Source organism: Mercenaria mercenaria, chromosome 6 (genome assembly GCF_021730395.1).
Source record: "Mercenaria mercenaria strain notata chromosome 6, MADL_Memer_1, whole genome shotgun sequence".
Lineage (NCBI taxonomy): Eukaryota > Metazoa > Mollusca > Bivalvia > Venerida > Veneridae > Mercenaria > Mercenaria mercenaria.
In genome coordinates, this window is record NC_069366.1 from 46,669,426 (window position 1) to 46,733,650 (window position 64,225).

Here is a 64,225-nt window from a genome sequence, read left to right on the forward strand (position 1 = left end):
CTCAGTAAAGAAAAAATGCCAAAGGGGGCACCCAAGGGGTTTCCCCACCAAACAAAAGTTGGAAAAATCGCCCTATAAAATTTTATTGGGGCCCCGGGTGAAGTTAAACCCAAAAAATAAACAAAAACAAAATGACAAAAGTTAAACTAAAAGGGGCCCCAAAAACTGTTTTAGCAACCCCTTTTTCCCCCGGTACAATTTTCCCTTTTTCAAGCGAAATAAAACACTAACTGAAGTAAAAAACGCTAATGCAAAATTTTGCCCCATTTTTTAAAACATCAAAAGGGGAAAGGGTGACAGTTTTACAAGAAGAGGGAAAAAAACGGGGGTTTTAAAAAAGGACAATATTTCTTTGCAAAAAAAGAACAAATGCTTTTGTTTGACCCAAACCGCTTCTTTTAAAAAAACTTTGTAACGGTGGGGAAAAAAAAAAAAACCGAATAAATGCATGTATTTAAACAAGAATTTCAATGCCTTTTTGTGACGTATCGAAATTTTGGGAAAAACCCAATGTCATCTTAATGGTTTTTACTCTAGGGTTTACGAATAATAACCATTTTTTGAAAAAAATTTCAAGTAGTTCTAAAAAACCCAACAAAAAATGGGCAAGCTCAAATTACAAATTGATGATTTTGGGAAAATTTTATTACCTTGGGGGTAGGTTCCCTTTAAAAGGAAGAACATAACTTGGAGGGGGCGTCTTTTTTATGTTGCTGCTCTGCGCTGCTGGCATTAACTGAAGTTGTTGTTTTTGTTTTTCGCAATCTGCTCCCTTAATAAACTTTTTGGGGTTTTTGTAAATGATTTTACAGATTCCTTGAAGTATTGCCTTGAATTCAAGACTTTTAAAGGGATGTTTTTAGGGTTGCGCTCGAAATCCCGAGGGGTAACCCCAATGGTGGGTGAAAAAAACATAGTAATTTTTTGATGGGAGAAAAACGGGTCCAGCAAAAAAACCCCTCCTATTTTTATCTTAACGTTTTCCCCAATTTTTGATCTGTTTGGTTTCACTTAAACTATCATAAATCCATGGTTTGCACCAAAAAAAACAGGAAAAGGCTTGGTTCCCGGGGCTGTCGTCATGATAAAATTTCCAGCCATACCGGCGACATAAAAAATTATGATGAGGAGCAAATCCCTTTGTGTTAAATCTCGGATATTTTTACATGTACAGCTTGTATCAGGGTACTTCCAAAGCTATAGTTTTTACTCACAAAAAGAGATATAAAGATGCCCAGGCAAGGGTTTTTATTTGTTGTAAAGGGCAAATGTGAAAAAAGGTGAAAGGGAAAAAATGGGGCACACTCCCGGGAAAACCCAAAAAGAGGGAGCTCAAAAAAAGATGCCAAAAACTCCCCTAACAATTTTAAAATAAAAGTCAATGCCCCCCTTCAGTGCAAATCTGAAAATATACAAATAAAAAATTACAAAGTTTGTATTTACCAAAAGAAATTTAACTTTTGATAAAGTTTATTACCAAAAAATTTTTTCCCCAAAAGAAAAAGAAGTTTCAGAAATATCGAAATTTTTTTAGTAAAAATGGGGAAAAAATTTAAAAAAAAGAAGCTATTGTACCCCATTCTAGAGGGATAGTATATGTAAATGGGAAAATACGGCCCGCATAAACTGTAAACAAATAAAAGTGTATGAAACTATAAAAAGGGAACGAACAGATTTCAAATATACATGAAGATACAACGTAGCAGGGTACCATCTGGAAAACAATAAAATTATTATATGCGATGAAAAACCTGCGTAAGTCCCTTTAAAATTTGATTTCAGTATAATTTTTATACAGGGGAAGCACGTTGGGAAAATGCCCCAGTGAGGTCTCGGGGTAACATTTCATTTTTTTTCAATTTTTTTAAAACCACTTGTTTCAACTCTTGACTCTGGGCATTTTGTTTTTTTTTTTTACCAAAGTCCCAAACCCATTGGGTGTCCCGGGCCGGGTTTTAAATTGAACCCCTTACTTTTTCAATACATTATGAAACTAGGGATATACAGAGTGAAAATTTGGTTTTAAAAAAACCCGAAAAAAGAAAATTGTTTTTCATTTTTTTTTGGGAGGTCCGGTTTTTTAAAAAAAAGGTTTTTTTAAAAATTTTCAAAAAAGGCCAATTTAAATTTTTATACCCTTTCCAAAGCCTTAAATTTTTAAAAATTTTTTTAAACGTGAAAAATTGGTTATAGGGGTTAATGTAATGCAAAAAATTTTTTATAATACTTTTTTCCCTTTAAATTTTGAAAAAAATGTTTTTTTTTAAATTAATTTTTTCAATTTCAAAACCCATTTTCCTGACTTTACAACGAATGTTTTTATGAAAACTTTTTTTTTCACCATGTTTTTTAATTCCCCTTTAAGGAATTTCCCCCTTTTCCTTTTTTAAAAATTTTTGGAAAAATTTTTCACTTTTGTCGATCAAATTTTTTGCCCCCTTTTTTCCAGTTGGGACATCAGAAACGGTTAAGGGCGGGGATAGAAGTCTTTAAAAAAAACAATTTTTTCTTTTAAAATTTAACCCTTTCTTTTGCTTTAAACAAAATGAGCTGAACTTTGTATAAAAATTGGGTAAACTTCCCGTAATGTCGATTAAAATAAGGGAAAGGACGCCCCCCCCGCATTTTTAGAAGACAGATAAAATGAACTCAAAAATTTTCCCCCTTTAGAAGAGGGCTCGGTTTGCAAGTTTTCATTAAAAGGGCTCGACAGATTTTGACATGTCCCTTTTATCCGAAAGGCTATTTTTAAACCCTTTTTGATAAGTACCCCGATTTTTTATTTTTTTCTATTTTAAAAACCCCCCCCGCCCAAGTTTCCCCTAAAAGAACTTAAAAATTTCATTTGGACATTCCATTAAAGTTTTAAAAGGGGAGCCTACCCAAAAAATAATGCTGAAGGGGGAAAAAGTGGGAGGTCAAGATTAGGCTGCATGGATTTCAGGTGACATGATCGGCACTGCGAAAGCCAGAATAATTGTGCCCCCGCAAGATAAGGGGTTTAAAAAAATTGCTATAATGCATTTTTTCAAAGTTTTGTCTGGGAAAGGAACCCCCGTCTTAAAATAAAATTGAAGGGGCCCTTTTATGAGGAAATTTTTTTTCCCAATATTTAAAAAGATTGATCTATTCAAGTCAATTTTTTTTGAAGGTTGAATAGACGACAAAATTTTCCCGAACGTGAAACTGGGTCTTGTAAAAGGAAATCCCTCTCATTTTTGATTCTTGCCGATACCCGGGCGCAAGGTAATTTTATTTAAAACAAAGTTTTTAAAAATTTAGTGTTCAAATTTTAAAACCCCCAAAAGGGCCTTTATTAAACCCGTAAAAAAAAACTTTCTTTTGGGTTTAAAAACGGCAATTTGTTTTAAAAACAAGGGCCATCAAATTTGGGATTAAAAACCCTAATCGAAATTAACTGTTATTTTTGTGTTTTGTTTTGGGAAAAATTAAATTTTGGTAAGGAAACAAACCCATTGCGGGGCGATGAACGGGCGAAAACCAACGACACAAAACAGCTCTTCGTTTTAGGCGAACTTTTAACATTAAAGAAAAAGAATTCTAATTTCTTACATATTTTGATAATTTTTTTCCCGGGGGTGGGGTGGGTTACTGGGTTTGGGATTTCGGAAAATTTTAAAATGTCCCTTCAGGGTTGCTAGGATTCTGACAGTTTGGAAAAAGGGAAAAAGTATTATTGAAACTTTTGGAGCATATTTCGACCCTTGTAAAATAATCATAAGGGAGAACATTACCCTTCCCCGGTCCCTTTTTTCCCTTTAAAAATATAGAAATGATAAAAAAAAAGATGAATATTTAAAAAAAAATTAACATTAAAAAATAAAAACTGTCATTAAATAAAAGTTTTTACAAAAAAATTTTAGCACCCATAGCGAATTTTCAAGTAAAGCCAGGGAAAAGTTAAAAACGGCGGGGAATTTTTTATTTAAAAAACCAAAAATTTTTTTATAATGTTTTTAAAAAAGTGTTGGTTTTCCTTGCCAAATTTTAAAAACAAGAGCACCCCAAAGGGGGGGAGCAAAAATTTTTTCCCCCCCGGTTTTGACTTTTGGAAACCCCCAAGTTTGACCGTGACCTTGAAGCAAGCCATTTGAAACGTGCACTCTGGACGTGGTCTCGACGTGGTGAACATTTGTGCCAAGTTTCTTTAAAATCCTTTAAGCAGTTCAAGAGTAACAGAGCGGACAAGAAACAAAGTAACATGGCCTTTGACCCCTAAATATGAACTTGACCTTAAAGAGAACCATCCAAAATATGAGCTGTGCACGCCGTCCCGATGTGGTGAACATTTGTGTCAAGTTTCTTAGAAATCCTTCAAGGGGTTCAAGAGTTACAGAGCGGACACAAAATTGCTAACGGACGGACACTGGCGTCATAACATAATACGTCCCTTGGGGCGTATAAAAACATGCGGAAGAAAAGGAATTTAACTGTACGTTTAGCTAAACTCGAACAGTATCAAAATAGAAATACGGCTAATGTTTCTTGTTGAAGCAGAATTATAAAAATAGTTTAAAAACGTACTGCGCATCCAACAATAAAGGCCCCCAGGTAATACGGAGGACCAAACTTGTTATAGTATACTGCTACACCGCCAAGTATAAGTAGCAGAATACCCAGCAGGCATTTGACAACGAACAGTGTCCTGTATCGTCCCCTCACTCTTGCTATTTCTGAAACAGAAAAAAATACCATTTTAATTTGAAATACATGTACAGCAGATAACTTAAGTGTAACAATGTACTAATGCTGGGTAAAATAAACTAGAGGTGGCCTAGGCAGGTTAATTTTCATTTTTATAATAGTCAATGTCAAACCTATTATAATTTGGGATCCACCCATGACATTATCATTTTTAACACTTTTCTGTTTTGCGTGGCATTTTGAATTAACGAACTTAAAATATAATAAACGAATATATTTTGGGGTGGTATTTGCCGTGATCTGAATTTTTAATAAAATTAAACAGGAATTATTCTTGTTACAGGGGATGTTTTGTGTCCAGAAACATATAAACAAAATTGGACACCTGTCAAAAAATATACATTAAGTTGATTTATGCCTATTTCAGTTTTTATTATTTGTCGCGCGACAAAAGCGATAAGCAGTGATGTGGGGGTTTTAATATAAGATTTAAAAACTACAGTTTTTTAATTATTTTGAGGGACCTTTTCGTAACAGTTACAAGAAACATTTAAGATGTTTAGTTCCACAGAATAAAGACGAAAAATTGGCACTTTATTTAATGTCAAAAAAATGTCACATGTAGGGTAAATTTTTCATAAATTTCTAAAACTTATTTTCAAATGTGAATCATATCTTTAATATATTTGCACTACATTATTGCCCGATTAATTTCATGTAAGCAAGAGGCTGGATCTAATTATAGAACCACATTCATTTGTTTGTCCATTATTACTTTAGCGCAAGGGGACGGCCGCGAAAAGAACGATAAAACGGATATTTATCATCACAGGTTCTTTCAAGATTTGTCTTGTTAAGAATCGAAATAAATATCTAATTTAGTATTCTTTATTAAATCACTTTTTCGTTCGATGCATAAAATCCCACTGGGTTGACGTGTGGGTAAAATTTTCGCATCGAAAATTCAAAAAGTGATATTAGGACAAATCATTCATAGTGTATATATTTTAATTATAACTCACTAGACGTCTGCGACTTCCTAAGTTATGCCGTGGGACGTGTAACTTGCCGTATTTTAACACTGTTGAAAACGGATACGCGTTTACATCACGTCGAACTACTATATTTGGCGCCATACGACATGCGCCATGAAAATTTTGCAACCTGATCAGTTTTAGAAATTTATTTTAAAAGATTTCAAGTTTATTTCATTCAGTAAATTTTTAAAATTCCGATAATCCTGAATAAATTCAGAGCTTTGTGTCTTTGTGTTTTCGCTTTTCAGCAAAGGCCGACTGTGATTTTACCAATTTGATAACAAAAAAAAAAAAAAAAAAAAAAAAAAAAAAAAGCTAGAATGATACTCAAAAATACATTTACTCACAAATAACAAATCGTTAGGTCAAAAGGCACTATAAATAAAACAGTAACATATGGGCCTGCGGCGGCATATAAAGAATGGCCCGTGTCCGTAATGTAGACGTTAAGCAAAACCTCCGCAGGAAATAACAGCTAATTAGTCAGACGTAAAAAATATGAAAAAAAAACAAAAACAAACAAACGCAGACGTGAATTGTTACATCATTATTCATAACGAAACACCGCGAAACGAATGTGTAATAAATACATGCGTCTCGTTTTACATTCTGTTTTGATGCTGTTATTATCATATCTAAAAACTGCTAAAGAAACAAAATAATTTCATATTGATCGCTCGGCAGGTATATGTAGAAATAGTCCAATGAAATTAGCATTATCTGAACTGATTTACATAGCGTGACTAAAAATAATACCTCAAATTAGTAAACCGCCCGAACACTATAAGCATAGCAATTATCAACTTTGACACGAAAATGACAGCGTTTTGAACTTAAATACTAAAATGCAGAAGTAATGTGTAACCGTTGGAAAAATAATCTCGGAACGTCCTCCATTTGGACATGCCTAGGCGGAACACGATTAAACGATGTTATTGTCATACTGTAGTACTGAAGACCTCGACACTTTGACAATGCGATGCTTTTGTGCGATATTAATGTCTTACTGTCGACCTTCGTTCTCGGTCACCAAGAATCCCGTTAGCTTCTGCTAACGCCATGCTTTTGCATAGTCTTGTCGTGCTGTCGCATGGTGTTTGTCTTTCTATTGCATCGTGCTATCTTGCTGATGCATCGTCTTGTATCGCTCTTGCATCGTGTTGTCGCGCTGCGACTGCGCATCGTGTTGTCGTGCTGCCTGATCATTATAACCATAGTATCGCTCTTACCTCTGCAGGGGTCTACAGTGCGACAGTACGATGGTGTATCGGAACACCGTAATTTGTAGACTGAAGTGCATTTTGTGATTTGAAATAATCCATGCTAAAAATTCAAGTTTCAGTGGAAAGCATACAATTTCAGATATTGAGTAAAACTACTTGAAGTAGCCTTGGCCTTGAAGTGATGATACAGTGACTTGCAGATGCGAGTATATAAGCTGCAAGTTTAACAGGGACCTTAGCAGAATTGAAATAGTAAAAAAAAAACAATACAAATGGCATAAACATGTGTGTAATTATAGTACGAAGCCATGTAGCAGTTGGTGCTTAGACTGGCAGGGAATTTTCCAAAGAGGTTAGAAAACTGGAAAATTAAACATTTTTCGTCATCAGATTTCGCGACCGGAAGAATACAAAATTAAAGGCTTGTAACGAGACATATATATTACATATTTTTTATTTCAGGCTTGTGATATGAGGTTTTGAAAGTTAACATGGCGACTGTCGTCCGAGAAGATCTGAAAACTGTCTATAGCCTCCTTGAGTTTGTTTATATTACCGACCTTTCTGAACGGACTGTGAACAAAACCTTATTCCCACGTATACGATTGCCTTATTCCAAGTAAGTTCACTGTACTTTCTTTAATTGGTGGTCAATGACCTTAAGGTAGTTCTTCACGTCTGGATCAGTTTTTTTCTACAATGTACAATTACTTTTTACCCTGATTTCTCAAAACTTCAGAATATACATAGAAAATTCGGCAAATAAAAACATAGGGTCGTTTGCTTGAATTTTTGTTAGACTTTGCCAAAAAAAATAATGAACCTCACATATGTTTTTATAATGGAAGTCTATAGGAAAATCACAATTTTGATATCATTTTCGAGAACAGAAAATTTTCTACAATGTACATTTTAATCAAACTGAAGAATGTAATGTTGCCGTTTTAATAAATTTACTCATGGGTTTTCATAATTCATAAAATGGTTTTCATTTCCGTTTAACAAATCCACACTTTATTCTTCGGATAAATGACGTTATGCCATTATTTTCGGTTTATCAAACGTGTAAAACTACCTTAAGGTTAGGACTGACAGCAATATTTGTAAAGTACTAATGATACATAAATGAAACGAATATTGCAATATCAGCAAAGTATCAGCATTTGTTAAAGCGACGTTCTACAGTGTTATGGGAACAAACCCAACATCGTAAAATGAATTTAACAGGCTCGCCAGGGTCGACATTATTTTTAACAGTAGCATTTTGCATGGCTAAAAGTTTATATGTTGTCCCTTTATATTTGAAATATTGTGTATTAAATAAATAAAATTTATAAATAAATAAATAAATAATTTTCAAGTGTCTTCGGATTTTAATTTTGATCAGTTTGTTCAAACGTTGTTTTAAGTAGATTTATTGCATCTGTTTATAACATCAAATATATATACCTTGTGTATATTCCACATCATTATGTTGTGTAGATCCGTGCATTGTTTGACTACATACGCTTCGTAAAACGATATGAAGATGGTGACATTTTGAAATGATTATTATGATTTATTTGTTGTAATATTGTAAGACAGTTAAATAGGAGGGGTTTTCTCAAAACGTAATTTTGTTAAATGTAAATCCATTTGAATTACAATCACTCCGGTCGGCCGTTTTCGCATCCGGGCCATATCTCCCAAACACTAATTTCAAAACCCTTGTTCCATTTAATACTTGTCCGTTCCATATCTTTTAAACCCACTGAACCTGTCTGTAATATTTTACTCATCAGGGCAAGGGTAGAGTCCGTGTTCAAATGCACCAGTGCAAAGTTAGACTGCAGGTTAGAGTTTGAGTCTCAGATATCGTGCTCGATTAATCTCTTTTCTTTTAAACTCTTTGATGTGTTTCTTCTGCGTTAAATAAAGATCAAACATATGAGCTTGAGATCACTGTCCATTCTTTATTTCCTTAGCCCTAATGGAGACTTATGGAATTTTATTTAATAAAATGCTCATCTCATTAAGGGAACGGTAAAATTTATGTTCCGGTTATGTCAACCAAAGGTCATTGTCACAGGTCCAAGATAATTTTCTAATTTCGCGTGAGTCCATATTTTATAAAAGCCTAGAAGGATATCTAAGTGAGGTTAAGTGCTCATCTCATCAAGACAATGTGTTTAGCCTGCATGTTTTTATTTACACCTGTCAAAATCACCATTGATGGTCAAACGTTAAAGCATGCTTCACATTTGCTGAGTTATCTTTTGTACTTCACATTGCTTTTAGTTACATTAAATTATATATCTGCAAATAAAACCATTTAATTTATACTTCTATCATTCTAGTTTCTGAAGGAGTTTTAAGAGGATGAAGGTATTCGGAAGAGGTTCACACTAGCCATGATCAATGAAGACTATCCTCCGAAAACATGGACTCATGTCTATACAGATGGGTCAGCCACATGCGCCATCAAAGATAGAGAGCAGGAGTTTTAATTCTATATCCATCTGGCAAGAGAGAAACACTACATGCAGCCACAAGAAAACACTGCAGCAATTACAAGGCGGAGACTGAAGCACTCATGAAGGCCGTCTCAATGATTGAAGACTCGGCAGAAGAAAGCTCCTCAGTCGTCTTTCTCACAGATGCACTGTCTGACATGGAAGCTCTGATCAACAATAAAGCTCCAAAGCTGGCCAGGAGAATGCAGAGCCTGAGTATCACCTGCAAAGTAACACTCCAGTTGATTCCATCATATTGTGGACTTGCAGGCAATGAAGAGGCAGACCAACTGGCTAAGCTAGGAGCTCAGAACAACCAACAATACTTGTGAACTTCAGAACAACCAACAATACTTGTGAACTACAAGGAGAGTCACCGTCATCAAGACACTAACGAAACCAAGGATAGAGGAAGATGCTTTTCATCTCCTTGATCGGTCTGAACAAGTGATGCTGGTCAGGTTTCGCTCAGGGCACAACAAGCTCAATGCTCACATGTACAAGAAATACTTATATCTGTGGCAAACCACACGTTTCATCGAGGCTACTGGTCTGACAGTGTATGGCGAACAAAGAAGAAGAAGAAGAAGAAGAAGAAGAAGAAGTTTCTGAAACAAGTGCAAACCACTGTAAAAGTTTTTTCTTCTCTTAAGCATTGACAAACTCAACAGACATATACCGGTTAAACGAATATGCGTATTCTTAAAAAATGACACGAGCTGTATTTTAACAAGTGTTGTCTTCATTTTAAGTTCTAATCACATTCAGAATTGTCTTAAAGTGTTAACATTTTGTTTCAAATATCTTATCTTGGATTAAGAAGTAAGTGGTGTAACATGATTAAGAAGTTAGTAGTGCATCATGTATATGTCAATATTATATCGACAGATCTTATTTTACGTAATATATTTATGTACAGATATATGTAATTCACAATCAATGATTTCTTCTTAAATGTCATGCCTTTTTGAAACAGTTTTCTTTAATGCCTGAACGTATTCAAGAGCTCAACTTTGCGTTTTCTTTGTTAATGACGAATAACTATGCTACCAAAAGTATGCAAGCATCATGAAAGACCATCATTTAATGCCCAGATTATCTTACATTTAAGTGTCACAAATGAGAGTATGCAGTTTTGTCACAGTCACCATCTCGCTTCTACAGCGGCAGTGGAAGTGAGATCTCAGTCTTTTTATGTAGAGTCTTGCTTTCTGTGGAGTTTGAACCCATTACCTTCCGCTTTTGGGGTCTACGCCCTAAGCACTAAGTTATAGAGAGCAGCAAAATTCATTACACCGTTTGGAATTGAAGATTATGATCGTAAAACTTGAGTCAAAATCAGTATCAAATTATCTTATGTCACTGTTTTAGGCGGCGATCTAGTGGTATCAAACCTAACTGCCACGTGTAGAGCAGAAACAGGTCAGGAATAGTGTCTACAAGTTACCCTAGAAACTTTCGCGAACGTTTCGCGTTTGTATGACGACGACAGGCGATTTAGCGGTTATAATACATCGGACGCGAAATACTGTGTCTCTTTGTACTTTCTATGTCTTCTTAACTGAATCAGAAACAAAAATATCAAGCAGTCATATAAGATTTGTTTGTAGTTATAAATATAATACTCAGTGTAATAAAATGTGTTTTGAAACATCCCCTAGATGACAATGTACATCAACGGGTCGGTGTATGTAAAGTCTACAATACAGGGGCGTACACTAGTGGGTGTCCTGTAGAATAACACAAGAACAAAATAATTTTATCAAAGTTTCAACATTAATTTATTTACACAAAACAATTGATTCAATAGTATTTTAATTAAATATAACTGACAGAGTCTTTTATTTCATTTTTACAGTAATCTATATCTAGCTATTTCAGTTCTGTTCCTAACTCTCTGTGTTCTACATCTAAAATATGTGTTTATAAGTAGAAGAAATGCTAGACGGCCCATGCAATATTACTTTATTTACATTGGCAAATTTACTGTTTATTACGAGTTATATCTGGGTATTACTTAAAAATATCGGTTTCTTTCCATAAATAAGATTTAATTGTTAATACGATAAAACCCTGTGCAGAGACTTATTGACATGTTTGACAGGTAAAGTCGTTTGTTGGGAGAAATTGAATTAAAATAATAAACCAACCTAATATTGAAAGAAGTTCAGTCATTTATAGTCCCCAGAAAACCTTATCTTCTTTAATAAGTATAAACTAAAAATACCCTGTTACGCTGTAACTCCTTCGTTTCTCCATAAAAAAGAATAAATAAAATAAAATAAAATAAAATATAAAAAAAGAGATCGGAAGATGGTAAATTTATGTCTGTTATCTTTAAAGCAGAATCTAAAACAACCTTATATTTGAAGAAGTAATAACAAATTAATTCTATTAATAGAGCAAAACATGAAAAATAAATATCCTTAGGACGGCCAGCACATATTTATGCAACCTCGCCAGGTATATGTATGTTTTTGACAACACAGAAAATGACGTCACCTGACCTTCAGCTATTTCCGGAAGTAAATAAAATGAAAGTAGAAATGCTAAACTTGAAAACGAAAGCCGCATTTTGATTCGTAGATAGTCAGGGGTCACGCGCAGGGGTCACCCCGTCTAAATGTATGCGCGTGGACTTCTTTTTTTTTTTGCTATTGGGGAGCCAATTTTCAGCACTTTATCACGAATTGAAATTACCTGGGCTTTAGTACAGCATGTCAGCTTTTAATCTATTAAAAAGTATTTGAGCTCTGGATAAACACAAATCCCACAGGGGTCCGTAACGGATCAAGGGTACATTGATAATTTCGGAACTCCAAGATGCAAATTTAGAGTAATTATGTCTGTTATCTTTAAAGCAGATCTCACGTATATGCCTAAGTAAAAAATTAATCTATTAATAGAGCAAAACCTAGAATTAAAATGTTTCAAATATCAAGTCTTATCAGATTAAATATCTTCTATCTTAAGAGAACGCGTGAATATGGCCATGAGCCGATTGAAGTATTTTTGACGTAAATCGGAAACAGCATTAAAGTAAAGAAGCATATCAATGCTTATAGAGTTCCTTAATAAAGGCAACCATTAAGTGATTGCACAAATCTTCACTGAATTAGAATAAACAAATCTAAAAGAATTTCAGACAGGGGCAAGTTAAAACGTAATATTATTGCTTTTTATTCATTTAGCGACAGTAACATGTTTACCTTCATTTAAGTATTTCAGTATGCAATTAAGAAACCGGAAGCATCTCTAATTGCCTGTCACCTAGAAGGTGCACTTTGTAATAAAAGGCAATCCCATTCAGTGGATGGCATCAAATCTTCACTAGAATTCAAGAGATAAACAACAAATCTAATACAGAAGTTTCAGACAGATGCAAGGTAAAAAGTAAATAATTATTGCTTTTTATTCATTTAGCAGTAGTGACATGTTTACCTTCATTTAAGTATTTCAGTATGCATGAGTTGTATATTAAACGTGTTTATATATAAGTAAGTTTGAAATTACACAAGAACCTTAGTACGTATAAATATGCATAATTATAGCATAAGTTCGATCCATTTTTTTCGAGTCAATGTTCGATTTGTTTCTCATTGTCACATGATACGCAGTTTTTTCACTATGTGAAAATGTTCTCTCGTGCACCGTCTGTCCGAGCCAAGTTTTACTGTTAAAGTATACATAGAAAATTCACGAGATATTATATGGTACAGAAATCTGAAGGACAAATAACAAGCAATTCTTTTCTTATGTTAATGAGCCTTTCCATGGGAATCCAATAGTGGTTGCGACAGCATGGATCCAGACCAGCTCGCTTCGCGCAGTCTGGTCAATCAGCTGTTCGCTTTCAATTATTGCAATTAAGAACTACAACAATGGGTCGACCAACGCGCGATGCCAGGTGTCTGGATCTGTGTCGAACCACTTTGGTTTTCTATCACGGTCATATGATGGCACGTAAAATGACAAATTAACGAAATGATATGATGACATAATATTTTTAATAGAATTTCATTTAAACAGCGAGATAATGCTCGCCGTATATGAAATACATAAATTAATGGCAAACAATCGGGAAGCATAATACAGTCGCTGAATGTAGATTGTCACTTATTGCTTGAAATACATTCAATGCATTTCTTTGACTATCAGACATGAAAAGAAACATGGATACAGTGATTTAATACTTGTAGACGTCAAGGTTTCTTTTTTTCTAAAAGACGACGGCAGTACATATGAAGGAAAATAATTTACTATGAATCAATTATCTACACTATAAAGAGGACAATAACATGTCAACACAGGTTCTATCAGATTGGGGGAAAGATCAATAAAAAATGTCTGCAAGAACAATCAACACGCCTAAAGCAATATACATGATAATATCCTATCTGGAAAAATAATTTGACAATTTTGTTGCCTTTCAGTTTCCGTAGAAAAATTAATTTCTGACGAGGGAGAAACACATTTTAAGACTTCCAGTATGAAGTTTCCGCCTATGTGTACAAATTCAAATTTACTAAAAAAACAGGACAACATACACATCTGCATTCATCTCACACATGCAAAGCAATCTTGCATAAAAGAACTAACAAGCGGGCAGGCACCTGTTATACTGACAAAGAGACTCTGCTCCAAGTGCAGCATTCGCAGCACTGGTTTGGGGAAGCCACGATACCTCCACTGTCATCTTGTGAAACAACCTGGTGGCGACACTGCTCTTAAAGAGGTCGACGAGGAGTTTTCTAAAATGTACCATGCGTCGCTAAGAATGTTTAATGTTTAATAAGAGACGTCTGGATCCTCGATGCAGTTTTTGGCCACGAAATTTCCAACTATGTATACAAATTCAAATTTGCCATAAAAAGCATAGCCTACACATCTGCATTCATCCCACTCAATTCTACAACTATTTGCAAAAGAAATCGACAACTCGCTGCATTTTGGAAAAGCTTTCGATAACTCCACTGTCATCTTGCGAGACAACCTGGTGGCGACACTTGTCATACAGAGGTCGACGAGGATTTTTCTAAAATGTGCCATGCGTCGCTAAGAATGTTTTCCGGCCGAAGACCCACACCCGGTGATGCCTCCACATCGTCCGGAAGAACGCCTAATGGGAGACATCGGAATTCTGGCGCTCTGTACAAAAATACCCGACCAGCACTTCTAGTTACAAAGGAAGAAAGTGAGGACCCCAGCCACTGGGGCTGATCCAATGGCTCTCAAGTCGCCTGCCGTCAGGAGGATTATACGCGACTTGATGCAACAAGCGGGCATGCGCCTGTTATGCTGCCGAATAATTTATGCTGCAACGGCAGCATTTGCTACATTGGTTTGGAGAGGCTATCCATACCTCCACTGTCATTTTGCGAGACAACCTGGTGGCAAAACTGTTCTTTCAGAGCTTGACGGGGAAATTTCTAACGTGTGCCATACGTCACCAAGACCTTTTTCGGCCGAAGAAATACACTCGATGATGTCACCATATCGTCTGGAGACGTCGGGATCCTGTCCGAGGCAGTTGTTTACGCTCTGTACAAAAACACCCGATCAGCACTTCTAGTCACAAAGGAAGAACGTGAGGACCCCATCCTTTGGGACTGGTCCGATAGCTCTCCAGTTGCCAGCCGCCCAGACTCAGAATGTCAGGGTTTGTTTTGAAATGTGCGGCTTGCTGCAACAACGGGCATGCACCTGTTATGCTGCCAAAGAAACTCTGCTGCAAGGGCAGCATTTGCTGCACTGGCTTGGAGAAGCTTTCGATACCTTCACTGTCATCTTTCAAGACAACCTTGTGGCGACACTGTTCTTACAGAGATCGATGAGGAGTTTTCACAATGTGACATGCGTCGCAAAGAACGTTTTTCGGCCGAAAACCTACACTTAGTAATGTCACCACATTGTCTGGGGCGTCTAATTTGAGACGTTGGTAACCTGGAAATAAATTTTGGCGCTCTATACAAAAATACCCGACCAGCACTTCCAGTTCTAAAGGAAGAACATGAGGACCCAAGCCTATGGCTTTCCAGATGCCTGTCGCCAGGAGGATTGTAAGCCCTGTGAGTGTCAGTTTTATTTTCAAAACCTATTACTTTTATGATTTTGCTAGTGGGCTCCAGTGGCTGAGTGGTTAGGATCGTTGACTTCGAATCACTTGCCCTCACTGATATGAGTTCGAGACTCACTCGGGGCGTTAAATTCTTCATGTGAAGAATCCATCCAGCTTGGCTTATGGAAGTTCTACCCAGGTGCCCACTCGTGATAAAATAATGTAGGGAGGAGCATCTTGGGTCTTCCTCCACCACCAAAGCCGGAAAGTAGTTATATGACCTATAATGGTGCCGGTGCGAAGTTAAACTCAACAAAAACATAAACAATGACTTCGCTCACCCTTTGTGCATTTTATACAATTAGTTGCAAACTATTTTCACTTTTCGCTAATTTTACAATTGGAATTTCAATCATTCTTACATTGAAAGAAAATACGAAAGAAATGAATATATTTCAAGAGTTTTAGGCTTTTCATGAAGAATGTAAGTTATTTAAAGCTATTAACTTGCACATAGTTTGCTTAACTAAAACTGATTTAATCTAGAATATGGCACGCCAGTGTCCGTGTTGCTACAGAAATCAGATTTAGATTTTACAGCATTTTCTTATTTCTTTGTTCTGATAAATGTTTTGATTTTATAAATAATTATTGTAAATTTTCAGCAATTTACTGCATCGCAATTTCTTTATTTACATAATTGAAATATACACATTCCGGCTCTGAAATTGTAAAGATGCTTTAAAATTGTTATAATGGAAGATGATGACAGGACACTGTCTTATTTCTGAGGTAAAGGTTCTGTAGTTGGAGCATCTCTTGCCGACTGGATGAGAGAGTGTGAGAGTGGAACTGTCTACATCAAAGTTTCAGGCAGCTCCACTCTTACACTCTCTCATCCAGTTGGCAAGTTATGCTCCTAACTATAGAGCCGAGATGCAAGCCCTAACATCGGCCACACTCCAACTGTTTGAGCGAGGAGAAAAGGGACAACATATTGTGTTTAAAACAGACTCCAAGTCAGCTCTTCAGGCTCTCTCAGCAGGTCCATAAGAACTTAACCAGACAGCTTCTGGAAAAACATCAATCTCCTGTCTGAGAACAACAATGTAGCATTCCAATGGATTCCTGTACATGTGGTAATAGCTGGAAATGAAGCTGCGGACACACTTGCAAAGGAAGCATCCAAGCAAATACATAGCCCAAACCTTCAACTTCAAACAGAGAACCTAAGACTCTGCTGAAAAACAACTATGCGTCAGAACGGAAGAACAGAAATGGAGGCTACCTGCTCAATCATGACAACCTACACAAGATAATCAGACACAGCCAAATCTTCCGTCTGCGCACTGGACACTATGGCCTGAGAGAATATATGAAGAATCTGGGCCTTGGAGAGATAGCCAAGTGTTAGCACGGATCAGAGGAACAAACGCCATATTCCACATCCGGAGAGCTGTTCCAATCGGAAAGAATCACGCCAGAAAGTTTGGCCTACAGACATCCCATCTGAGACCAAGCCTCGGGGAGATGCCAGCGACCTACAGAAGACGGTGCAGTTAATCACCGCATCTATTTATTAAGATATAAAACGGCCCTAAGAGGTTGAAATGCAGTAAGTAAGTAAGTAAGTAAGTAATTTCAATGTTAGGAAAAGAAATTCACCATTGTCGGTGCACGGAATATTTCTTCTACATATAAACGTACAGTTTAGAGGTAGAATACAAAGAGGTTAGGGATAGAAGTGAGATACCTAGAAATAAGGTTACTGAAAAAATGAAATAAAATACTCTGTCAGTTATATTCAATTAACAAGAGCTGTCACAAGCGACAGCGCGCTCGAATATTTCGACGTGTGATAGTGAAACTCGGCATATCTGAGGAAACTTGAGCTTATACTGGAGTGTTTAATGATTCCAATGGTGGATAAAGATATTGTACAATAGTTTGAGTCTGTGTCAAAAATATTAAGTAATAAGAGAGGTAAAGATAAAGTGTATCTAAACTCTATACATGTGTATAACTATAATTCTTATCAAAAGGGGCATAATTCATAAAGTATTGGTGCAAGTGTTATGCACCTTGTGTCATATGATGTGGATGATGATTTGGAACAACTACTTAAAGTTTGAATAAAATCTATTTCGTAATAACTGAGATATAGTGAAAATGCATCAAAATAAACCTTAAATACTAAGTAAAATTGGGCATAATTCATAAAAAATTGGTTATGCACCTTGTGTCATATAATGTGAGTGATAAGGTGGTAAAACTATTTTAAATTTGAATCAAATCCATTGAGTAATAACCGAGACAGAGTGAAAGTGTATCAAAACTTTAACCTGAAATTCTAAGTGAACAGAGGGGAACAGAGGGAATAATTCTTGAAATATTGCTGCAAGAGTTATGGCCCTTGTGTCATATGATGTGTGAGATGATGTGGAACAACTATTTTAAGTTTGAATCAAATCCATTTAGTAATAACTGAGATATAGAGAAAATGCATCAAAACGTTAACCTGAAATTTCATTTAAGGGGGGAATTTATCAGTTATTGGTACCAGAGTTATGGGCCTTGTGTCATATGATTTGTAAGATGATGTCGAACAACTACTTTCAGTTTGAATCAAATCCATTTAGGAATAACTGAGATAGAGTGAAAGTGCATCAAAACTTTAACCTGACATTCTAAGTAAAAGGGGGATAATTCATGAAATATTGGTGTGAAAGTTATTGCCCTTGTGCCATATAATGAGGAATAAATATTTTAAGTTTAAAGCAAATCCATCAAGTAATTACAGAGATAACGAGAAAAGAAGAAAGTGTAAAAATACTGTGAAATCATTATTATTCGTGGGGGATTAATTTTCGTGGATTTCGTGGTTGAGCTCAACCACGAAATTAAGTCCCAACGAACAAATTGTGTCCACGATAATTTTAATTGTACGCAAAGTCGCCAAAAAAGACACCATAGCCGTTCTATCTGATCCGTAGTTGTATGCATACGGCAGTACTAACCTGCAGCTTTCGTGTATTTTATGGAGGCTCATCAACATGCTTGTCAAAGTAAAAGTAGATACTAAAAATAGCAGTTTGACGTAGCGTCACGTGCTAACCGCACTATAATACGGCTGTTATTTGGGCCTATACGCTAGCCTTTATTTTTCTAGTAAAATACTACGACTTTGGAGTTATTAAATTAGAGAATCTAATTGTTAGATTTGAGTCCGATGCATTCATAATTAATTCACGTTACGCGTTTCTCGACAGGAGATAACACATGCACAAGTTCAACAGTTTGTAATTTTATCGAGTAGATGCAGACGCGCCATTCATTTTGCAAAAAAAACAAAAAACAACAGTAAATAAAAAAATAATAAAAACCGGACCAGTTTATATTAGTTTATGTAACTATTACTAGGGTTATACTAGTACTACGGAATATAAACAACATTATTTAAATCTATAACAGTTTGTTATAATTTGCAGTACAATAACTAGTTCTTGTTTAAAACACGATCAAATGATCAATGATCAACTTGTATATTTGTTTCGATTATGAATGCTAATTGTGCAAGGTGCTACGGTTTTGACACTTTTTAATTGGCGCCGACTTTTCTTATTGAATATTTCACAGTTTTAAAACGTTTTGCAAATTAGGGGTCGTATAATTATAGATAACGCGGTCGTTAATTGGCACATGATCACTCGCTAATCTCCCGCGGCGTAGATTGCAATTTCGGTAACCATGGAAGCGCTGTTTGACACGTGTAGGTTGCACATGTCAGGACAGAAGTACTTGTAGATCTATTCCTGTGGAAATTATACATTTTTTTTTACAAAAATTGAAAATCCACGAATTTATGTCCCCACGAAACAGCCGTTTTGGGCAAAACCACGAAATTTCGTGCCGACGAAATTAAATGATTTCACAGTACTTTAACCAAGGTGGGGACGTGGAAAGACGCCGATACCGGCCCGGCGTTAGTAGGATACTCCCCTTATACCTCGCATAGTCGAGCTAAAAATTGTTAAATGAACTTTTATTTGTTTGTTCTTGCGTTACGCCACAATTACGTACTGGGGCTTTTAGACCGGGATCGGATTCTACACATGGGTTGTCATGGCTATTACGAAGTACTTCCACCAGAAGAAAAGACACTGCTAACTGTGAGATCTTAAATTTTTGTCATCAATCTGATATAATACAAGATATGTCACATTTAGAAAGAAGACGGCAGTAAATATATCAAGGATAATAATGTTCTATGCAACAATTATCTACTCTATAAAGATGGCAATAATAATACTATACTTCACTAAGACTGTTTTTACAAAAGACAATGCAATACATACTTATATGCCTTTCCAATTTCCTAATTTTTGTTTGGTTTTGCATCTTTTTTCTGTTTAACGACAACGAAAATATATTTTCCAGATGTAAAAATCAGAACCCGCGACCCGAATAATGTTATCCAAATCCAGCTATGTGATCAGATAGAAGTCTTTGATTTACAATTAAATGTGCAGAAATGTCCTAAATCATATGGTAAAAACTCCGAAAGTCAATATAAAAATATTTTTAGCAGAATAAGAAAATCCAGAATCAGATGTTTCAAAGACAAAGTAGGCGCGCCACGACACGAGAGGCAGAAACATCGTGGACGAAACCGGAGTGGGTATCGTAGGTGATGTCCCCTTCCGATATTGTGAAATTTGAAAAAGTGACAAAATGTATGGAAAGGACATAATAGTTGCCCCGTCTCTGTTTAAAATGTTTATCCGTAAACCTTCTAAATTTTTATTTATAATGAACTTGTCGTTCTTTCAATATGATCTGCATTGGTCGCAAAGGTAGAATCAAGCGTGACCAGCATAATCAAGGCTAAAAGAAGTTTTTAACACAGTCATTTAATACTTCTTTAACATTAAGCTGAGCATCAAAAGATGTCATATTATCATTTTGCTAGTTCTTTTCACTTGCTTCAATTTTAAAAATAGGTATGAAACCTAGAAAATCCTCGAAGGCAGCCATTAGTGTTTTTTTAATACTTCAATGTTTTGAATGAACATAGCTCAAATGGCGCAAAGCCGTGGTGGAACAGATAAAATAGAATTTGTGTTCTTTATGATATCTAGAATAGCGGCTATTATTATTGTATACAGTTTAAAAAGCAGCAACATTTTAAAACAATTTTTACACTCCACTTATAATTATATAGCCAGCAACATGTTTTGTTGGTCATAACTCAAGTACGGCAGAGATTAACATATGTGTCTAATAATTATCTTATATTATTTTATATGGGTTACACGAGAGTGTCACAGCCCGGGAAAGAGCTTGCCTTTAATGAAAATTTTCGCAGCATCAGTTTACATCCAACGTTTCGGGCCTAAAACAGCAAATAATGTACGTTTTTATGATCAGTTATCACTTGATATATGTCGGTATGATAACAAAACAGCAAACGAACAAATAAATTGCCAACAAAAAATATTGCAGGACACAACTTCACGGTCAGACATATTGAGGAATTTAAATGTGAAAATTAGTATAGTAAAAGAATGCATTTCTATATACCGCAGTTTTATATGACAATGAACACAAAATCATTATATGTATTGATTGTATTATTAAGGAACTACCTGCCTGTTTCTACTCTGAGATCATGTTTAAATCTTTCTGATAAAGTCCTGACTCTCTTTAACGTTAACAGTAAGCTTTACACAGGTCGCGTAATATGTCACTTTCATACATGTCTCATAATGTGTCACTTTCATACAGGTCGTTTAATGTGCAACATTCATACAGGTCGTGTTATGTGTCACATTCATACAGGCAGGTCGTGCTGAATGCTTGAAGTGTCACATAGGCAGAGCTGAAGGTGTGGTGTTTCTGTCACTAGAAAAAGGTATCCTTTTCGTTATTTGTTCTTGTTGACTCTGATATATATTTTGTAATTCTTCATTTTGCTCTTGTAGGAACTGCATCTGAAAAGAATGTCGAATCTTATCAATACATGTTTGCACATAGTATTAATACATATTATGATATCATATCGTATCGTATCGTATCGTATCGTACCGTACCGTATCGTATCCTGTTGTATTGCAATTCGTGGCAAACCTTATACAAGAGTGTGATGATGACTCTGGATCGCTCACCTGAGTAATATGAGCTACATGTTTCAAATGTCAAACTGATGCTAAAATATTAAGAAAGAAGGTCAGTAGGTCACATTCATGGTAGCTGAAAGTCTGTTTTAAGACCAGTGTGCAAAACTATTTGTGATCCAAATTTCAAGACTCTGTCTAGGCCTCGAACACAAGACGTTTTTTAAAAACAAAATCTTATATAAGTCTATCTAAAACTTGGGAACCCCGGGATGGGACCACTTCTCACCCCATGGGCATAATTAGAATAATCTTTATAGAGAACCATAAGGCAATGCTACATACCAAGTATCAAAGGCCTAGGTCTTGTGGTTTCAGACAAGAAGATTTTTAAAGTTTTTTCCTATATGTGTCTATGTAAAATTGGGACCCTGGGGCAGGGCCTCTTTCCATCCCTGGGTAATAATTTAAAAATCTTGGTAGAAGACCACCAGACAATTTTACATACCAAATATAAAAAGCCTAGGTCTTCAGGTTTAAGAGAAGCAGATTTTTTATTTTTTCCAACACAAGCCTATGTAAAACCACGGCGGGGGTCTCTTTTCACCCAAGGGGCATAATTTGAACAATCTTGGTAGAGGGCAACTCGATGATGTCACATACCAAATATGAAAGCCCTAGGCCCTGCGGTTTTTTACAAGAATATTTTCAAAGTTTTTCCATATATAACTCTAATAATATAATCTGAAAAGCAGATCCCTCGGAAGCACTGAGAACAAGGCAAACAGGGAAAATTGCAGACTTGGTTTGATTGAGTCTGTTCATGAGCAGTAATGGAAAATGCAACATTGTCCACACCCCACTAGCAACGGCTTAAGCAGTATTCAATCTTCAAATCTAAATTAGTTAAACCATGTGACCCCAAGGGCAGGGCCACATTTGACCCTAGGGGGATAATTTGTACAATTTGTGAGAGGACCACTAGATGATGCTACACACCAAATAACAAAGCCCTAGAATATGTGGTATTGGACAAGAAGATTTTCAAAGCTTTCCCTATATAAGTCTATGTAAACCATAAGACCCCCAGGTCTGGGCCATATTTGACCCAGATTATTATACCAGATTTATATAGCGCCCTTTTCATGATAAACACGTTCAAAGGCGCTTTACATATAGCAAACGCAGCCACACAGGGCGTGAAATTCATCCTCTGCAAGTACAGACACAGAGCGATCTGACCAGAGGGACAGAGTGAGATAAAGACCCCAGAACAGACAGAGAGAACAGAGAGAGATACAGGCCTGTCCGGCTAACTTAGCCTAGCTCTTTGTGAATAGACAGTCTTGTTCTTTAACGTGCCCGGTGTACAGTACCGATACACGCGAAGCTGTCTTTCCTGGGAAGAACCTATCAGGTAATTATAATAAAGCAGTCTAGGAAATATGATCAGAAATTTTTTAAAGTATTTTTCCTTTATAATTCACACAACAAGATACCCCCGGGGTAGGGCCTCTTTTCAACCAAGGGGCATAATTTGAATATTCTTGTTGAAGAAGCGCCTTTGACCCTAGATAGGATAATTTGGACATTCTTGTTAGAGGACCATTAGATGATGCTACATACCAAAAATTATAAAAGCCCTATGAAAGGTGGAGTCCATTCAACATATTTGTAATAGAGTTCCGCTTAAGCCGGTGCTAGGGGGCGTGAGAGGTGTTGCACATTTCATTACCTCTCATGAACAGACTCAATCAAACCGGGACTGCTATTATTCTTCTTGGTTGCGTTCTTTGCTTCCAAAGGATATATTTACAGATTTTATTGGACAAGAAGATTTTAAAATTTTTCCTTTCGGTTGCCATGGCATCCAGAGTTCTGCATGGGATTCAATTCTTTGAACAACTGATAAGGAAAACCAGCCAAGGAACATACCTGTGAAGTTTCATCAAAATTGGCCCAGTGGTTAAAGAAGGATTGTTGTTTAAAGGAAATTGTGGACGGTAAGACGGACGACGTATGTACGAACGGACGGACGCCTGACGGTGAGCGATCACAATAGCTCACCCTGAGCACTCTGTACTCAGGTGAGCTAAAAAATGAAATAACTACAGCCAGTACACATTTTCGGAAATAATTTCCATTACAATGAGTTTAAAACTGAAATAAATAACTTCAATGTAAAGCTTCGCTAAGGTGCGTAAAACAGAATAAATACATGTCACTGTCCAAGGCTCCAGATAAAACTACTCACTTTGGTGTGCAAAACAAAATTGTCACTGACTAAGGTTACTGATGAAAATACTCGCTTATATGTGCAGAACAAAACTATGTAACTGACCAAGGCTCCTGATGAAGCTACACATTAAGGTGCGCTAAACAGAACAAATGTATGTCACAAAATGCTCGTTTAGGTGCTGCATGTAGCTGGTCAAGGCTCGTGACGAAAATACTCGTTTAGATGCGCAAATGAACAAATGCATGTAACTGAACTAGACTCATGACGAAAATACCCCTTTAGATGAGCAAAAGGAACAAATGCATGTAACTAATCAAGACTCGTGACGAAAAACTCGTTTAGATGCGCAAATAAACAAATGCATGTAACTGATCAAGACTCATGATGAAAAACTCGTTTAGATGCGCAAATGAACAAATGCATGTAACTGATCGAGACTCGTGACGAAAATACTCCTTTAGATGAGCAAAAAGAACAAATGCATGTACAACATGTAGCTGGTCAAGACTCGTGACGAAAATACTCGTTTAGATTCGCAAATGAACAAAATGCATGTAGCTGGTCAAGACTCGTGACGAAAATACTCCTTATATGTAAAAACGAACAAACGCAAGTAACTAATCAAGACTTGATTAAAAAAATTGATAAGGTGAGCAGAACAGAACAAATGCATGTATTTTAACAAGACCCATGACAATTGATGATCAAGACTCGATAAAAAACTTGATAAGGAGAGCAAAACAGAACAAAAGCATGTACTTTACCAAGACCCTTGACAACTGATCGAGACTCGATAAAAAACTTGAAAAGGACAGCAGAACAGAACAAATGCATGTACTTTACCAAGACCCTTGACAAAACATAATCAACTCATGTAACTGAGCAAGGCTCTTAATTTAAATCATCGAATAGGAGAGCAAAACAGAACAAACGCATGAACTTGATGAACATACATGAACTTGTTTAGACATTCAAAATTTCTAAGGAACAAAGTATTCACATGCAACTGACAATACTGACCAATGCACAAAACAGAACAAATGCACATAACTAACCAAGATTCTTAGTCGTATAAATGCGCAAAATAGAACAAATACAGACAAGTGAGGAAAACGTTCGATAAAATACTCATTCAGGTGCGATGAACAGCTGATGAACAACAGATGAACAGAACAGCATGTATTTGATCAAGAATGCTATGTATTTTCAACATGGTAAAAGCTCAAAATACGTTTCAAGGGCTATACTCTACGTTCATCATTAATATGACATGCAAGGGAAAGAATCTATCACTAGCTGAAGGTGCGGATATCAATATCTAACGCTAACGCCTAAACAGTTACTCGGCTTCATTAAGTGAAAGACTCTACAATCTGCTGGTTATTCTAACGATTTAAGATTACCTGTTCTGGGTCTTGCATGCAGGATTCATAACTTGGAGGCTGCAGAGGGAGCGACGGTGACAATGCGCTTTGTTGTTGCCGCTCCTGTCGCTGCATTAATTGAAGTTGTTGTTGTAGCACAATCTGCTCCCTTAGTAATCTGTTTTGTTCTTGTAATTGATGTACAGATGCTCCCAAGGAACTGCCTTGACATTCATGACTATACTGCGTATTTTGGTTGTTTACACTCTGGAACTGGGGATACCCGACCGGTGGATGTACAACAGTAATATTATTTGGTGGGTGTATAATGGCTCCAGCAAAACCGCCTCCATCTATAACGTTACCATCAATTATAATCTGTTTGCCTGCTCTGTTACGTTTAGCTCTAAAACCAATAGCATAAGGTCTTGGTCCAGGAACTGTTGTCATGGCAACATTTCCAGCCCCTCCAGCAATATAAACATTATGATGAAGAGCAAATCTTCGCTTCCTAGCTTTCAGCATACTGTACGGACTAAGACCTTTACAACTACGATAGTGCATCACGATGCTTCCAATTGCTATTATTTCACTAACTAGAAGAGATGTTAGGATGCCTATTGCAAGGCAACGATTTGTATACTGGTTGACTGTATAATTACAGTGGCTTAAGAAATATGAAGGGTCACACTGCGGAACACCCAATACAGACACGAAGAAGATGCCAACAGATCCGCCAATAATTGTAATAACAGTAAGGAAAACGTCAATGCAATCCTGTAAATACAGAAAATACAAATTACAAAGTATGCATATACATTTTTTCGCTTTCTATGAAGGTCGGGTTATATTTTTTTTCTGAGTAAACAAAAGATAATTTCTTTTTCTTCTCAAAATATTTTTGTTATTCACAAACTATTAAACACAATAAAGAAATAGGTTCTGAGACCGGAACTGTATGTATACCAGAGTGTAAGATTGGGAAAATTTCGGCAGGGGTAACCTGGTATTTTAGATGCTAATAAATCCTGCATTATGTGTAGTTTTAAGAGAAAGAAATTTCTGTCATCAAGACAAAGTGTTCTGCGTTTTCTCTTTACGGGAAGAAAAGTTTGTATTTTAACTGTTTTTTCATAAGAGTAAAAAATATCTTATTATTATTTAACTTTTTCAGGTCAACCTGAGATTGGTTTTGAGATATGTTTTCAGTAGAATGATCATTTTATTTTTATTTTAAAAAAGTTTGCAAGCTTTCTGTATGAGAAAGATGTGGGGGCGGGGGAGGGTACGGGGGTCCTGTCCGGAAAATTTTAATACTTGTACATGCCAATCCTGAGTTCTAAGATTTCGACAAGGAAAATATGACGAGCGGTACTCTAGGTTTAAGTGATGTCATGTCAAATTAGCCTTGAAAACGAGAAATGTTGGATGACAGCAACACTTGACAAGAATGAATAAAAAATTGGAAAAGGGAAATGATTTTGTAGATATGTAAAACAGAGTTATGGAACCTGTACAGTGCATGTCAACTTATCGCAGTGGGCAATTGTCACTGTATGCTGTCATGTGACCTGGTGTACGGCAAGAAAAATGCAAAATGGCGGACGTGGATATTTAGGAAAGGTAGGCTCCTTGTTTGTTCATTGATATCTCTGTTAATATTTCCTTTAGGGGAGACTTTTTGTTGTATAAAACGACACTGACATTTGTCTTTCATCGGCTGTATACCAATACCTAGGACAACAGCTCGATTTTCTAGACTTTCTCCTTGAATGCAACAAAAACAACAGAAAATAAATTTAAGCGCGGAGAGACTCGATGTACGGACAGTCAATGACCAAAAGTGTACGGTAAGAAGATAGAAATTCAAAGTTTTCTTACGAAATTGTGTACGGAAAGAAGACAAAATCTTTACACGATCACCAATGAATTTAGAAAGATTAATGTGGTAAATATTTCGACGGTCTATATTTTGATATAAATGCTGCCACTTTTCAATGTGTTTCCAAAAAATTCTCCATTCTCTCTTGGCCGTCAGAATTTTAAAGATTATTGAAAAATTAGAATGAACTTGTTTCTGTGTCTAGATCATTTGAATGATTAACATATTTGCATATAATCAGATCTATTCTTTCATACACTTGCTTAAGACGACCCCAATTTGTTGAATACAGTGTTTTGTTTTACCTGATCATGTGGGCTAACCTGGACGAATGTACAAGCTGTAATTTTTTCGGTTATCACTATATGTCGAAAACGGATGACTGCATAGCAAATTGTTATCCATTTGATTGTGATTCTGTCATATTTTAAGTAAATTAGAGTCCAGTTATAAATCAGCCTAACACAAGCTGTGCTATGGTTTGAATCACGGACTAGGAATGTTTCCACCAATTTGTGAATAATTCATCCAGAAATAGTGTCATAATTTAATAAAGGCCGAATTTAGAGTAAATACTGGTCAAAATATTCACAGAAAACATCACTAAAATAATCTAAAATTGCCGAAACAGCTAAATTTTCTATTGATCCGCAGCCTGCTAAAGGCACAGATAATATGATAATATGAGGTTATTTAATAGTGTTGAGTACAATACTGAATTCTATTGGACGAGTACACAGCAGTAATTCGCCTCGTCCAAATATGGATTATTTCTGCTGTGTACGAGTCCAATTGAATTCAGTATTGTACTCAACACTGTTAAATTACCTCTTTATTTCACACCATAAAAAGATAGATGTAGAAAACAAAACTTCATACATTTTTACTCGCAAATAACAACACACATTAATTTAAAATGCGTTCTTCTCTGATGACACATGGATTCTACACATTTACACTGATTTAGTTCTATTCTAGGTGCTAAAAATTTCGAAAACAACTTTTCGTGAAATTTAGAACCAAAACCATGATAATGGGATAGCAAACGTTCTAACGAAGAAATTGGTTGCTTACACTAACATGTTTCGTTCAAAAATAAGAAAGTTATCGCATTTTTTCAAAAACAAATTTGAATCAAACTTTTTGATATGATATATCCTCTGTGGATATGAAACAGTAGAAAGTAAACATGTGATTATATCATGTTAGATGTGTGTTTATGCTGTAGTTTAAAACTCTAATTATGGTTAGCTATGATATGTCTGTTATAAATCTATGGCCATGAATCCTAACTGGATCAAAATCTTATATAACTTAAATGTTGCATCAGTTTACATTATGTCCTAGCTTTGTTAATTGTAGACGACGGCTGAACCAAAGGTCCAGAAAGCTCGGAGCTTAAAAGTAAAACAAGAGGGTCATCATGACCCTGGATCGCTCACCTGAGTGAGGTGAACTTCATAGACACGAGTAAGCAATCAGGTCAGAAAGTCAAATATATATATATATATATATATATATATATATATATATATATATATATATATATATATATATATAATATAAGTGAGCATTGAAATCTTTTCCCAGTTGTATCAACATATCTCGAATGTCAAACTGATACTAAAATATTAAAAGGTAGGTCACATTCATTGTCACTGAAAGTCAGTTTGAAGTGAACTACGGGGTGGGGTCTCTTTTTCACCCCATTGACATAATTTGAACAATCTTGTAAGAGAACCACTAGGCAATGCTATAAAACAAATGTCAAAGGCCTAGACCTTGAATTTTTAGGAAAGAAGATTTATTTTAAGAATTCCTATATAAGTATATTTAAAGCCTGGGAAACACAGGGAAGTGCCTCTTTTCACCCTAGGGCCATAATTCGAACAATTTAGATATAGGGCCACTAGGCAATGAAACAAACCAAATATTAAAAGCCTAGACCTTCCAGTTTCAGACAAGAAGATTTTTTAAGTTTTATTTTCCTATATAAGTCTATGTAAAACTTGGGAACCCCTGCCTTTGTAGAGGACTACTAGGCAATGATACGTACCAAATATCAAAAGCCTAGGCCTTGCTTTTTCAGACAAGAAGATTTTTAAAGATTGTTCCTATATGTCTATGTAATAATTTGTGACCACCGGGAAAGGGTCTCTTTTCACCCCAGGATAATGATTGGAACAACCTTGGTAGGACCACAAGGCAATGTTACATACAATGCTTTGACCTACCTAGGTCTTCTGGTTTCATACAAGAAGATTTTTGAAGTTTTTTCCTACATATAGATGTGCCGTCTTTCCTGGGAAGAACCTGTACATGCTTCTTAGTCAGGTGGGAGACACTCAAGAGCATCTCAGAATTTTCCAGTTCCTGGACCGGGATTCGAACCCCGGACCTCTGGATTGGCAGTCAAGCGTGTTACCACTAGACCACCGGCCCACCTATCAGGTAATTATAATAAAACAGCCTAGGAAATATGATCAGAGATTTTTAAAGTATTTTTTCCTTTAAAACTCACATAACAAGATAACCCCGGGGCGGGGCCTCTTTTCACCCCAGGGGCATAATTTGAACAAACTTTTTGAAGACCTCTAGATAATACGATAAGCCCTAGGACCTGTGGTTTTGGACAATATGTTTTTTCAAGACTTTCCTTTTGGTTGCAATGGCAACCAGAGTTCTGTATGAAACTCAATTCTTTGAATGATTTTAAATGAAGACCATCCAAGGAACATCTCTGTAAAGTTTCATCAAAATAGCATTGTGGTTAAAGAGGATATGTTGTTTAAAGGATGTGTCGAAGGACGAAGGACGAACGCCGGACGACAGACGGACAGACGGACGCCGGACGGTAAACGATCACAATAGCTCACCCTTAGCACCTTGTGCTAAAGTGAGCTTAAAGCAAGAAAGCAGATCTGTAGGCCAAGGTCACAGTCAAGAAACAACTTATTACTTGCGATCATCAGGTAAATATAATTAAACAGTCTAGTAAATATGATCACATAATTTTTGAAGTATTTTTCCTATTAACTCATACAAAAAATCACCACCCGCGGCGGGGCCTCTTTTAACCCCAGGGGCATAATTTGAATAATCTTGTTAGAAAACCACTAGCAATGCTACATACAAAATATCAAAGGTCCAGGCCTTGAACTTTCAGACAAAATTTTTTTAAAAGTTATTTCCTATGTATGTCTATGTTAAACTTCGAACCCCAATGGCAGGTCTTTTCACCCAACACTTTTGATGGAGGATCACTAGGCAATGCGACATACCAAATATCAAATGCCTATCCCTTGCAGTTTCAGAGAAGAAGATTTTTTAATTTTTTTCGTATATGTTTATGTAAAACTTGTGACACCTGGCTATATACTGGCTACATACCTAATATCAAAGCACTAGGACCTATGGTTTTGGACAAGAAGTGTTTCCTTTCGGTTGCCATGGCAACCAGAGTTCTGAATTGAATTCAATTCTTTAAACAACTGAATATCCCTGTGAGGTTTCATCAAAATTTGCCCAGTGGTTTAGGAGGGGATGTTGTTTAAAGGAAAGTTTGGACGCACGACGGACGTCGGACGACGGACAGACGACGCACGCCGGACGGAATGACGCCGGACGGTGAGAGATCACAATAGCTCAACCTCCTCAGGTGAGCTAAAACTACAATTACTTACATATTGTGATAAACTTTGCAGTATGGCTGAGACGTTGGAGGTTAATTTTAGGTACATGAAAACGTCCATCAGGCTTGCTAGGATCATCTAACAATTGGAAAAGTAGTAAGTGTTATTGTAGCATATTTAAATACAGCATAATCATTATAATGCAGAAGTGTTACATTCATATACATTTTTATACATCTTTTCCGTCAGTAAAAAATTGCTGCAGAAAAAAACAAAACAAGAAAAGGTGAACAAATAACTAACATACAAACAGTAATAAAACTGTGATATGGATATAGCCTATGTAATTTTGAAAGTGATTTCCTAAGTTAGAAATTATGAAACTGAATATTTTTCCGAAAGTTCTGCTGATTATTCCTCGATAAAAACACTCACACACTTTGTAGTTTTAAAAAGCCTTAGTAACGCAATTATAAAATCACACCAAGTGACCAACGACAAAGAATTGCTTTTTCAATATCAAAATAAAATTATTTGGTAGCTAACATTTGTTTCTTTTGGTAACTAACATAGGTCTATGTTTCTATTGGTAACGAACATAGATCTATGTTTCTTTTGGTAACTAACATAGGTCTATGTTTCTTTTGGTAACGAACATAGATCTATGTTTCTTTTGGTAACTAACATAGGTCTATGTTTCTTTTGGTAACTAACATAGATCTATGTTTCTTTTGGTAACTAACATAGATCTATGTTTCTTTTGGCAACTAACAGTGACCTATGTTTCTTTTGGTAATAAATATAGATATATGTTATGTAGGACAAAGCTGGATTTACTTAAAGACACCATTTCATCTTTGCAAAAGGACATGTTAGTGATGAAACAAACGATACATGTTAGCGATAAAATCAGATCGGACCAAACAAAAGTGACCAAGGATGCAATACATGGTACAAAATCGGATTTGTTAAACCGTTCAAAATCGATAATTCAATAGATACATCAGATATAGTGTCAGCCAAAATTAATGAAGACGTAAGTACAAGGCTAAGCCCAATCGAATACAGACTAATGTCGACTGAGTGTTTTTGGATGGCGAGAATATCCAAGTGGTGAAAATCAACAAAAAACAGATGCAATAAACATTCAAAGTGGAGAAACCTCTACAAACAGCACAACGAAAGTGCCGTTTGCTGTGACGTCAGATAGTAATACTCGAACACGTGAACTTGTTTGGCAATGTACGAATGCCGGAAAAACAATTGTATGACGGGTATGATATGAGTATAGATGATGTTTTTAGCTTTTTTTTGTCATATGGCCGGTAAATTGGCATCTGGAAACTCGGGGCAACACGAATCTATGACGTTAGGCGGCACATTAGCAGATGACTGTAGTTACATTGTGTCAAAGAAGACGGCGACCGAACTTGAGCAGACGTCGATTGAACGTGAGTAGATGTCGACTGAATGTGAGAAGTCGTCGACTAAACATGAGCAGACGTCAACTGAACGTGAGCAGACGTCACCAGGACGTGAGCAGACGTCGCCTGAACGTGAGCATACGTCGACCGAACATGGCGTTGGTGATGACATGTCAGGTGACAATATGAAATACTGTTATAAATGCGACTACTTATAATTCTAATGCTGTAAGTAATTTAAATACGAATGACGTTAACAGTCAACATTATCATGGTAACCGTTGGCAGCAAACAGAAACAGCCGATAACAGTATAAATACGCAATGCGATTCGACACCAGTACGAATATCGGGTATAGGTAGTGTTCAATCAGTGATAAAAATAGCCATGGTAACCAATTTCAGCAACCACTCAGTATGTGCGGGGAAGCAATACCTGTCTGAATAACGGATAGAAATAGTGTTGAGTCAGTGGTGAGTGAGGATAATGAATTTGCTGAATTTAGACGGAAACGTACAAAGAAAATTCTGAATTAGTGTTAAAACGAGGCTTCTGGCCTCATGAGATTTTGTGTAGGCGATGGGTGTCACGGGCGTATTGACGAACGTCCCTTTAAGGTTCAGAACCTCTGATCGCGAGAATGGTGTGGAAAACGACAAGAGATTCTGTCCGTTGTCGGCCCAATTAGACTAAACATAGTAACATGGGGTTCTTTAAATCTAAACTTAATGACATCGAATGACATCGAATGCGACTGGCATTATGTCAGGAGCTACGTACTTGTGTAATACAATATTGAGAAATAATATTAGTGTTGCTGGTATAAGCGAACATTGGTTGTTTGAAGTGAACTTACATTTACTTGTGTTTTGCCACTGTGATTTAGCCAGAATATAACCCCTTTGGTAATAGACGCTGATCGTATAATTGGTATACAATTACAGTTTACACCAAGTCGAATTATATATATTTTTCAACTGTAATTGCTATGTTCAAATTATCCTGTTAATCTGTATATGAATATATACAGAGATTTAATGATATTTGGAGTATTTACTCTGCGTTAGGTACAGTTATTTACATTGGGGATTTTAACTCAAAATGTGATATTTTGAATGCAAACATAAAAGATAATATGTTTTGTAATTTCTTAAGAGATAATAATCTTATTGCAGTCACCTCATTACCTATTTGTGCAGGGGCTAGATATTCCTTTGTTGCATATGATACTGTACACTAGTCTCTAATTGACTATATATGCTTACCAGTATAAATCACTGATTGTATTCTGAGTTGTGAAATTGTTGATGACAATTGCTTAAACGTTTCTAGGCATAGACCTGTGATATCTAGACTCAGTGTTCCACTTCCGCTGGTCATGTTTAATGAAAGTAGTGATAGAATGAACTGGAAAAGAGTGAATGAGCAAGATCTACTCATGTAAAGAAACTCTGTACGTGAAAATGAGTCGCTGAAATCCTCAGTGCTTAGTAAAACTTATATTGACGAGGCATAGAAACAAGTCTGTAAAGTCCTTTTGCAGCTTCAAAGGAACAGTTGCCAAAGTCATTTTATATTTTTAAAACCATACTGGAATACTCAGTTACGAGAGGCACATAATGATATGTTATGACATGGTAGAAATTGGTGTTGTGAGGGTAGACCGAAAGAGGCTGACGACCAATTTTATAGAAGCTACAAGAAGACCAAACGTGAATTCAGGGCATTGCATAGACGAGTCGTAAAGACCAGTGATTGACCTTGACAATGAAAACAATCATACGGCGGATGTAGATTCCAACCAATTCTGGAAATTAGTCAATGCTCGGCGTAAAAGTAGAAATAGTGCGGGCACAGGGATGACGCTAAATGATCAAACAAATATGGCAGAGAAATACATACTCTATTTCGAATCACTGTATACGCCTGCGTTGTCACCAGATTATGTTATATATCTGGGGGAATCATGTTTCAGAAAGCGTAAGACAAAGTTGTAATGAGTTAGTGCCCGATCCTACAGTAACGGTGCATCCAGATGCCGTCATCGGTGTACTTACGTCTTGTCCAAGTGGGAAATCTGGTGGCTGTGATAATATACAGTAAGAACATTTAAAGCCAGTGTCAGACTATGTATTCCCTATTCTTGCCAATATCTTCACGACGAAAACGTAAAGATGACCCGAACTGTTACAGAGCGATTACCTTAACATCGGTTTTTTTATATTTTTTTAAATGATTGTGCTGAAAAGGTGCAAACATAGCATGTTATAGAATTTGAGTGATCAGAAGGCGGATTCCAGGAAAAATTCGGTTGTCTCATGACGTCCTTCATAAAGCGTGAAAGTGTTTATTTGCGAAGTAACATAAATCTAAACTTTACATATGTTTCCTTAACGGCCGTCAAGCTTTTGACAGAGTGTGGCATTTTGGGCCTTTTCTATAAACTCAGACAGACCATTGACGATACGTCACTACTTGCATTTCTCAAGATGTATAGAAATACGACAAGTTGCGTGAAGAACCGTGGTTTTGTTTCGAAATGGTTTCCTATAGGTCAAGGTACACGACAAGGGGGAAATATTCACCACATTGCTATCTTGCTTATATAAACGGTCTCATGCAGGAACAAAGTGGTCTTGGTTTTTGTCTGTATAACTATCAGTAGTGCTCTCCAACAGTCGCAGAGACACCATGATACTGGTTTCGATCTCAAAACGCGCACTTGATGAAATGCTACATATCTGTCACAAGTACTCGTGTAAGTGACGTTTTGACTATGATACGTCGAAGTGTGCGATTATAGATCTCAATGAGACTGGAAACCCTCAAAGGAATAGACAGTGGAAACCTGGACTTGTATGTGATCGATATCTTTCATTAGGTAGAATGTCACAGGAAGCAGCGACCAAAACGAGAGGAACTCTACTGAGTGTGACTCAAAGTGGTTTACATCCAACCCAATTAAACCCGCTGACATCCAGAACAATATACAATTCTATCGTTATACCTGAGGCTCTATACGGCTGCGAACTGTGGAACAACTATTCTAAAACGAAGTTTGATCATTTGGAAGTAGCTCACAGATTTTGTGAAAAACACGTACATTCATTCAAAGTCAACACAAATATAGACTTCACATAGTGTGCGTTAAACATGGGATACATTGAAAATATCGTTGACTTAAAAAAGCTACAATTTCTGGGCCAGCTGTGTCGACTGCCAACCACCTGCATAGCGGAAAAGGTTAATTCCTTTATGAACCGTGATGAACAGTATGCTGGGTTAATTCCGGATGTTTATAGAATTCTGCAAAAGTATACTATGCTTCATGTCCTGCATGACTATATCGCCATCGGATTATTTCCTGGACAGTTTATTGGAAAAAGACTCTCATTACTTGCTTTGTTCTTAAAAACAAACGAGCGTGGGTTGAAATAAAATCTGGAAAGTAGATTCCTCGGAAGCACCGAGGCAAACAGTGAAAATTGCAGACTCGGTTTGATTGAGTCTGTTCATGGGCAGTAATGGAAAATGCAACACTCCCCACGCCCCCTAGCACCGGCTTAAGCAGTATTCAATCTTCAAATCTAAACGAGTTGAAATCAATAATCCCGAAGGACCAGACAATATAACAACACTGAGATGAAGTCGGGGTGACTTTTTACGGCCGCCATACATCACTAAACACCCGCTGTTGTGAAGTAAATAAAATCTGGACAGTAGATCCCTCGAAAGCACCGAGAACAAGGCAAACAAGGGAAGGAAATCCTTACAAGTAACTGTACAAGTGTAGCAGATATAATAGAGGTAGATAAACCATCGGCTTAGCCTTGGTGTCAAACTTAGATATGTATATATGTGGACTGTTGCACACATCGGCTTAGCGTTGTTGTCAAACTTAGCTATGTATATATGTGGACTGTTGCATACATCGGCTTAGCGTTGGTGTCAAACTTAGATATTTATATATGTGGACTGTTGCACACATCGGCTTAGCGTTGTTGTCAAACTTAGATATGTATATATGTGGACTGTTGCATATATCGACTTAGCCCTGGTGTAGAACTTAGATATGTATATATGTGGACTGTTACACATGTCGGCTTAACCTTGATGTCAAACTTTAATATGATTATATATGGACTGTTGCACATATCGGCTTAGCCTTGGTTTCAAACTTAAATATGTATATATGTGGACTGTTGCACATTTCGGCTTAACCTTGGTGTAAAACTTAAATATGATTATATATGGACTGTTGCACATATCGGCTTAGCTTTTGTGTCAAACTTAGATATGTATATATGTGGACTGTTGCACATATCGGCTTAACCTTGAGGTAAAACTTAGATATGTATATATGCGGACTGTTGCACATATCGGCCTAACCTTGGTGTCGACCGGTGTGTCGTTAAATGTCTGTTCTTTAATGATTATGAACATGTTTAATCATTTTTTTTTATTGTTTTGCCTTATTTCTTCGCTTCCAAACTTTTTTTATGAGGTTGTATGTGTTTATTCCTTTTGAAAGAGTTCTTCGATAGAATACAAACGAACGTTATCAGCTGCTAACTCGGTTTTTATATTTTGTTAAAGAAAAACATTTTTCTTTTGTTATTTATTCTACTATCTTGATATATTTGTATCCCTTTTGCAAGTTTTCTATGACCTGCAAATCTTGAGTTTCGCTTTCGTTTCAAGGTTTGAAAAGGTTTCGGTAATAAGTTACATGTTTATCTTTGAATTTAGATAAATACTCTCTGGAATAATCCCGCATCTTTTCATTCCTGTAAATCTTGTTTTTCTACTACTTTCGCTCAAGATTTGCTGGTATGTGTGAAGATTAATAGAGTGATGCATTCGTTGTTTTTTGTTTTTCTGTCGATAAACTAATGGTCACCCTTTACGATGAATTTAAGTATTTTGTGGTTGCCCATGCTCAGTCGTCATCTCACTTTCTGACTATTCTTATAAGTCAAGGTTTCTCGAGTGATTGATAAATATTTTCGTTTCCTGGTGAGCGGTATAATGCCATTTGAAATCAAAATGAAATTAATTTTGTACTAAGGTTCGACATATTGATATTGCTTTTATACGTTGGATGTATGTACTATGTAAATAATTGTATATATGGTATGCTCTTCACAAATGGAGGAATAAAAGTGTCTATCAATCTATAATTAGTTTTTGTATTGTTGTTTTATTGAAATATAATTTCGGTTAAATTTTTATAACTGGACATCAATCTAGTGCCAATTTTGCATTATGTGCTACTTTTTGTCGATAAACATATTATTTATTATCACGTACACTAAAGCTACATGAAGTTTTTCTCTCATATTTATGCCCGCTCCCTCGAAGAAGGGAGGCAATATTATTTTATCTGACTGTCCTTCGGTCGGGCGGTATGTCTGGATGTCACTAGACCATTTTAATTCCAATTAATAACTCTAGAAGGCTTAATCTGACGATCAAAATTCAAATGATGTCTGCCTTAATTCCGTTAGTAGATAAAATCTTTCGTTTTTAAGTCAGTACGTCTAAGGTCAAGGTCTTTGTGACGTCACAGCTTAAAACGGTTTCCGCTCATTCTTGGTCTCGCAAGGCCAATAGTTAATAGAATGATTGCCTGTGGTCAGTAGGTAAACTTTGGTGTCTTTTTAGATCAGTACGTACAAGGTCAAAGTCACATTGACCATGGGACTGAAAAATTTCCACCCAATAAGTCAAGAATGCTTTGGCCTAAAGTTGTCAACATTCATAGGATGATTGCCTGTTGACAGTAAATGACTTCTATTACGTTGAAGTTCAAGGTCGCAGTTGCCTGAAGACATAAAACGGTATCCAATCGATAACTAAAGAACGCATTTGACCTACAGCCCTCAAACATCATAGGACGATTGTTTTGGTTAGCAGATGACCTCTAGCCTTTAGAGGTCAGTTAGTCAAAAGTGACATTGAGAATGTAAAGTAGTACAGTTCGGCCTGCTGGGGAGAGTGCCTGGAGCCCTGCAGCTCAGCGCATGATGCACGGGAACAATTGGGGAGGGGACGGAGTATCGTATGACTGCACAGGAGTAATGTGTGGGTATCATATGACTGCAGGAACAATAAAAGAGAACAATGATAGTGGTTATCACGTTACGCGGAAATTCCCATGACGTCACGGCTGCATCCAACATTCCAGGCTCCAAATATCAAAAGAGAGTAGGTGAGTCAATTTGAACTTTCCATGACGTCACGGCCGCGCCAAATATTCCAGGCTCCAAAAAACAAAAGGGAAACCACGACTTTGTAGGGAACAGTGGGTGTTATTATCCCGTATTGGCCGCACCCGTAACATTCCAGATAATAAAAGAGAGTATGTGAGTCAATCGGATATTCCCATGACGTCACGCCCGCACCCGTATTGTTCTGTTACCACCCAGTTTATCTATATTTAAGATTTGACAATAGGGGTTGTTATATAACGTTGTTCTTTAACCGCCACCGTAGTTTTGTCATTCCTTTATCTATATTTTATTGATATATCACAATAGTATGGACTATCATAATAGTGCTGATTTTTTAACCGAATAGTCTTAATCCGCATCCAGTTTCACTTTATATTACAACGATATCAAACGCAGTCAAATCTTTTCAATTTAACCCACAAATTAAAAATAGCCACAGATCAAATGACAAAGGGTTCACTCTCAAATATATATAACCTTTCAACAATTGTTTGATATCAGTTACAATATGCGCATTCAGCGCGTGAAAACATACAATTTGATATTAAATTTTTTTTTAATTTAATAAAAATATCCGAGTAGTTTATAGGCAAATTCATGTATAAAGCTTTCGCTGCATTCAAAGAATATCGCATTCAACACATTTTGGCTTTTTCTTCTCGTCCACATTCTTGAACTCTGTACAAAGGAATGGCGCCGCTAGAATTCCTTACTGCAGCTATGCTCCAGGTACTTATTTTCAAATGTGGCGTAACAATCGTCACACAAGCACACTGCTCCACTGCAGAGTTTAATAGCAACTTACCTTTGCGCTCAATCTGACTAAAGTACATATCCTATTACGCTACGCATAGGATCTGACAACGAGCTATTGATAGCCTCGTTCTGACGACCCTTCCACTAGCCAATCAAAAGCTAACTTACAACATTCTGCAAGCTTTAAAAAGCCTTGGGTTTTGATATCTACAATTTTTATGTCGAAAGATGTCAGATAGCCGGTTAGCTCAGTCGGTAGGGCACTTGCTCTGTAAGCGAGAGGCCCCGGGTTCGAGTCCTGGATTGACTGCAAATTTTTCTTACTCTTTGACATTCGAACAAGTTGTCTTATTGGTTCAAATAAAAATAGATTTGCGAAAATAAAAATAGCAATATTGGAAATCCAAAATATACAGAAGACGACTGTGAATGGGTCGTTCTCAGATCTTCGTTTAGAAGATCAAGTACTTTAGTCAGATTGCTTTGCGCTGTCTTTACAAATTTGGAACGCTTGCGGGCGCCACTCCCTAAGATGAATCATAAAGGATTAGATTACGTTTTTTGCATTGTATGACATAACGTAGTAATGTGGTATTGTATTCGAACAAAAGGATTAGCGCACCTTCGATGAGTCAGAACTGGATCGTGTCTGGACTCACTTGCCGCGACTCTATGTATGACCAGCTTACAAACATAAAGAAAAAATGTTTTCTATTTTTTAGAAGTCTTTAATGAATTATACTAAATGTTGTCGTATTTTACACATTCTTGAAAAGTATAATTTATCTACGCGGGTTTCCTTCTTTTAGGTAGAGTTACTAAAGCACTTGAATGAGGCGGAACTAAAGTTAATCAATATCAACAACGAAGTAAAGACAGTCAAGGAAAAACTCAGAAAAATGAAAGATGAACTTTGATATAAATATGAAGAAAAAAAATAAAATTAAATGTACTCCGTTCGTTGACTTAATTTTGCTAGTTTATCAAATCTCTCTCAATATCGCGCTTCCCGCATACGGTATACTGTAGGATCATTTAATTTCATGGGCATAACATTTCGTGGTTTTGGTCTAAACGGCAATTTCGTGGGGATATGAATTCATGGATTTCAACTTTTGAACATAAAATTAATGGGAACTTTACTTTTTCGTCAGGATTAAATTTCTCGGATTGACTCAACCATGAAATCCACGAAATTTGGTCCCCCACGAATATTAATGAGCTCACAGTAAATGACACCGTACTCTTTTATATACATATAAAGGCTATTTTTCTTTATATAACATACCCCCCATCCCCCGAGCATCAAAACCATATTCGATAGTCACATATCTTACTCCTGTTTGTAACTCAAATAACATACAAATGTTTGCATTTGTGCACATAGGTATTTTATACATGTATAGTAGTGAGTGGAGAAAATACTATGAAATCATTTTTATTCGTTGGGTGGAATTTTCATTGAACTTTATTTATCCTGGTTGTTTGTTGCAGCAGATTGGCAAATATGTGCTGTAAGATACTAGCAACACATCCGAAAATCTACTGCATGCCCTCCTCATGACACGCACGCCACTAGCGATGAGGAAGTTATTTGTTTTCCAAGTTTTTAGCTCACCTGAGCCAAAGGCTGAGGTTGAGCTTTTTTGATCACTCACCGTCCGGCGTCCGGCGTCGTCCGTCTGTCCACACTTTCCTTAAACAACATCATCTCTTAAACCATCAGGCCAATTCTGATGAAACTTCACAGGAACGTTCCTTGGATGGTCTTCTTTAAAAATGTTCAAAGAATTGAATTCCATTTAGAACTCTGGTTGCCATGGCAACCGAAAGGCAAAACTTTAAAAAATTTCTTGTCCAAAACCACAGGTCATAGGGCTTTTATATTTGGTATGTAGCATTATCTAGTGGTCCTCTACCAAGGTTGTCAAATTCATTCCCCTAGGGTCAAATATGGCCCTGCCCTGGGGGTCACATGGTTTACATAGACTTATATAGGGAAAATTTTGAAAATCTTCTTGTTAAAAACTACAAGGCATAGAGACTCAATATTTGGTATGTGACATCATCTAATAGTCCTATATAAAGATTGTTCAAATTATGCCCCTGGGGTGAAAAGAGGCCCCGGGGTCCAAAATTTTAAATTGACCCATTAAAGGACTTAGGAAAATACTTGAAAATCTTTTTGTCTGACCCCAAATGACCTTGGCCTTTGCTTTTTGGTATGTAGCATTGCCTTTTGGTTCCCTACCAAAATTGTTCAAATTATACCCCTTGGGTGAAAAAAGGCCCCGCCTCGTGGGTCTCAAGCTTTACAAAGACTTGAATAGAATTTTTTTTTAATCTTCTAGTCCGAAACCATAAGACCTACACCTTTGATGTTTCAAATATAGCATTGCCTCGTAGTTCTCTACCAAGATTGTTCAAATTATGCCCCTGGGGTGAAAAGAGGCCCCGCCCCGGGAAGTTTCAGCTTTTACATAGACTTATATAGGGAAAAATATCTTCTTGTCTGAAACTGCAAGGCCTAGGCTTTTGATTTTTAGTATGTTGCATTGCCTAGTGGTCCTTTACCAAGATTGTTCAAATTATGCCTCTGGAGTAAAAAGAGGCCCTGCTCTGGGGGTCCCAAGTATTACATAGACTTACATTGAAATTAAAAAAAAATCTTCGTGACTGAAAGTTCAAGGTCTGGGCTTTTGATATTCAGTCTGTAGCATTGCCTAGTGGCTTTCTAACAAGATTGTTCAAATCATGCCCCTGGGGGTGGAAGAGGCCCCGCCCCGAGTGTCACATAGTTTTTACATGAGTTATATAGGAAAAAATTCTTCAAAAATTATCAGATCATATTTCCTAGACTGTTTAATAATAATTAGCTTATGACCCCAAGTAATTAGGGGTTACTTGACTGTAACCTTGACATACTGACCTACTTTCTTGTTTTTTATGTTACAGCCTTGAAATTTGGATGACATGTACAGTTTTGCACACCGATCTTAAAACTGACCCATGATTGTGCATACTGGCCTACTTTTTTTAAGATACAGCCATGAAATTTGGATGACATGTAAAGTTTTGTACATCGATCTTAAAACTGATTTTCAGTGACCTTGAATGTGACCTACTTACCTACTATCTTGTTTTTAAGATATAGCTTTGAAATTTGGATGGCATGTATAGTCTTGCATGTCGATCTTCAAATAGACTTTCAGTGACCATCAATTTGACCTACTGACCTACTGACCTGCTTTCTTGTTTTCTGAGCTACAGCAAAAGGATTTGGACCACCTGCAATATTTTTTACAGATTTCAAAAGTAATCTTACATAAGCTTTACCTTGACCCACTCTCCTCCTAATTTTCTTGTTTTTAAAGCTAGGAAATTTGTTCAAGCAAGCAATTCTACTCGGGTGAGCGATACAGGGCCATCATGGCCCTCTTATTTTTTATATTTTTTAATTTTTTCATTCTTTATATATATAATTCATTTCTTTATTGTTTCATCTTTTTCTGTACGTTTACAGATATTTCTTTCAGACACATATTAAATAAATGTCTCTGGCATTCGTTACTTGTTCTTCTTTTTGTGAAAATTGAATTGAAGATTGTTCTTTGTGGCGGACTAGGGCTTAACACCACAACAAAGAGGCAATTTGTGCACAGCAGTTAATCTGATCCTGACCATAGTCTATCCAACAGAAATAACGCTTGGAATCGATATGCTTGTGAGATATAGGTCAAGAACAGTAGCTTCTTGGCAGGTCATATCAGTGATGGTTTCACATTCAGTGTGATGCCATGAAAGTGATTCCATGCTGATGGCATATACAAATAAGGCTAGACACGACAACTAACTAAAAGGTCCAGCCGAGCTTCAGGTGGAATTTTTATGCAGGGGCCTGTTTCTTCTTTAGCCCTACAAATGACACATTTCAAATGTGTTTTGCCAGGCCTGATTTGCACAACATTATCTTTATTGGGGTTGCAGTCAGACTCATGTCAGACCCATCCTGAGTTAACTTTTTCCGATACAGCTTCCTTAGGCAAGCCCAACAATGAACTATCATTTTGGATACAGTTTTAACGCTTAACCTTACGGATTGAGAAAAAAATCAAACAACACCAAATCACAGAATGAAAGAGTTGTTTCACATGAAAATTGAACAGCATATAAAACATATATATACTACGAAACAAGTGTCAGTATACTAATATAAACATTGAATTCCGAAAAAGGACTGCCTAAAGGGGTGCTCTTCTCGGCAGTCAAGCGTTTTTAAAAACCATTTTCATAGATCTGTTACATATGTTCGTTTTGATGCATTTGCAATAGCGTACGAGTGTTGAAATTTCACATAACTAACCGGAACACATTTTTCAGCAATCCGTCGTACGGGACAGTACTGTAGAACACGAAATGGTCAGGTAAAATAATGGTAAAGATGTTGTTCGTTTATCAAATATTTCTGTGTTTTGATGATATACTCATAACCCTTAATACATGTTTTAGCCAAATATTTCCGTGGCACTGGTACTTATCTCCAGCGAGAATCCTACGGCCTTGATCAGATGACTGCCTTTTCTTTGTAAGTTATACTGCACACACATATCTGCCATCACTTATAACAGAGCTATACAGACATGTACATGTACTCGAATGACAAAGTGCCCACTGTAAAAACAAGAGCTGTCGGAGGACATCAACGCTCGACTATTCAACAGCCTTGTCGATTGAATGAATACGAAAGTCGAAAAAGGGGCATAATTTAGTAAAAAAGCAAAATAGGGTTATGAAACCTGCATAGTGCTTATCAGCTGATGACAGTGGACAAGTATGTGAAGTTTCAATCCATTCCCATTAGTGGGTACTGAGATACCAGCTTACATATAATAATTTAACCCAAAACTACGAAGTTGAAAAAGGGGCATAATTTTGTAAAATGCGAAGTAGAGTTATTGACCCTTTGCACTGCATGTCATATCATGACAGTGAACAAGTGTATGAAGTTTCAATCCTTTCCAATTAGTGGATACTGAGATACAAGCTTACATACAAAAAGGGGCATGATTTTGTAAAAAAGCAAAATAAAGTTATGGGACCTGCTTTATGCATGTCAGATCATGACAGTGAATAAGTTTGTGAAGTTTCAATCCATTCCAATTAGTGAGTACTGAGATACCAGCTTACATACAAAACCTTAACCAAAAAATTCTAAGTCAAAAAAAGGGCATAATTTTGTAAAAAAGCAAAATAGAGTTATGGAACCTGTGCAGTGTAAGTCAGTTTATCACAGTAAATAAGTGTGTGAAGTTTCAATCCATTCCAAAAAGTGGTTGCTGAGATACCAGATTACATACAAAACCTTAACCAAAAATTTCAAAGTCAAAAAAGGGGCATAATTTTGTAAAAAAGCAAAATAGAGTTATGGAACCTGTGCAGTGTAAGTCAGTTTATCACAGTAAATAAGTGTATGAAGTTTCAATCCATTCCAAAAAGTGGTTGCTGAGATACCAGCTTACATACAAAAACTTAACCAAATCGGGACGCGGACGCGGACGCCGACGCATGGGCGAGTCCAATAGCTCTACTATTATATGAATAGTCGAGCTTAAACCTGACCGGTCACTTACACATGTATATCTATAGCTATAAAATAGACTCTATTTTGACAGACGTCACTGTTCATAGTCAAGTTTTTCATGCTTTTCCAGAGACAATTTAAGGTTAAAAGGTAGGACTGGAGCAGGTCTTTAAATCAAGTACAGGTTGTTTGCAAAAAAATATCGTTCTCTTTTTTTATTTATTTACAGGATTTTAATATTGAAATATTATTTTTTCCTTAAATAAACAGATTCTGCCACTTTTTCAAATTTGACTTCATATATTTGAAACTTTCATAAAGTAATGACATCTTATTTTTTCGGAAAGTAAACATTTTATTTTTTTCTAAAAGATATAACCTGGCCTAGATTAAATAAAAAAAAACAACATCTTGATGAGAACGGATACAAACCACTTTCCGCTACAATATGTTAATTAACGCATTGGTTTATATGTGATTCAAAAAGATTTGGGTATATTTAAATACTTAATGAGAATTTTGCATTCAAAATTTAGGGAAGTGTCCGAAGTCCTTGTCTGTTTTCACGCTGAACGCGCATATTGTAACTGATATGTTATATCTTAGTCAAGTGAGCACTTGTCATTTCATTTGATGTGTGGCTATTTTGGATTTGTGGGTTAAATTGAATAGATTTGATTGCATTTAATATCGTTGTGAATAAAGTCAAACTGGATGCTGGTTGTGACTATTCGGTTAAGAAATCGGTACTATTATGATAGTCCATACTATTATGAAAGAACAATAAAATATAGATAAAGGAATGATAAAACTACCTTGGCAGTAAAAGACCAACGTTATGTAAAAACCTCTATTGTCTAATGCTAAAAATAGAGAAGCTGGTTGGTAACGGAACAATACGGGTGCGGGCGTGACGTCATGGGAATTTCCGATTGACTCACCTACTCTTTTTTGTTATCATGAATGCTACGGGTGCGGCCGTGACGTCATGGGAATTTCCGCGTAACTTGATAACCACATCATTGTTCTCTACGAGGGTGTAGTTCCCCTTTTGTTATTTGGAGCATGGAATGTTACGTGCGGCCATGACGTCATGGGAATTTTCAATCTACTCATCTTCTCTCTTTTGTCATTTAGAGCCTGGAATGTTGGTTGCGGCCGTGACGTCATGTGTTTTTTCCGCGTTACCTGATAACCAAACCCCTTGTTCTCTGCCTTGTTCTCTGTTATTGTTCCTGCGCAGTCATATGATACCCATCAATTGTTCCTGACTGCACCCACCAATTGTTCCTTTGCAGTCATACGATACCCCGCACCCTCCCCCATTGTTCATGTGCAGTCATGTGTTTAGCTGCAGGGCTCCAGGCACTCTCCACGACGGGCCGAACTATACTCCTATAAAACGGGGTTCTAAAAACTTAAAATTGGAAAGGCCATCATGAAAAGCTGTTGTCGTATTCTAATTTTCTAATTGTAAAAGTAGTATTAAAACCTACTGCAGATCCACCTATAAAGGCTCCAAGAAAATACGGAGGACCAAATGTGTCCTTCTGTCCTTTTGTAGTTTTTACAGCTACACCGCCAAGTATAAGTAGTAGAACACCCAGCAGACACTTGACAACGAACAGTATCATATATCGCCTCCTCACTCTTGCTATTTCTGAAACAGAATGGTTATTTTAATTTTTTAAATGAACGTAGTGCTGCAGCTGATTGAGTGCATCAGAAGGATAGACATATCGTGCATACACTTTTAAACCATATCCTGATTTAGAAACGCCCGACCTATGCATTTGGACACAATGATTCAACAAGATTTTAGTCCTGCAAGAATTTATGAAATATGCACAATAAATAAGTGTACTAAGGTGTTATTTCTCAGTGCTAAACGAAGCGTGACTACCGCTCTTAAAGCCCTCGCATTAGGTTTATTCGGATTAACAGAGATTCTGTTGTCGTCGTCAGAAAAGAATATGAAATATCAATTTTATACAATTTGAAGATCCATTGAAGTATATGACACAACCAAATAAAATAATAGCAGACTCGATTTGACTGTGTCTATTCCTGACAGGTTATATGAAATATGCAACAACATTCACGCCTCTAGCATCGACTTAAACGGAAGCATCGAAGGGTGGTTGTTAACACCGTTGAAAGATAACTGAATCAATCCGGTCTCCGTTGATAAAAGGTTAAGTTGATTTTACGTTGACGTAATTTTATACTTTCACGTGGCGATGTCACAACTGAAAATTGAAACATTTCCACAATTATGCTGATGCCTCTTCCATAATGAAATAACTTAATTGTTTTTTTTTTTCTTGCGGCTAAGGCTTTATAGCATTTCAATATACATTATGAGAAACGTTTAATTTTGAGATAAATAAAAGTCAACACATCGGGGGCGGGGGGCGGGGGTGAGGTGTTCATGAGCTTGTTATTGATATAAAGATGAAGTAACGTTAAAAAAGTTTAAACATGCGACATGAGTTATAACAGAATCTACACATACATAGGGGACATCGACAGTCAATGTGTTATCAATGTGAGAACGGAAAATGGTCCATTTTAGCGTATATTTAAAGCAAAACTTTGCACGAAAACCTTATTTTTTTGTTGATTATTTATATAAAATGTTTTATTTCACTAGGTATGTGTGCGTAATATTGCACGTGCAATCTGTGGTTTAGTGATCCATGTTATACATGTGCAAGTACTAATTCAAAACAAATGGTTAGTGGTGAGACATTTTGAAAATATCATTACGATTAGATATATCGTTCAAGAGATATGTCTGTAACAAACTGAATACTAGACTAGTCAACAAAGACATGCCAAGTTTCATGATTCTGATACAAATGTAACAAATCTGAAAAGGATTCCTTTGGAAAGCATTCTGTTATTGCTACGTCTTCATGACATCAACTTCGTTATTGGTATTTCTTTTTAAAAAAAAAACAGTATTCTGCAAAATGTTTCTTACACCATTTAAATCGCGTATCGCCTGCTTGAGAAGCGCGAGACCACAATGGCGAAGTGCGAAAAAAAACAACACTTCTGGCTTAACATTATCATTGGGTAAACATTTTACCAACAATATTGAATCATAAAAATGTGTAAAAAGCATAGCGTGATTGTTGGTATATCTCAACGACATCTAAAACCAGGTATTACACTGAAATCTTGATTGGATATTTTTTTAGAATGTTGTATATGGTCTTCTGAAATATTATACATATATTGATTTAGTTACCTGTAAGGCCATTGAAAAAAAAATTGCAATCACCAATTATAAAAAAGAGAGCATATTTATCTTACTGATAATTGGTTGTCAGATACTGTGATATCGTACCGGTGTTCAACCTTGGCAGTACGCATAGGATTTAACTAGGTGTAATTATTTGATTTCTATAATTTTATATTTTCTACAATATTGGGACCATGGAATAATTGATGATTTCATACATTTAAGTACATTTAAAAGATATTTCTATGATATCTAAAAATAACGTAATAATTATCATGCGTGACAAAATACGTCTGCAATGTTATAAAAATTATTATCAATATTTGACATTGTATTATAATCTTAATATGAGCCGTGCCATGGGAAAACCAACATAGTGGCTTTGCGACCAGCATGGATCCAGACCAGCCTGCGCATCCGCGCAGTCTGGTCAGGACCCATGCTGTTCGCTAGCAGTTTCTCTACTTCCAATAGGCTTTGAAAGCGAACAGCATGGATCCTGACCAGACTGCGCGGATGCGCAGGCTGGTCTGGATCCATGCTGGTCGCAAACCCACTATGTTGGTTTTCTCATGGCACGGCTCATACAGAAATTTGACTCTTTAAACCGTAAGCATAGACGGCGTATAAATGTAATATTATATTACAAAATAAGAAATCAAATATAGGATGATGACTGTACCTAAATTGTTATAAAACTACAAATACAATTACTGGCTGATATCAATGCACGTTAAATCAACGAATTATATAAACCAGTTTGCCATGTAACTTCAGTTTACTGTACTAAAAACAAAATATGAAGTAATTAATGGTTGCGTAAAAAGCAATCTCTGTTGCATGATATAGACCTCTTGTTCCAACCAATTAGATAAGCCAGTTTATGTATACTTGCTAGATTTTGACGAAGCAGCTGCGTGTCTGCGTAAAGGCAGCTACGCGCCTGATCGGTCACGATTGAAGTTTCACACAAGAAACAACATATTAGAATGGTTTAATGAATAATGATAAGTGAATATTAAAATACTTAAATACAGATTGCAACAGTGAAACCAAGACCCTGTATGGATTGGTAACTGATACTAAATCTGAAAATTCACTTCCTCAAGGAGAGTCTAATAATTCATTGGCTGAAATTTCAGTTTTGTCTCTAGTTACTTCACATCTTGATTATTGCAATGTCATACTGTATGGTGTAGCTAACTGCGAGGTGCGTAAGATGCAACGTATTCAAAACATGTGCGGAAAACTTGTCCTTAACAGGAGGAAATTTGACAGTTCTAAACAAGCATATTGTATCACTTACATTGGTTGCCGGTGAAAGCAAGAATTGAGTTTAAGATACTTTCTTTCATGCATAACTGTAAACCTGGCAGAGTACCTCTGTATTTAACAGAATTGCTTACAGAGTATATTCCTAGTAGACAAGGTGTGAGATCGTCTGAAAATTCTGAATGTCGTTATGTTGTTCGGGTGAAACACAATATAGGGAGCATTTAGAATATCACATTGTTATACATGGTTTTCATAAATTTCCTAAACCTTTATTGCAATTTAACATTTACACTTCATAACACTAAATATGAAGAAGTTCTGTGCCAAATATTATTGATCTAGCTCAAATAGTTTTCAAGCAGTGGTGAAAAACGCATCTAGATAAAGTCATTTTTGAAGCGTTATGTTGTTGCACTTAGAATTTTCCATATTTTTCAAATAAAATTATGGTATGATATTATATATTTCCATGTAAATGTGTGTTATCAGCATAAAGACAATTTTTTAAGGATTATTTTGGTGTTTGATTTGTCATGATCGGATGAAAATTGTTGAAGCTGTCGAGAAAAATGTGAAATGTGTAAGATGTTATGCAGTTTTTCACTAGAATTCCTTCCTCTTGTTATAATGATTAATTGCAATGTTAACATTATTTTTTCTTTAATATTTTGGTCCAGAATCATTTCTCTGTTGTAATAGTACTTAAAGAAAAAAAATCAAAATCATGTATTTCTGAAATTTAATTGTATGAATTTTTAAAATTGAAAATCAGGTTTTTTTGAAAAGATGTAGAGTCCGTAACCAATTGTATTTTATAGATTTGTAAGATATTATGAGAGTCTTTATTGATTTTTTCTTATCACATTTAACTGTTGACATTAATTGTTTATGCTGTTTCCTTTATTGTTAACTACATTTTTGCTGTAGCACCACTAATATGGTTACGGACACTACAAAAACCCTGTAATGTCCGTAACCTGTCTTTCAGTGGTGTAAATAAACATTTTTTAAAATATTATATATAGTTATTCTTATGAAAGTAATAACTGATTTCACAAGTTAATTAATCAACTTTATTTTTTATCAACTTGTTGATGTTGCAACCACATTGGAAAACCCTTATTGCGGCATCTTTATATACAGCATCATTTTCTGTTGCTGCAGCATAAAATTGAAAGATGTCATAGCAAACATGGAAGTGACGAGAGATAAAGGATCACTATTTTTTCAATATGGAGGGTTTACTGATGACAAATTTAACAAAGTCTATTAATAATTTCACTACAAAGGGTAAATTTTGTCTATTTAATAATGATACTTGAAACTGTAGTGTCCGTAACCAGAGCTGAAAAAATTAAAACTTGCATCTTTTTACAGAAAAATGAAAAATTATTATTTCAAATTTTATTATTATTGAGAAAAAAACAAAAGTATGTATTTGTTGATAAATATTTTCAGATATAGAAATATAGATACAGTTCAAAAGTGCTAAAAATCATGTTTATCATCAAAATTGCACAGATTTATATTAAAAATGTAAAGATGTGATAATGATAATTAACAGTTATTCACTAAGACAAATTTCTTCAAGAGCATCATTGTAAAGATATTTCAAATTCATGTAGCTTACAATAATGTTTCTTTTCAAAATGTTTCAGAGGGGCGGTGTTATCTGTTACGGACACTACAGAAATTAAAACAATGTAAAAAAAACAACCAGTATTACTGAAATTTCTGTTTAAATTATTATACATCTTACAGTTCAAGTGAATAAATCTTTACAAGTATTAATGATTAAAAGTAATATCTAGAAACTTGCAAATGAAAGAAAAATCTCTTCAAGGAGTACAAAGTACAAACCATGTGTTGACAGGTACATGTATATTCATTTAGATGAGATTTTATATTTATGTGATGGGCATATAGTGTTGCTGCTCTATGTATGTACGTCAGTCAGTTCGTTCAAAATCTTGTGTGTCCAACTCCTCCCACCATTAGATTGCTCTGCTTCAAACTTGATGTGTAGATAACCATAAAAAAGGAATTTCTCAGTGACTATTTTAACCACAGTTATGATACTATGATATTTTTATATAGAAATATAGAATATATCTAGTAAAATCTTGTGTGTCCACACTATTAGCCTGATTTGATTCAAACTTTTCACAGATGAACAAGCTCAAGATGTGTATATTACAATAAAGCAAGGATTTTTTGTGTGTGACTATTTTACTACAGTTATGGCCCTTTAATAGTTTCTGTTTAATCATAAGGAATATAGAGACACATTTTTATGTGTCCAGCTCCTCCAACACTAGTAGCCTGATTTGTTTCAGACTTTCACAAACGAACAAGCTTGATGTGCAGATGACCGTAAAGGGAGAAATTCTTTCTGTGACTGTTTTTACTTTAGTTATGGCCCTTTGATAATTTTTGCTATATGGAATATAGTATGATAGGGGAAAATCATGTGTGTCCAACGATTCCCAAACTTTTAGCCTGATTTGCTTCAAACTTTAACAGATGAACAAGCTTTATGTGCAGATGACCATAGGGGAAGGAATATTCTCTTGAGTATATTTTTATTGGCGGCAGTTATGATCATTTTTGCTTTATAGAGAATGGGCAATGGCACAGTATGTGTGCACATCTGTGTCGTATGTTTATAATATCTAGTTTTATATTGCAATTTAATTGCTTTATACATAGAAGTATGTCTGAATTTCATTGTGCATTTGTGATTCAGATATAGAGTTTTGATCTGATGAGGCAGCTGCAGTGCTAAAACTTGAAAGGCACAAAAATGCTGAATAGGTTAGAAGAGGTGAAAGAAAGGCAGAAATTCAATCCAGGCCAATGTGAAAATAAAAAGAAAAATGAGAGAGAAAGAAAGAAGGATTGTAGAATGAGACAGCGACAAGAAGTAGAGAAAAGTAACTCAAAACTAGATTAGTTAAGAAAGCAGAACTAAAATCAAAATCACATGATGAAGGAAAAAGAGTGGAAAGAAATTTATGTGTCCGCACAAACAAGATCTGTTATAGGAGATAAGAGACAATGTTGTTGCATTTATAGATGAATCTACTATGACTGATAATAGGGCTACAATTTCAACACCAAGACATCTGAAAATTTGAAAAAAAAAGTTACAAAAAGATTTTGATATGTGTACTGTCGTTAGATAATTCATATTGTAGTGTCCATAACCATGAATTTAATTTCTTTTTTCTGGTTAGTGACATTCTTGAGTAAAAAAGTGTAAGTGTTAGTTGTGTGATATGAATACAAAGTACTGATAATAATGTATCACTAAGAGAACTTAATATTGCTTGTTAAGTTACAGGATTTCATGAAAACAGGAAATTTTCAGAATTTGTTGTTCTGTTTTCTTTTTCATTGGTTTTAATTTGGCAAGTTGTATATTTTTGTTTGAAGTATATCAAATTTAAATACACTTTCCATTCAGATATCATTTTAACATTATACCAAAAAATTCATGAGTGGGTTTAATGTTTTTAACATAATCTAATGCAAAACCATTCTTGAGGCTTTTTTGTAGTGTCCGTAACCAATTACTGGTATCTATCAATATTTAAGATTTTTTTGAAAATTAATGAGTTTCCCTTTAATCTAAGTCATTTTGTTTCAACAAAGACAGAATTTGTGTTGATTTTTCATTAAGTTTTTATCATTAACACTGAAATTGAAGATGTCAGATGATTTGAAATATACATGTTTTTTAGCAACAAAGTAATATCCAACAATATGTATCTTTTTTCAGTATCTATAACTTTCCCAGTCCTATTTTTGCCTTGCATTAGGTATTTCCATGTGTTTGTCCTACAAAACGGTAAAAATAGTTCAAGTTTATCATAAATTTGAAGCTTTATTTTATAAAATGTACCACTTGTAGTGTCCGTAACCAGCAAAAATATGCATTTTATCAGCCTTTAAAAATTACATTTCCGATGCAAGTACCAGCAAACCACTTAAGTTGTTTATACTTCAAGCATTCTACTACGTAGAAAAATACTTTTTTTGCCAAAATTAAGAACTTATTTTTTCACCTCCAAGTGCAACACTACTGTTCCCTATATTGTGTTTCACCCGTGTTCCATACAGCAAGTGCAAAACATTAAATGATAGAAGCTTTTGTACTATTGGTCCAAAACTTTGGAATGAACTGCCGTTAGAACTACGCAGATAAGATAAGATAGATTTTATTTTAAGTCGACAAGACAGAAAAATAATACAACATAAGCGGCAAGCGCTTTTTAACCGACTATAAATACTCTTACACTTTATGGGTAGGGTAGTGTGTAGTATTTCTTTCTTAAACAGTATATGATGGCACCATTAACCGGGTGGTTTGAACCTCTATATGCAGCTTGTCTGGGCGTACCAGATGCTTTAAGCACTGGTATTGGCAATAGGGGTAAAATGACCTCAAGGGGAGGGGTACGGTCATGACTTTTTGTTACAATAAGGCTGTTATTATTATTATCATTGCCATTATTAATATTTTTATAATAATTACTATTATTCTGTACAACGCCATGAATATAATAATCATTGTATAAAAATAGGCGTTTAATCAAATTATTCAGTTTCAGTTTCATTACCGTAACTTGAGGAAGCAATTTCTAAAGCCATTGCCATGTTTAACAAAACTTCAATTTATAGCAGTGACAGCATCACATAAATATGAATTTAATCAAATACAAAAGATAACGAGCTGATGAAAACTGCTGTCAGATTCCTCCGAATGATATGCAGTTCGATCTAAACATATTGATGAAAAAAGCAATAGTGAAGTAGAACGCACAGACATAAATATCTATTTATAGTATCTCAAAAATTATTACCGTATTCTGTAAATCTCTCGTCATTATGCTGTGTAGATCTTTGCATTTTCTTCTTTAGATTCCCGTTAACTGTTCCAAATAAAACGCTTAATTTAAAAAAGCTTAATAAAATCTAGTAAAATCTTGCAAATACAACGCAGGAAGTTAATTTATTGCATATGTTACTAATTATAGTAACAATTTTTTTTTGTAAAGTTTTTGCATTGAATTGTATATGAGCAGCGTGAGGCCGATATTCGCGTCCGTGTGAGCTGGTGTGCCTGATATCGATATCAGGCACACTTTCGGGTGTGCAAAAAATCCATATCAGGTACACTTTTGGCTGTTCAAACATCAGATTTAGTACTTTCCACTGGAATGTCAAGTATATAAAAAATAACATTTATTATTAACCAAAGAAACCATGGTATAATCCATCATCCGATGCTATCTTCTTTTCCTATCGTAGTTGAATAAGGCTGACACAAGAAACAACGCACTAAAATGCCATGAATTTAACAGCAAATGTTTGAAAGGAAAAGACGTCAGGGTCATCAGAAAACTTGACTTCCCGCGCATTACATAAACATTCAAAGACGCTGTGCAACATGAAATTATTTTAATGTCGTTATCCACTTCACAGAACTATTCATAAAGGGCTGTGTGCTTAAAAAGGCGATATTGGCATACTAGACCGGTATTTGCCCTCGGGCTAAAGCCCTCGGGCCAATACCTCACCTAGTATGCCAATATCGCCTTAAGACACACCAGCCCGGTATAATAACCTCTAAATATAGACTGGGAACAGTCGTTAGTGTCCTTTTAAATAATTATTTCTGCAATAAAATCCCCTTTGATAGCATTTTTTTTAAACAAAATTTACTACATCTCTTATCTCAAAGAAAATATGTTTCTAAAAAATATATATATTTTTTTTTATAATTTTCATTTAATTTTATCATTCATTTGCATTTTTACATCAAAAGCTTCATAAACTCATAATAAAACTTTATGTGCCAAAAAAAACAAACAAAAACGTTTACATATATCACATTAAGCGTAGTTTGGAAAAGTAGCACTACATGATCCTTTAACTGTCTGAAAATCTATCAAGTACATGTTTATATCAAGGCAAGAAGAATACTGAGGTCGGATTGTCATGAATGTATTGATTCTGTCAGGTCCGAGATCAGCAATGTCCCATTTCTGTTGGGAAATAGTAATATGGTAAATCGCTCTGTCGCAACTTCGCGGTAAAAGAACATCAACAAAGGTGAGTGTCGTCATATTCTTTTTTCATTATTACAAGCATTGTATCGAATATTAAAAAATCGGGGAATGGTAGGCGATGTAAGTATGATTTAACTTTACAGAGAGATTTTAAAGTTTGCTAATTATTTCTTAATTTGTGGCCGTGGTGATGTTTATCAGCAAGCTGATTTAGCAGTGAAATTGGCCGTTTTGTCATGAAAGTACTTTCATTGTCAAATATTTGCATTTGAACTAATAATAAGAAGCAAACCGAGTAGACGTGAGATAGCTGTAAATTATACAATGTATTTGGAAATAAAATAGGTACCGAAAATGGTTTGGGAGTGAAAATATTCACTTTTATTTGAGAGACAGCTGTGTCGTGAAGGACATAGTAATATCGCCAAGGAGATAGCTCGGTGTTGCATTTACAGTTTTGAGCAGTGTTGAATGTAACACTTCAGCACTTCTGGATTCAGCACTAGCACTAACTTGTTCTCAGTAACTATCAAGTTCTCAATATTAGCCATTGTGTCAGAGATGGAAGGCAAATGATTTCAGACACACTTTGAAATAGTTGGTGGGGAGGGGGTGGGGGGGGGGAGGGGGCGGGGTTTGGGGGAGAAATCAGACTCAAAGCCCATGATCAATAGATCTGCACTTTCACTATTGGCCTAAGCGGGTGGGCTATATATTCTTAAACAAATTCAGTTATAGTAGATCTAACACGTGAAATTATCTTGTAAAAGCAAGGGTTGTCTGTATTTTTAAGACCCCAACTTTAGTGGAAGTTGCTCTGAAACGTGTCTACACTGCGTTTTACACTTGTAAAATTATATTTGAAATTAATGATACCATAATTACTTTTCGTTGAGGACACGAGCAGTTTGTTTGTACGTAACGGAAAACAAAATACGAATTTTGTACAAATATTAGACTGTCTGTGACTTAATCATTGTCTTAATCCTGAAGTTTTAAAGAGTCATGCTGATATACCAGCTAAATCAAATTTATAGAAGAAAATAGGTAAGGGTAGATTTCTCGGAAGCACAGAGCACCAAAATAACAGCCCCAGAGCCACGCATTTACATAGCAGGCCCACAGTAAAAATAAGCTGTAATGGAAAAATATTTCAGACGGGTTGCTACAAACATCCAACAAGTACATATTGATATAAGCTAAAATTATTAAAGGGGAAGGAAATGGTAAGGGGGAAAATGGGGTCGGGGGGGGGGAGGAATCCGAAGGGGAAAGTTAAACAATGAAGAATATACAAGGAATGCCATTTCATATTAAAAACAAGCCGCACTACAACGTAAACCACAATAGCGCGAGACTTCCTGGTACCCAATGATAAACACACAACGACGATCAACTGAAATAACAAAAAAACGACAAGCAACACATAAAAGAGTAGCAGCCTGTTATAGACTCACAAGCTTACAAACGTACCAACACAATAGCAAAAACATATCAAGTACCCTCTTGGATTCGCTGCCAAAACAAAGAGGAGCCACAAAAACTTACTAAAAGTAAAGGAGTGGGATGCAAAAAGTAGTGTAAATGCTAGGGAAAGGACAAGGGCAAAAGGGGGGAATGGGGGGCGGAAGGGAAATTGCTTACAACTAAACTCAAGAAAATCAACGCAACACTCAATACAAGAACAGACAAAAAAACCTGTTGAAAATGAAGGGGCAACCGCCTTGGAACGGTCCAGTACCTAAAAATAAAGGAAACTGGGGGGTTTAAATCGACCGTTAGGGCATGCCAACCAAGTTAAACAACACAATGTAAATAAAAAACCCCGCTGAGAAAAGCTCTAACATTAGTGCACACGTAACAGTAAATAAAAGCAAAACATAAAAATTAAGGTCAAATTTTAAGGTACAATTACCCCAATGTACTCAACTAACTTGATGAAAATCGACAAACAAGAGGCCTAACTTGTTAAGGCAATCGACTAAGAAAACCGTAAAACAAAAAAACAACTCCTCCAGTCCCGTTGTAGGTAGGAATTAAGGAAAAGCATCATGGAGTCCTACACTTTATTAGTCATTGCACCATCAAATATGAAAGCGTAGCAATTAAACTGAAAGGGTCCAAAACCACTAAACATGCACTGTGCTTCACGAATTTCGCATCGAATCCCCTTTGATAAACTTTTTAGCAATTTTAAAATATTTAATTTTCCGAATTTTATAAAACAGGTCAACTTTATAGGTAAACTTTACGTAGGAGCTAATCGTCATGCATTAAGTGTGTTAACAATGTACGCATTAAATTAGCAACCTCAATTACACATACAATAACTGAAAATATTTCTAGTGATCAAATTATAGATTTAAGAACTTTCTGTATAATTGAAATTCTAATATTCGCGGCTATTTTCATTTCTGTCAATCTATCTGTTATTAGAACCAATCAGACGCGTTTGTCGAAAGGGACTGGACCTCAGATTTTGTGTAAAACTACCTTTCTTTAGAATTGAAATTTTGTCATATTATGACGTTAAGGCATTAACTAGCATCATAAAGATGTGAAATTAAGAAGAAAAAAAAAAGACATGCAAGAGCTGTAAATGTAAATTTCCTTATTCCTGTATAGTGAAATCATTTAAATTCGCTAGCATGAAATTGCGCGAAAACAGCAAAATGTCAGTTTTGCGCTGGCTTTAATTGTGCATTTTCAATTTAAAAATAAAAATCACCAAAGCAAACATTTTGATCAAATTTCATGAACATCCTGCCTAAAATGTATCCCCTATTGCATTCAGAAAGTTTTTCTTTGATTTTACCTGGTGACCTAGTTTTTCACTCCAGAAGACCCATATTCAACTTGATTTCCTAGATTTCATCCAACACCATGTTATTAAATTTCATGAATATCCGTGTGAAATCAGTCCCATTGCATACACAAGGTTTTTCTGTGATTTGACATAGCGAACCTCTTTTTTATCCCCAGATACCATATTTTCGAACTTGTCCTAGATTTTTTCAGGCAACCGTTCTTTCTAAATTTTATAAATATCAAGTGAAAAATGAAGCCCCTATTGAATAGACAAGGGTTTTCTTTGATTTCACCAGGTGACCTAGTTTTTTTTACCAAAGATAACCCTTATTTGAATTTTGCCTAGACTTTATTCAGATAAACATTTTGATCAAAATTCATGAAGAGCCGATGTAAAATGCAGTCCCTATTGCATACACAAGGTTTTTCTTTTATTTGACTTGGTGGCCTAATTTTTCCCCTAAGATGACCCATATTCAAAGTTGACCTAGATTTTAATAAGGCAATCATTCTGACAAAATTTCATAAAAGCCAATAGAAAAAACAGCCTCTATCGCATATGCAAAGTTTTCCTTTGATTTGACCGGGTGACCAAGTTTTTGATTCCAGATGACCCATATTCAACATGACCTAGATTTTATCCAGACAAATATTCTGACTAAATTTCATGAAGACAGAGTGTAAAAATCCTTGATTTAACTTAGATAACACATTTTTTCTAACTTGACCTAGATTTAAACAAGGCAATCATATTGACCACATTTCATGAAGATCAGTTGAAAAATACAGCCTCTATTGCAAACACAAGCTAAATGTTGACAGACAGACAACGGACATCGAACTATCACAATAATCTACTAAACGAAGGTGAGCTAAAATGTTAACAGAATGTACAACTGTTCAAAATTTACAATTATAGCCTTATGAAAAATTTTTATCAAACAATACTTGCTAAAAGCATACATATGTATATTCAATGGACTTTATATTTATTTCGAAGAAGACAAACCCAATGTAAATATTGTAAAACTTTTCAATATAACCTATAAAATCATTAAACAAAAAGCTATTCTAATGCAAACACAAGAGCTATCCCCTTTACCCCTTGCGACATGATCTATATACTATCTCCTCTACGACAACAGCTGTCTTATAATTACTCAAAAACCATTTTTCCGGAACCTATGTTTATTTCTAAATGCCTTGTATAACTTTTACAAGCTATCTCACGGCCTACTCGGTTTTGCTTCCTATTATTAGTTCAAATGCAAATATTTGACAATGAAAGTACTTTCATGACAAAACGGCCAAATTCACTGCTAAATCAGCTTGCTTATAAACATCACCACGGCCACAAATTAAGAAATAATTAGCAACATTAAGTTCCTGTAAAGTTAAATCATACTTAAATCGCCTACCATTCCCCGATTTATGATATTCGATACAATGCTGGTAAAAATGCAAAAACAAATAATGTTGACACTCACCTTTGTTGATGTTCTATTATCGCGGCGTGCACTAGCTCAGAAGTTGCGACAGAGCGATTTACCGTATACCTCTGAAAGAGGTAGCTCTGTTGTTTACCAGGCGTGTATAAGTGATACTTGCCGTTAAACGTAATGTTGAATTCATAGTTAAATACGGTGACTATAAAACACAATATATAAGTATCACTATCGCGCTATTTTTATGTAAATTATTATATAACTAACCATATAGTAATACACTATGGAAATTACCAGCAATCCCAGCTAAACTTCCTGTTACAACACAATGCGATTTGAAAATATTTACTTCCTGATTTTTGACCGTTTATGATTATATAAAAAAAAATATAACAAGCGAGACTCGTGACCTCTTAATTAACTACGTCATTAAGTTACGTGTTTCCGTTGTTAGCCAAAGAATTTTTTTTAAACATCTGGTCACCTGACCTAAATTTACATAATTAAACATAAGCACGTGTTTTTGTTTACAAATGTATCGTTGGACTAGGAACGCTCTGAAAAAAGGAAAATCGTACAAAAATAGATAGGTTATTAATTATTTATTTATTTATTATACCAGATTTATATTGCGCCTTTCTCATGGTAAACACGTTCAAAGGCGCTTTACATATAGCAAACGCAGCCACACAGGGCCCGAAATTCATCCTCTACTAGTACAGACACAGAGCGATCTGACCAGAGGGACAGAGTGAGATAAAGCCCCCAGAACAGACAGAGAGAACAGGGAGAGATACAGGCCTATCCGGTTAAACTTAGCCTAGCTCTTGGCGAATAGACAGTCTGGCTCTTTAACATGCCCGGTGTATAGCAACGATACATGCGAAGCCGTCTTTCCTGGGATGAACCAGTACAAACCTCTTAGTCAGGTGGGGACACTCAAGAGCATCTCAGAAATTTCCAGTTCCTGGACCGGAATATCAATTTGATTATCGCTGCACCCTAGTCAAAGTTCTTTTTCTCAAATACAACCGTTAGCAGTAATTTTGACAGATCTGTTTGAAGATCCACTCTTCCAATTAGTTAACAGTGTTATTATGCGTCCAGCATTTTTCACCTCGTGTTTTTCTGAAATCCCTCTAGAATAGAGAAAAGTGGAAACTTCACAGGAAAAAACGAAAATGTTGCAGACTCGGTTTGATCGAGCCTGCTCATGGACGGTAGTGGAAATGCATGCTACCGTCCACACCCTCTACTCCGGGTTGAGTCAGAAAACCATCAACATTTACACATGGCTAAAATACAAAAAGCAATTAGAGACATCCCGCAGGATTTTACAAACGGCGATGAAACTTGGAAACCTGTTCAGTGATACTCGTGTTGAGGCGTGTAAATCCATGAGAGCGGCGTTTTGGTCCCCAGATAAAATAATGGGTTTTTGCCCTAAACGAGAACAGAATGGGCAGACTAAACAAACGGAATTTATGAAGGAAATCTGAGGTTATGTAGCCTGCGTATCCACAGTAACTGTCCCAAATTACAAAATTAAAAAAGCGCAGACACCATTATCCAAGGGTTGATTATACAATACCCAAGACCATAAAAGCGGGAGTATTGGAACCACCCAGGCTGAAATGGTCATATTGAGAAACTAAACAGGTACGCAATAACCGACATAAAAGTCGTGCTGAACGAACATGAAGATCAAAATATAACACCCTGATTGAATGTACGGGTGATTACAGCCCCACAAAACGGAACAGCCTCGCGTTTTTCAGTGTTAGGTCTCCTCTGATCAGTTTATTTTTCCCCTTTAGACCTTTCCTCGCGTTTAAAACTTGCACTTTATCAGTTTTATTTAAAACTCTACAAATTATAGGTCTATTTTCATCTTCCACGAATCTGTCAAGCCTGTGAGCGATGTCTTTTCTGTTATTGAGAATTGAGATATCAGTTTTTCCTTAAGCATTTTTGCCACTTCTGTCGCGGTAGTTAATCGAGATTCTTCTTAGTTTATATCATTTACTCCATATATTCTAACACTATTTCGTCTAGAGTATTGTTCTAACTCATGAATTTGGTAGAAGTGATATTTGGCGGTATTTGGCTCTATCACTATTTTCTGCAATCAAATCCTTCAGCTCTTTGTTTTTATGTTTAAGGGTAGCATTTTCTTCAATTACCTTTTCCACCTCTGTTTTTAAGTCACTCTCTGTGTTTTTCTTTTAAATTCTCAGTCTCTGTTTCTACCACTTTCAGTTTGGTTTTGACTGACCTAAGATTTTCATAAACATTATCCATCTCTGATGTTTTGTCTTTTATGTCTGTTTTAAGAGACTGTATCTTTTCGTTTAGAAAATCCTTACTCACTAGATTTTGAAGTCTCTTATCTAATGCTTTCTCTATGTAGTCCTCTGACGCAAGTTAATCGAATTTTTATCTAAAGCTGTGTTTGTTATAATTAAATCCTGTATAGTAAGTTCTTTTTCTCCTTTATGTAACATCTCGTCTATGTTAACTTGCCGATTCCCTTTTTCACCCTTTTAACCTTTTTCACTGTTTTCCGGAAGGGTTTTTACATCCTTAGCGTTTGCTCCAATACTTTCTCTTGAACTTCCCCTCCTCGGCATTTTTACTACTCGACCTCACCAGTAACATTGAATACTCCAAAAATCAATCCATTAATGTTAAAAACGTGTTTTTGAGCAATCGCCACGTAAACATTCACTTGCAGTCTGTTATTTACCTGTTTGTTTACCTTACCAGTGTTAATCAGTGTTAATCCGCGTGATTTTCCCTCATATATATATATAAATTCATCTACAAAAACTTGTCTAACTGCTTTCCATTGTCAATCATTACCCTTTGTTTATTTATCCCGTACAGTGTATCTTCTTACACAGCTTTCAGGTTCAGAAAAAAATCAGTTACATTGTAATCCATTAGAAAAGTACTATGCTCACGCTAAAGTCGGGAGTATATCAATTAATATTATCTTATCTTTATTATCGTACCACAGAAAGAAATCAACAAACATCAAATAGGTTTAGGTTATTGTATTGACAGCTAACATCGCTACAATACCCAGGGAATAAATGCAACATTTCAATAATATTCTGTAATTATTCCTTGTAGCCTTAGTGCCTATAGGTTCTGTGTCTGAAACGAGACTAAGAACAATTGAATTTCAGATTATCAAAACTATAATGTTGGCGGTTATTGCAAACTGCATTATATCTGCATATTTGCAATTTGCAATATGTGGCAGGTTATTAGTAACCAACATTTGATTTCTGATATCTATATTACTATAACATGCATAATAGTCAAAGTGAAATGCAATATTTCTACTTGTTTGTTTGTATGTACTTTGCATATAATGTTGATCATTATTATAGTTATATGTGGAATATTTGTTATACTATTAAGCATTTTCATAATAATCTAGTTCATTGTTTAATCAATGACATATTTCACTTCTATTGAATTGTGTTTTTTGGTTATCTCTGAAATCAAAGAAAGAAAAACTCCCAAACAGTAATCGGCAGACATAAAATATTATATTCCCGAACAGTAATCGGCAGACATAAAATAATTATATGAGAAATAATGGTAATCTTAACATATGTGACGATAGGAAAACTCATGGATGATGTGATTAACAGTCATACGTTTGAACCTGTTGACAAGAGCTGTTTACGAAACAACCTATGTCCTATAACCAACTCTAATTACATGACAACAGTCTAAATAGAAAACCCGTATACAACGACCAACTGTATACTATAACCGTAGATATATTACGAACACATGCATTTATCATTACCTGTATATTAAGTCAATCTGTAAACTATGGTCACTGGTATAATAAGACCACCTGTATATTATGGTCACCTGTATAGTAAGGCCACCTGCCCAACATGACCACTTGTATGCCTCAACTACATGTATATGCATATTATGACTCCCACCTACATAATATGACCATCTGTTCCAGACTTAAGAAAGAGTAGGAAGCAGGGTCATAGTGTACACGTTAACTGTCAATATTCTAAGCCTCAAGTGACGAATACACGACTGCAAAATCTTATATACCATGACATATAACACGTGAAAATCATGAATTATTCCCGCTTAGCCAAATCAACCACGCCGTATTTACCAAAACGCTTAAGTCGTGAGTAAATCAATTATTAGCTATCTTCATTATGATTATCATACCACAGAAACAAAATCAACAAACATCAAGTAGGTTTAGGCCATTGACAGCTAACAGCAAGCTCACAAGAGGGTAATAATAAAAATAAACCAATATGTTACCATTAAACGACGTACAATACCGATACCTCCACCATATAGTGCAGAAGAGAAATTTCCATACCCAGAAACAGTACCAGTTCTTAAAAACCTATTTTCTCTTTTCATACACTGGACTCTGGTGCGTCTTATCTGTAAATCTTTAAAATTACACATCAATGATGAAATCAAGTAAATAAAATGATATCATTCGTCAATCTTTCTCTATGTTTTAATCAACTTATTCTGCAGAGGTTGCACTGTATTCTTCACTGGCGTTATTACGTTGTGCTCGTTCGAAGTCCTTTTTTCTATTGTAATTGTTGTATTTAAAAACAAATGGTGTTAAAACCAACCTTTAAACAAAATGGATAAATA

The 64,225-nt window shown here is 35.8% G+C and overlaps 1 protein-coding gene across 1 annotated transcript; it reads right to left on the minus strand.

Annotated features, from left to right (window-relative positions):
• Positions 1 to 18,936: 18,936 nt before the first annotated feature.
• Positions 18,937 to 59,916, minus strand: LOC123549002 (uncharacterized). Its single transcript, XM_045336746.2, has 6 exons — positions 59,846 to 59,916; positions 54,090 to 54,158; positions 46,196 to 46,359; positions 30,757 to 30,843; positions 25,231 to 25,968; positions 18,937 to 21,465 (listed from the first exon to the last, which is right to left on the minus strand). The coding sequence occupies exons 2-6, from the start codon at positions 54,133 to 54,135 to the stop codon at positions 21,340 to 21,342; spliced, it is 1,161 nt and encodes a 386-aa protein (XP_045192681.2). The 5' UTR covers positions 54,136 to 54,158; positions 59,846 to 59,916; the 3' UTR covers positions 18,937 to 21,339.
• Positions 59,917 to 64,225: the final 4,309 nt, after the last annotated feature.

What these genes read in the sequence shown, in the direction of transcription:
- LOC123549002 (XM_045336746.2), bottom strand. Translation starts at nt 54,135, where the DNA reads ATGCAAAGATCTACACAGCATAATGACGAGAGATTTACAGAATACG. An exon ending in CGAGAGATTTACAGAATACG is followed by an intron (nt 46,360 to 54,089) that starts GTAATAATTTTT and finishes ATTCTGTTTCAG; the next exon opens with AAATAGCAAGAGTGAGGAGG. An exon ending in CCTTTATAGGTGGATCTGCA is followed by an intron (nt 30,844 to 46,195) that starts GTAGGTTTTAAT and finishes TCCAATTGTTAG; the next exon opens with ATGATCCTAGCAAGCCTGAT.